The 72089-nt window shown below is 47.9% G+C and overlaps 2 protein-coding genes across 2 annotated transcripts; both read left to right on the forward strand.

Moving 5' to 3' along the window:
• The first annotated feature begins 18099 nt into the window (after positions 1–18099).
• LOC119969917 (carnitine O-palmitoyltransferase 2, mitochondrial-like) lies at positions 18100–19383 on the forward strand. Its single transcript, XM_038803888.1, has one exon. It carries the CDS (start codon positions 18685–18687, stop codon positions 19381–19383), a length of 699 nt encoding a protein of 232 aa, XP_038659816.1. The 5' UTR covers positions 18100–18684.
• A 932-nt stretch (positions 19384–20315) lies between these two features.
• Positions 20316–59263, forward strand: LOC119970503 (spermatogenesis-associated protein 9-like). Its single transcript, XM_038805243.1, has 5 exons — positions 20316–20508; positions 25397–25482; positions 36216–36428; positions 58690–58785; positions 58879–59263. Exons 1-5 carry the CDS (start codon positions 20448–20450, stop codon positions 59056–59058), a joined length of 636 nt encoding a protein of 211 aa, XP_038661171.1. The 5' UTR covers positions 20316–20447; the 3' UTR covers positions 59059–59263.
• Positions 59264–72089: the final 12826 nt, after the last annotated feature.

Consider the following 72089-nt stretch of genomic DNA (forward strand, 5'->3'; position numbering starts at 1 on the left):
ACGAGGTTCGTGCCGGCTTGGGTCAAAGACTTCCCACACTAAAGGTGGGTGCAATCAGCAAGGTACCTATCAGCGAGGTTCCTGTCGCTCAGGTCAGAGGTTTCCTGTTCTTAAGGTCGATGAGGCTTCAAAAAAGCTTGGTTTTTGGATGTGTGCAGTTTTCAAATTTATGAATAAAGGATACTTGACCTGTATTATGTTCTATGGTTAGCGTTCACTTTATGTTCACAACCCATATCTAGATTTATCTCCATCCCAACCATGTTGCCTCTGAATGTTTTCTTTTCAAAATCTCTTGAACAACTTTAATGGCCTGATTACAAGGAAAATATTTGACCATTCTTACAAAACCCATGGCTCACCAGCTATGAGGCAGTTCTTCATCTTCTGTGCCTAGCACACTTTGTTGGTGGTTGAGTAATTCTGTATATTCTTTCTATAACTCAATCTGAATTTTCTGTTGGTTGCCAGATGGCCTGTTGTGTGGATGTTGCTTAATCTGCTTATTATATAAACTTTTTAATATTGTGATGCTGTTGTTTAATTGTTGTGTTGGTTAAACTTTACTATTGATGCCAGTTTTCAACACCAAGTCCAGTGTTAAACTGGTTTTAAAGGCAGCTCTTTTTAATTTAGAATCAAGTTAAATTTCATTCCTTTTTCTGTCTCATGACGAGTGCTACAATATACATTATTGTTTTTAATGTTTAACTCAACTAATAAGAAGCAGCAAACATTGAAATCAATCCTGTACTATGCTGCAATTCAACTGTTTGAAAATATAAGTAAAAAACAATTTATTCTAACCTGAAGTGGATCATTGTTAAGAACACATTTGAAAGACCATCTTCTGCCTTCTTTGAACTTTCCTTCTAAATATATTGGCACCTTTGAGGTTCTCAGTCAAAAGCAACACAAATAATTCAAAATCTTAGAGGTCTATGTGATAGGAAATGCTAAATTAGTTATCATTAGAAAAAAGTACATTTGGTTGCACAGGACCCATTTATTTTGGTGCTACAGGGGCTCTTCTTGGTCCATAACGGTGTTCATACCTTACCAATAGGACTTCTGATATGGGCTTCACCAGGCACCATCTTGGATAGGTTGTTAGTGCAGGTGCAATGTGTCTGTACCATAACTCTGCCAAATTGGTAAATCATATCACCCCAGCAATGTCATTTATTGCTCAACTGTCTAGCTCAGTGATGGGTAACCTGGCCACATGCATTCCATCTCGCTTCACCTGGTCGTCTCGAGTTTCGCAACCTATCTCTTTCTTGTCAAGCCTCCGATTGTCCTTTTTGATTTTTCTTGCCATATCTAGTTATTCCTAACTGCATCCATTGGACACCCCGATGCCTGGTACCATGTAATGTTCTCTGTATGCACGGATGGCGAGCTCTTTGTAGTTGAAGTGATCAGAGAACATACGGCTTTGTAAATTAACAAAACTGTTTATTAATTAACTAAAACACTAAAGGGTTTCAAAGATGTACGATTACAGTTGGATCCGACGGTTAAATACAAACAATTATGTATAAATATTATTAGTTATGGGCAGCAGGGGAGCACAGTGGTTAGCACAGTTGCTTCACAGCTCCAGGGTTCCAGGTTCAATTCCCGGCTTGGGTCACTATCTGTGCGGAGTCTGCACATTCTCCCCGTGTCTGCGTGGGTTTCCTCTCACAGTCCAAAAGATATGCAGGTTAGGTGGATTGGCCATGATAAATGGCACTGAGTGCCCAGAAAAAGGTGAGGTGCGGTTACAGGGTTAAGGGGATAGGGTTGAGTTGTGGGCTTAAGTAGGGTGCTCTTTCCAAGAGCCGGTGCCGACTCGATGAGCCGAATACCCTCCTTCTGCACTGTAAATTCTATGATTAATTACTGTTGATTCAGGTGCAGCTTGATATGCAGCTATCCTCTGTGCTTGCTTTCCAGCTTGTCTTTGGCTGTGATGTCCAGGATAATACATCCTGTCTCCATTTGGCCTGTCTTCCAGTGAGCTACTCCTGTCACCACGCCACCTGTGGTCAGATGCTGGAATGCGTCTTGTCTCGCCATGTGGTGTCTTCCAGTGATATTTTCCTGTCGCCACGCCACCTGTGGTTGGATGCCAGAATACTAATCTATATATATATATATATATATACAGGCACTAATGTTTACATACAGTTTGGTTATTATGTTATATACACAGACATATCACAAAAATTACCAGGAAACTACAGGCCGGTGAGCCTTATGTCAGTGGTAGGGAAATTACTGGAGAGAATTCTTCGAGACAGGATCTACTCCCATTTGGAAGCAAATGGACGGATTAGTGAGAGGCAGCATGGTTTTGTGAAGGGGAGGTCGTGTCTCACTAACTTGATAGAGTTTTTCGAAGAGGTCACAAAGATGATTGATGCAGGTAGGGCAGTGGATGTTGTCTATATGGACTTCAGTAAGGCCTTTGACAAGGTCCCTCATGGTCGACTGGTACAAAAGGTAAAGTCACACGGGATCAGGGGTGAGCTGGCAAGGTGGATACAGAACTGGCTTGGTCATAGAAGGCAGAGAGTAGCAATGGAAGGGTGCTTTTCTGATTGGAGGGCTGTGATTTGTGGTGTTCCGCAGGGATCAGTCGTGGAACCTTTGCTGTTCGTAGTATGTATAATGATTTGGAGGAAAATGTAACTGGTCTGATTAGTAAGTTTGCAGATTGGTGGAATTGCAGATAGTGATGAGGACTGTCAGAGGAAACAGCAGGATTTAGATTGTTTGGAGACTTCGGCGGAGAGATGGCAGATGTGGTTTAATCGGGACAAATGTGAGGTAATGCATTTTGGAATGTCTAATGCAGGTAGGGAACATACAGTGAATGGTAGAACCCTCAAGAGTATTGAAAGTCAGAGAGATCTAGGTGTACAGGTCCGCAGGTCACTGAAAGGGGCAATACAGGTGAAGAAGGTAGTCAAGAAGGCATACGGCATGCACGTTCTCCCCGTGTGTGCGTGGGTTTCCTCCGGGTGCTCCGGTTTCCTCCCACAGTCCAAAGATGTGCAGGTTCGGTGGATTGGCCATTCTAAATTGCCCTTCGTGTCCAAAATTGCCCTTAGTGTTGGGTGGGGTTACTGGGTTATGGGGATAGGGTGGAGGTGTTGACCTTGGGTAGGGTGCTCTTTCCAAGAGCCGGTGCAGACTCGATGGGCTGAATGGCCTCCTTCTATACTGTAAATTCCATGATGAAGTCAGGGAGCCAGTCTGCAGCTTTGGGCGGTGCTGCCGATCGCCAGCCGAGCAGGATTTTCAGGGAAGCAAAAGCAAGGGCGTTTGGCCCCTTCCCCATGTGTAGCTCTGGTTGATCCGATACCCCGAAGATTGCCAGTATTGGGCATGGCTTGACCCTCACCCCCACAACCTTGGACATTGCCTCGGTGAAGGCTGTCTAGAACCCAGCAAGCTTGGGGCAAGCCCAAAACATGTGGGTGTGGTTGGCCGGGCCCCTCTGGCACCGCTCACATTTGTCCTCCACCTCCGGGAAGAACCTGCTCATTCGGGTTCTGGTCAGGTGCACTCTGTGCACCACTTTGAGCTGCATTAGGCTTAGCCTTGCGCAGGAGGAGGTGGAGTTCACACTGCTCAATGCTTCGCTCCAGAGTCCCCATCCTACCTCTGTCCCTAGTTCGTCCTCCCATTTTTGTCTGGTCCCGTCCAGTGGGGTTCGGGCTCTGTCAAATAGTTGTCCGTATATTTTTCCACATAGCCCCCCCTTCTCGCTGCTTGTGCCTATCAGGTCCTCTAGTAGTGTGCTTTCTGGGGCCCCGGGTACCCTACTGTCTCTTTGCGGAGGAAGTGCTTTATTTGGAGGTGTCTCAATTCCTGTCCTCTTGATAGTTTCTATTTCCTCGTCAGTTCGTCCAGTGTCTCCAGTCTGCGCCCTACGTAGAAGTCCCCGACCGTCAGTGTGCCCCCGTCCCGCCTCCATCTTTTAAAGGTTGTATCTAGCATGGCTGGGGGAAATCTGTGATTGCCGCAGATGGGGGCCATTTTGGTTATCCCGAAGTGCTGTCTCAACTGGGTCCAGGTTCTCAGCATGGCTGCTACCACTGGGCTCGTTGTGTACCTTGTTGAAGAGAATGGGAGTGCTGCTCTGGCCAGGGCCCGGAGGGTTTTTCCTTTAGAGGGTGCCTCCTCCATTTGTACCCAATCTGTGTTGGGTTCTTGTACCCATCCCCTCACTTTTCTGCCGTTGCTGCCCAGTGGCAGTATTGTAGGTTTGGTGGAGCCAGGCCTACTGTGACTTTCCCTCTTTTCAGTGTCGGTTTGGAAATTCTCGGGTTCTTACCCCCCCCCCCCCCCCCCACCCCCACACACACACACACACACACACACACACAAACGCCATGATTAGCCTGTCTATGTTTTGGAAGAAGACCTTGGGGATGAAGATCGGGATGGATCTAAGCAGGAAGAGGATCCTTGGCAGTACATTCACTTTGATCGTCTGCACTCTTCCCGCCAGGGAGAGTGGGAGTGAGCCCCACCATTCGATGCCTCACCAGAGTCAGGCTCTGGGGATCCTGGTTCGAATCCCGCAAAGGCAGATGGTGAAATTTTAATTCAATATAAAATGTGGAACTATCAGTGTAATGATGACCATGAAACCATTGTCAATTGCCATAAGAACTCATCTGGTTCACTGATGTCCTTTAGGGAAGGAAACATGCCACCCTTACCTGGTCTGGCCTACATGTGACTCCAGACCCACAGCAATGCCCTCAGGGATGGGTAATAAATGCTGACCCAGCCAGCAATGCCCACATCCGATGAACAAATAAAGAAAACAAAATCAGTATGCCTATGATCCCAGCATATTCAGAAAGAAGCTCCTATTTGGTTTGTTCAAAGGGGAAAGGACAATCCCATCAGTCGTGTCCACCTGTATTTAACTTTGGGCTCTGCTCTTGGCAGGGTGTGAATACGTCTTGGAACATCACCCAGGAAGGAAGATTCCTCATATGAACGCCCTCAGTCGCATTCCTGTGCCCACCAGTACGCCAATACCAACAGCATCAGACGAAGTAATCGCTGCCCTACATTTTATGGACTCTTTGCCTGTTACTGCAGCCCAGGTGAAGGCATGGACACAGACAGACCTACTATTGGCCAGGGTCAGCCACGTAGTGCTGTACGGAGCCCAGAATCACAGCCTCCCAGAAGATCTACATGCCTTTACCACAAAAGTGTTGGAAACTCACTTGGTGAATGGCATCCTGCTGTGAGGTTCCTGGGTGGCCGTTCCCGAGCGTGGCCAGGGGACAATCTTGTAAGATCACCACAGCGTGCACCCGGGAGTCGCTGAAATGAAAATGTTGGCCCGGAGCTATGTGTGATGGTCCAGAATAGACGCAGATTCGAGAAGTTAGCAAAGCAATGTACATGGTGCCAAGAACACCAAAAGCCTCCCCCTGCAGTTCCACTCCATCCATCAGAATGGCCGGACCAACCATAGTCCCACCTCGCCTCCATGTAGATTTTGTGAGGCATTTTCAAGGAGCAATGTATTTCATTATCGTGGATGCACATTCCAAATGGGAGATGTCCATCTAATGACCACGACAACATCACGAGTCACCACTAAACGGCTCCGGCAAATCTTTAGAGTTCAGGGATTTTCCACAGTACTGTTATCGGACAACGGCACCACTTTGACAAATTTGGAGTTCACCGATTTTCTTAAACCAAACGGGGTCCATTGTGTACGCACTGCACCTTACCACCCACTATCCAATGGGTTCGTTGAACAAGCAGAGCAGATGTTTAAAGTCGGGGTGTGGAGGCAGACCTCGGGTTCCCCAGAAACCCGGCTTGCTCATTTCCTTTTTTACTACTGGACCATGCCACACGCCAGTGGCGGACTGGGTCTAAAAATATTGGTTGCCAGGAGACAAAGGGGGCCCACCCACAACTACAATGCTATCATTTAATTTTCATAATGAATAAATAAAATTTTCAAAAAATACATATAGAAAAAAGGGTACAATTAAAATTTTTGTGGAAAAAATGTGTATTTCTTAGTAATTACAGTGTACATGTACTGTACATATTACTGGCAGTAGATGCCAAATGTAAATACAGAATGTTATAATTGAATTTTTTATTTATTTTTTAAAATTTTAAGTAATTGGTTGATATTTTTAAATAGTTTACTGCACAATTTACACATTAACAGATAGTTCAAAAGCACAATAGAGCATTGCATGCAATCCACTATATTAAGAGCAATCGTTTGTGTTCGCTAGATGATTGTGCGAATCTGCCAATAATTGCTTCTGCATCCAATTCATCTAACAATTCCTTTTCAATGGATAGCAACATGTATGATTCCAAATTCTCCTCAGACAGCGAATTTCTTAACCTTGTCTTTATGATCTTTAGCTTTGAAAATGTCCTCTCACATTGGACTTGAGTAACTGATAGTGTGCAGATGACTTTATAAAGTTCATAAAAGTTATCATATGCCTTGTCATGAAGTCTGTTGGATGCCAGAATTTTTAGTACACACGATGGGCAATTGCTGCAAATTTTACAATTGTTGCAACTGGAATCCATATTCTCACCATCATTAAGCAATAGCTTTAATACATCAAAGTTTGAAGCAAAAGAAAACAATTCCAATATTACTTGATCTTTGCTGATTTGTGGAAACAGCTTAATAATACCTTCCAATGCTTCATCTTCAAGGCCCTTCTCTGCAATAGTTTTAAACTTTGCTGGGTCCAAGCAGGACAAATCTTTATACAACAGTTTGTGTTGTACAAAGCGTGATTCTAGTGACTGGACAATGCGATCCATTATTAGGTTAAACACATTTACTTGAAAATCAGCTAGAGAATCTGAGGAATTTCTTTCATCATCAATAAGCTCATCTGCCATTCTTTTCTTCTTCCTCTGCCTCTTAACTGGCAATGCTGTTTCCAACGCATCAATTTCCAATGTTTGATTTTCATCCATATTCATCTGTGAAATCCTGTCATTACATTTATTTACAAATTCCAAAGCCTTGCTGTGAACATTATCAAATGTTCTTGTCTGTTCCTTCAACTTTGTTGTAGCTGAATCTACCAAACTCCATGCAGTAAACATATCTAAACCACTTGTCTGTAGAGAACTTGATAATGGGGTTGTAGTTTCAAATATATACAAGTAAGTAAATGCTGTCAATATGGTTTCAAACTTTAGAAGACTTTGAAGTAAAACATTTGCTTCATGTTTTGTTTTTGCATCAAACTTTTCTGAATCTTGTATCATTGTTAAGCATGTCAATAGATTTACGAAAGTACTGGCAGCGGCATCATCAAAATGTCCAAATATAGTTGTTGCTGCATTGGATTTTCCTGACCATCTGGTCTCACCAATTAGCTTTAATCGTTTCATTTTTTCTTGTCCTAGATGTTTTCCAACAACTTCTGACAATACAGCCATTCTCTTGTATGATGCTTTCACAATAGTTGCTATATACTGGAGAAAATTGAAAAAAGAGACTGCAGGCACACAACATTTTGTTGTTTCAGTTATCACCAAATTCAAGACATGGGCATAGCACCATATATGAACATGTTGATCAGCCACATCAGCACTTTTACTTTGTAAACCATTATACTGGCCATGGTAGCTTGCAGCACCATCTGTACTATCAGATAAACACTTTTGGGGGTCAATTTTAAGATGCTGTAATGTTTCAATCAATAGATCAAAAAGTCCCTGTCCTGTACCATCATTACTTGGCACAGCTGAAAGTAGTCGCTCACAGATAATACCTTTAAGCACATACCGAATAATAATGCCAAACTGATCGATGGATGAATTATCATGTGTTGATTCAACCTGAATAGAATAACATTTTGCTTGAGAAACTTCATGACTAATTCTTTCTTGTATCATATTCTTCATAATTTTGATTAACATGTTTATAGTTGTTTTACTCAGGTATGTAACAAGTCCACCACGGCCTTTACTTTGAGCCTTTCCTTGTTGCTCTAATCATTTGATTCTTTGTTTTAGACTTGTTTTGAACTGCAGAAACGTGAGCTGCCATAATGGGGTCATATTTTGCCATCAACTGCACTGTAGCTAAAAAATTTCCATGATTAGGAACCTCATTATCTAGAGTGTAGGCCGATTCATTTCTGTGACCTCGAAAAGGAAGTGCTTACTTGCCTAACATCTTTATGATGTCTATAATCCTCATGACAATACTTCTCTGCTTCAATACTTCTTCTTTCCTTTTAATTAGTGATGCTGCAAAAAATTTATCTAAGGTGCCATCATTAACCACACTGATATATTGCTGAGCATTTCTGGCATGTGTTGTTGTCGATTCATGTAAAGTCAAGCTCTGGCTAATACGCCTGTAGTCACTAAAGCCACGTACAAAGGGTGATGGGTTACAAGTGTTGGGAAACTCAAAGGCTAAGCAGTATGAACAATATAAGCATCTATTTTCTTTGTTATATGTTAGCCATTTTCTTGGGACTGAGTCATTCATAATTTTCCTCTCATACAAACGAGCATCAAATGGCAGATCATCAAGTGGCTGAAGTGGATGTTTAGCAAAAAACTGTTTTAGCTTTGCTCGTGATGGATATTGGAAGTTTCCAGTAATTGATCTTTCATTTTCTTGCATAGGTTCATTTACAAGATGTGCTTCAGAAACCAAGTCATTTATGCTTGAAGGAATATCTGATTCCCTGTCACTAGTTGAAGCTATGTGTTCAGATGTTGCAACTACAGGCAGTACAAATACCGGAACAAGGAAGCCAGAAGAAATATTGGGCCTCGGTTGATTAGTAATGGATGCCTTTGTATTTGTCTCTACATTCAAAGTAGCTCTTCTCTGTTCTTGTGACTCGCATGTCATTGCATCATCACCATGAGCATTGTTTCTTGCTTCTTGATTATTTGTTGCAGAACTGGATATTGATGTGGATTGTGCTTGTGGTATTATAAACTCTGTAATAGGCCTGCATCGCTTGGCTGATTCCTTCCTTTCTGCTTCTTTTTGTTCTTTGCGTTTTAGTGACCCAGATTTATGCTTTTTCTTTTCCATACTGGTAGGGGTAATATTCCTGAAATAAAAACTTAATTAAAAATAGCCCACATTGGTAAAATGAATATTGATGATTGCAAGAATAACTTGAAGGAACGCCAGATAAACCCCTACTTGATAAAAAATATAAAATAACTTACTTACACTTCAATAGGCTATGTTCATTAGTCAATACTACTGTGGCCCATGCAGCTTCATAGGAGGAGACAATCCACTGACCAGTGTTCACACCAGCAAGCAACTGAGACAACTGTTGAAACTTAGAAGTTTGGTCCGACTATAGTAAGACATTAAGAATGGTCCCACGACCAAAGCTAACATGTCCAGTTTGATACCAGTGTAGTGTTACAAGTCGCAACCCTGTGAGTTTACCGATCATGGCTTATCACTTCTATACCTTTGACCTCATGATTCACGGTCAAAGGTACCGCTTTTCCTTTTCGGTGACCTCACGACCCTATGTACTGCTTGATATCCTTTCAAGTTGTTGACCATCGCAAATCACGAACTGTAACTTTATCTTTAAATTCACACACTCTTGCTGAAAACGTGGATTTCCAACTATGTCCGACCCGGGTGAACCAGCCCCCCCCCCCCCCCCTCCACTCCTTTTCACATCCATTTAACACTGCTTCGTTCCTTCATACACTGAGTGATTATTTGTTTGTTTCTTTATTGCATTTTTATTTGGTATTGCTCTTTTTAAAAACAATTATATTTTATTAAATTAGAATACAAATCTCAGGAAAGAAGTTGGAGATTTATTTATCTAATTAATTATAATTTTTAAGGGCCCTTCAGAGATTCACGGGCCCCTTTTTGGCTCTCCGGGCCCCGGACCGATGTACCGGCTGAACCAAGACTACTGCTTGATATCCTTTGAAGTTGGCGACCATCTCAAATCACGAATTGTAACTTTATCTTTAAATTCACACACTCTTGCTGAAAACATGGAATTTCCTTAATTATGCCCAACCTGGGCCCCCCCCTATTCCACATCCTTCCACTACCTTCCCTGCTTCGTTCCTTTTCATGCACTGCTTATTTGTGTCCTGTTCTCTTTTTTTTATTATTCCTTTTTATTACTAAAACAGTTGTCTGTGTTTGTTTCTTTATTGCATTTTTATTTGATATAGGGGGCCCACTTCATCAGGGGCCCACTTGCCATCGGGCAAGCTGACACCCTGGCCAGTCTGCCACTGCCACACGCCACCACTGGGGTGGCGCCCGCAAAACTTTTGATGGGATGTCCGTTGCACATACGGCTGAAACTCGTTGTGCCGGATATCAGAGAAAGAATCCGCGACCAACAGAAACAATTTGAAACGAGATGAATCAGACCCATTAGGGAATTTTTAACGGGTGACGCCATTTACATCCGGAACGTGCAGATGGAGCGGTGTGGATTCCGGGAACAGCGATAAAATGGACAGGTTCAGTCTTTACCGGTGCAGAGTAAAGACCCTAACAGACTCGTGAACCATCTCCGCACCCAAGCTTTACAGGTACCCGAAGACAGGCCAAGGCCCCCATTGCCGGTCTTGCCCCTTCCTCCAGAATAGCCACCGGTGATACCTAGTGAGGCGGCTGAGCCCCTCGATTTAGAGATACGGGGGATCAACCCGTCCGACCCAGGGTCATACATGGAGACTTTACCTATAGAAGTCGAAACAGGTCCATGAGTGACTGCTGAGCAAAGCACAGCAGAACCGCCTGGATATTTGGCCCAAAATCGACACTCCCCAGTCCATTATACCCCTCCAGAGTCGGAACAGCGGGCGCTTGAAAGACAGCTTCGGGCAAACAGAGCAAATGAGCTCCCTCCTGGCGTCAAAATGGAAGACGTATGGGACTTGGTGAGGGAGGGATGTTATAGCCTGACGGGAGGCCCAGGGGTCTACAACAGTGAACCTGTGGCCTCACCTGAGTAAGAACAACCTAGACGAGGGGGGGCGGAGCTAACCCCTTAAACCAGGGACTTCTGGGACATAAAAAACCCAGCCCAAGTGTGGGCCAGGTGTGGGAGACCTTTCGGGGAGTAGGAGGTGTAAATATATAAAGAAATAAATCTTAGTGTTTCTACAACCATCGCTTCTGAGTGGTCGCTTTTCTGAGACTTTACATTCCCCATGGTGGTTTCCCATGGTGGGGCCGGCAAGTAATTGAAATCTCTATTCACATCAGAGCCTTTAAAACAGGAGGAGGAATTTCTTCAGCCAAAGGGTGTGAATCTGTGGAATGCTTTGCTGTAGAAGGCGGTGGAGGCCAAATCACTGAGTGTCTTTAAGACAGAGATAGATAGGTTTTTGATCAATAAGGGGATCAGGGGTTATGGGAGAAGCCAGGAGAGTGGCGATGGGAAAATTATCAGTCATGATTGAATGGCAGAGCAGACTCGATGGGCCGAGTGGCCTAATTCTGCTCCTACATCTTATGGTCTTATGGGACTGGAAGATCCTACTGGCATGAAAGGTTGGGAAATTCCGGCTATAAAGTCAGAAGCTCATAGGGCCATAAGAAATAGGAACAAGAGTAGGCCATTCTACCCTTTGAGCCTGCTCTGCCGTTCAATAGGACCAGGGTTAATTCAACATTTATCACATGCACTTTTTCGCCCCATTCCTGTAAGCCTTGATTCCCTTACTGATCAAGAATATATAATGTATTTCATATAATCCCTATTGTGCAGAATGAGGCAGTTCGGCCAGTGTAGTCTGCACCAGCCTTCAGATCAATTGCTAGTGAGAGGGATGGAGTCAGTAGCTAGGTAACGGAGTTTGGACAGTCGAGAATAACTTTATCAAATGGCACATAGTGTAGAACCTCACTAAAAAGATATGTGGATTGTAGAAGAGGCAATGAACACTGGAGAGGGGGAAGTAGCATTGGTGGTGATAGCTCACAAGAGATCAGTTGGCTCAGGTGGATGCTTCCCTCAGGTCTCAATTCCTCTACCACAGTTGTTTTTGAGGATACATAGCTTACTGAGCGTACTTTTAAATAGAGGTTATTGCAGCAGCCAAATTAAACTGAAGAGCGTATACAATACATTGGATAGTCCTAATTGCAGAGCTCAGTGGAAGAAGTTGGCAACACGTCCCTGTGCATTCAGGGTGGCACGGTAGCACAGTGATTAGCACTGTTGCTTCACAGCGCCAGGGATCGGCTTTGATTCCTGGCTCGGGTCACTGTCTGCGCAGAGTCTGCGTGGGTTTCCTCCGGGTTCTCCGGTTTCGTCCCAAAAGTTCTGAAAGCCATGTTTGTTAGATGAATTGGACATTCTGAATTCTCCCTCAGTGTATGCGAACAGGTGCCGTAGTGTGGCGACTTCATAGTAACTACATAGCTGTGTTAATGTAAGTCTACTTGTGACACTAAAAAGATTATCATCTTTATGAGCAAAGATTAACATTTGGGGTTCTTGATACACTGGGATGCATGGTGATACAGAACCATGACTACTTACTTCCTTGATGGAATAGTATATAGAAAGGTTGCTGACTCCCAAGGTATTGTGTAAGTGCTTGGAAGGTGCTCATGGCAGATAAACTGAGGCCAATGGTAACCATTACTAGGGTATGACGAGTATGTGGCATATATTTGACAGTCCCAGCAGCTTTCTGTCAAGTAAATATTCCATCTCAATTGGAATGCAGCTTCTGTAACTTGTTGACTCTTATTCCCTTCATTCCTGGACCTCTCATAGATCCTCCTCCACCAGAATATATCCAGCACATGGCAACAATTATTTTGTGCTGAGTCTGTTTACAGCTCATGCTTCCTGCAATCCAAATTGTTGCAGGCAGAAACTTATTCAGTGTTGAATTCAGTCTGACCTCAACATAACAAACTAAATGGTGCAAGAATGAGAATTAATTCAGCTGGAACACTTGCTGGGTCGTAGGATTAGACGTTCAGCTCAAAGGAGGAGGAGGTCATTTTAACAAAGCAGCAATTTATGAAGAGAATATACAGTCAGAGAGAATGTGCTCCGAGTTCATAGCATTGATTCCTCATTTGTTTATGTGCAATGATCTGTGAGGCAATGCTTCACAGTTCAATTAATGATAGCACAATGTTTTGAATCTGACCCTGCATGAAATGTGGTGGCTATATCCTAACTCACACAAAGCTACATTCACTATTCACCCTTGTCGTCATGATCGTGAGATATTGAGAACTTGGGGCCAGAAATGGGGTCCAAGATGTAGCAGGGAAATTAGGGGTTAAAATACCGCCCTTTGAGAGCTACTGCAGAGACAGAGGGATACACCCACAGCCTGAGTTACCTTGCCACATTCAGACGTTACCTCTTTAGTGGGAATACACAGAATGCCCCGCTTCAGCCAAGATGATCCACTCAATATCCAATGTCATTCGGACAACTTTGTATGACCAGCCATTATCAGATCACAGAGTTTGATTATCTATTTGTCTGTCAAGGGAAGGTTAGTTGCATATGAATGGCATAGCTCTGTTCTTTTTTATAAATGGGAGTGGGCCATGAGCTGAGATAATAATTAGGGATTCAAGTCTGGCCACCTCAGGAGAGCTTGATTTGAGGGGGTGCGCAAAGCTTAGAGAGAGAGAGAGAAGAAATGCATTTTTGAACAGTTAGAGGAGAAAGCTTTAAAAACTGAGCAGAGAGGTCATGAAAGTTGCCACCATGGCAGGCTTTGGAAAAGGGTTCAGATTGAATGTCCTTACCAGAAGGAAAGTGGCTTCATAAATGCAAGTATTGCCTCTCTCCTCTTTCAAGATGCTCCGTAAAACTTTGACTAAACGTTTTGTCATTTTTTCCTAATGTTACCTAATACAGTTTGGTGTAAAATCTTGTCTGAATGTGTACCTGTTTGGGACCCCAGGACGATTTACCACTTTAAGGACGGTATTGAAATTAAACGTGTCGTGATTGTACACTATAGATCTAACCTAGTTTAAAGTTGTCTAGCACATGCATCACAGTTATGAAAAATTATGCTAACCAAATAAGAAATTAAAGTAAACTATATCAGGTTGCCTATACCTAAACTTAAAGATAGCATTCACCTTTATTTGCCTGCTCAGAGACCATTATTGGAATAAGAAGACTACAGGTGGGAAATGTACAGCACATGAATCATCATGTACGTTACCGTACAACTATATTGCAATGATCCAAATGTATCAAGGGAAAAATACCTGTAGATTCCGATTTTAGATTTAGATTTAGATTTATTGTCACGTGCACTGATGTACAGTGAAAAGTATTGTTCTGTGTACAGTCCAGGCAGATTGTTCCATACATGAAAACAAAATAGGACATCTGATAAATACACAATGTAAATACATAGATATAAACGTCGGGTGAAGCGTACAGAATATAGTGCCACAACTGTAGAGAAGGTGCATAGCGAGATCAGTTCAGTCCATAAGAGGGTCATTTAGGAGTCTGGTAACAGCGGGGTACAAGCTGTTTTGAATCTATTGGTGAGTGTTTGCAGACTTTTATAACTTCTGCCCAATGGAAAATGTTGGAAGAGAGAATAACGCAAGTGTGAGGGGTCATTGATTATGCTGCCTGCTTTCCCAAGTCAGTGGGAGGTGTAGATTGATTTGAGTTGTTTGATTTGATTTATTGTCACATGTACAGTAAAAAGTATTTTTCTGCGGCCAAGGTTACATACACAGTACGGACATAGTAGACAAAAAAAGAATAATGGACAGAGTACATTGACAAATGGTACATCGACAAACAGTGATTGGTTACAATGTGGAACAAGGTGCCAAACAAAGCAAATATATCAGCAAGAGCAGCATAGGAAGTCGTCAATAGTATTCCTACAGGGAACAGATCAGTCTGAGGGAGAGTCGTTGCAGGGTCTGGTAGTGACATATGAAGGCCGGAAAGACTATTTAGAGACCCAAGAAGTGGTCAATGACTTTATCAAGGAGCATAAACTGGGGGAGAACTGACCTGAACAATTTTGCGAGACTGAGGTGCTGGCACTTTGAAATAATTGGGAATACGGGTAGAGTACCGGTAGGGAGTGGAGGGATTTCTTTTCCTCTGATATGGAGGGATTTGTTCTTGTTTTTTATTTATTGTTGTGTTGACAAAGAGTAGCATGGGTTAAAATTTTATATAGGGATCGCTGTTCCCTTCCTCCCTCCTGCCTTCTGGAGCTGTGTTTTTTTTTCCCTGTCTGTCTGTTCTTGGAAAAGGTGACCTGTGGTTCGAGATGAGTCTTTGTTTGGGTGGGGGAGGGTAAGGTCAGCGGGGAGCTTTCTTTACTGAACAGAGAGGTGAGGACGGGGGGAGGTCAGTGGGGGAAACTTTGGGCAGGTGATGCCACGCTGGTGAACAGAAGTGAGGTGGGGGAGAAAGCTGAGGGTGGTTACCGTAGGGGGGGAGGGGTGGGTGGAGGGTGGGGGTGATAGGGAGGGTGATGCGACGAAGCGAGGTGGAGAAGAAATATGTCAGGGGTGAAGAAAGGAGCCATTTTGCATGGGCCAGGTATAGGGTGACATTAACGGGGTTAGAACCAAAAGGGGAAAATGGTGGACGGTAGAGAGGAATGGAGGCGCAAGCCCCTGGTAAAGCTGATAATGTGGAATGTGCGAGGGCTCAATGGACCAGTCAAAAGATCTTGGGTCTTTGGGCACCTCAGGAGCTTGAAAGCGGAGGTGGTCTTTCTGCATGAGAAGGACCAGGTGAGGCAAAGGAAAGGGTGGGTGGGTTAGGTTTTTCACTCCGGTTTTGAATCAAAGTCGCAGGGAGTCACAATTTTGGTGAGTAAGAAAACAGGGTTTGTGGACGCAAAGGAAGTAAGGGACCCGGGTGGGAAAAATGTGATTGTGAGTGGGGTATTATAAGGGACATCGGTGGTGTACGTGTGTATGCACCGAACTGGGATAATGTAGGTTTTATCAGGGGGTTGCAGCAATCCCGGACTTGGCCATGCAACAGTTGATTATGGGAGGAGATTTTAATTGTGTCCCACAGCCGAGGGTAAATAGGTCGAGCCCCAGGTCAATGGGTAGAATACGAATGGCACAAGCTGGGTGGGTTTATTGAAAAGACGGGTATAGTGGACCCGTGATGCTTCAAGAACCCAGGGGGAGGGGAGTATTTCTTTTGTTTTGCACATTTACAGGGTATATTCCAGAATTGACCTGTTGTGGTGAGCTGGGAGATTTTGGTTGGGTTGGAGGGGGCAGAATAGATGGGGATAGTAATCTCGGACCATGTGCTCCATTTGCTGGCAATTCGGCTTAGATTAGGATGGGAACAGAGGTGGGGTAGAGGTGCGATTCGAGGTTGTTGGCAGTTCGAGGGTTTTGCAATAAAGTGCGGCTGTGATTAAAGATTATGGGGAATTGAACCGCAAGGGGGAGGTGTCAGCGTCCACCTTTTTGGAAGCGCTAAAAGCGGTGGTCCGAGGAGAGAGAATCTCCTTCAAGCCTCATGCGGATAGGAAAAGGAGGGAGGAAGATCAACGGCCATTGAACGAGATAGTGGAGGTAGATAGGGAGTATTCGAGGGATTGGCGAGCCACAATGATTTGGGGACGGAAGTGGGTTGAGGACTCTGGTGCGAAGCACTGAGTAGGGCCAACTCCATCTTCTCCTCTGCTATGCTAATCCTCATGCAGTTCAAAATGGTGCACAGAGCTCACCTAACCAGAACCCGAATGAGTATGTTCTTCCCTGGGGCGGAGGACAAATGTGAACGGTGTCAGGGAGCCCCGGCCAACCACGGCCACATATTCTGGGCCTGTTCCAGACTTGTCGGGTGCTGGACAACCTTCTTAGAGGCGATGTCCAGAGTTGTGGGGTGAGGGTGGAGTGACAGTCTACGGGGTATCGGACCAGCCAGAACTACATATGGGTAACAGGGCTAATGCCTTTAACAGTGTTTTTGCTTCCTTAATCGCACGCAGGAAAATCCTGCTCAGCTGGCGATCAGCAGCACCACCACAGCTGCATACTGGCTGGCAGACCTGTTGGAATTTCTGGAAGATCAAATACATCCGAGGGCTGGACGAGGGCTCCCACAAAGTGTGGAGCCATTCATCCGCCATTTCCAAGACCAGTTTGAGGCGAATAGTGACTGGGAAGGGTGGGGGGGGGGGGGGGGGGGGGGAATAGGGAGGAAAATGAGGGATGACGCACACAAGGGAAAGGGGCAAGGGGGGAGAGAGAAAGGAACCTAAGGGAATCACAGAACAAAGCATGGGGCAAGGGGGAGGAGAGGAGGGACCATACAACCCCTCCCCCCCTAAAACTAAAAACCCCAACAGAAAAATGCAGAATGCAGTGTGTGATGCCCAGGGCTGAAAGCAATACCAGGAGGTTTCCTGAGGTTTCCTAAGCTACCAACGAAGGAACGGAGGGGGGGGATACTGCAATCAAGGTGAGGGTTGTCTGATAGCGTTGCCTTGGGCACGATGGCTGTTACTGCTGACTTACCCCTATGTGGGACATGCCAAACCCATCTAGGAGTGACTCCTTCAGAACTCACTGGAAAGTCACCAAGGTTTACCTTGCAGCAGTAGCATTTCCCACTGCCATTAAAATGCCTGAAGGAGTGGAATTGGCCCTCAACTGGGCAATTAATTGCCTCAATAGTTATTTCTGCCTAATAGATAACTGGAAGGTTATGTGTCGCTTGTTTGCATGTAATTCAACTCAATATTTCTTATAATTTGCTACAATGGGCTAGATGGGTATTTAACCTATATTAACATTCATTATTGTCCCCTTCTCTGAATGACGAAGGAGCTACAGTGATTCTTAAATCTTGTATGCTTGCTAGATCACTTCACTAAGAGGCAATTAAATCATCCCCATTCTTCTGCAGAGTAAAGTCCACTGAACGGAACCAACTTTGGTTGGAGAAAATAAAGTTCTTGCACAAAGTAGGCAAAGTATTCCTTGGCATTCTCGTCATAGTGATCAGTAACAGTCAGCTCCTGATAAAATATACAATAACCTTCCTATCATGTTGTCTTTTGCAGCTCCCTCGTACAAGTATCTAACAGCAACAGAACCGCTTGTTTTTAATGTCAATCCATTAATCAGTATGCACCTTGACCCCAAACCAGAATATAATCAGCTTGAATGAGCCACAAATTTGGTCATCTCAGATTTAAGATTTCTAAAACACTGAAGAGCAACTATTTGAAGCCAGATATATTTCACATGAACCCAAAGTGGAGTGAGACTGATACATTCAAAAGTTTGGTCAGCTGGCTTCCCTCCAGATTTTCCTGGTATCAAGCCTACCTGGCGAGTGCTTCTCCTTTGGATATGTCTCAATATGTCTATCTGTTTAACACCCAAACTGCACAAAGATGAACTTCTGACAGTGGAGCCGTCCAGCCATTTGCTGATGATGAGTAATGGCCATTTTTATGTGTTCGATGTGCTGGATAACTGGCAATATTCTGCACGACTCAGAAATCGAGAAGTGCCTTCACTGTATCCTCCAGATAAATAGTGCTCCTCCAAAGTTCCCGCTGGGTTACGTGACCACTGAAAACAGGGATATCTAGGCAAAAGTGAGAGAGGATTTGGTGGATCTGGGGAACACAGAGAGCCTGCACCAAATGGACAGTGCCATTTTCTGTCTCTGCCTGGAGGATAATCGGGTTGAGAATGAAACTGAACTCACCCACGCTATGCTCCATGGTGACGGTGTGAACCGCTGGTTTGACAAATCCTTCAGATTGATCATTACAAACAATGAGGTATCTGGCATTAACTTTGAGCATTCCTGGGGGGATGGCGTGGCTGTGTTACGGTTCCTCGAGGAGATATTTAACGACAGCACAGAAAATCCAGCGATCAGCCTCAAACCGGTGCCAAGCTCAGCAGACACATCTGCAGCTGTCAGGAAACTTGAGTTCAAGCTGAGCGAGTCAGTGAAAGCAATGGTCAGTGCGGCAAAGAGAGTCAAAGAAAATCCTTGCAAGTCGGACAACTGGAGGATCACAATTATTGGAAAGAATTTGATAATGGAACAGAATTTAAGTCCAGGTGCAATTGTGCAGCTAGGCTTTCAGATGACCTTTCTCCACCAGCATGGGAAAACTGTTCCTACTTATGAGTCCTGCAGTACTGCTGCCTTTAAACATGGGCGCACAGAAACCATTCACCCAGCTACTCCTCCTACCAAACAGTGCTCAACGGCCTTTGTCTCTGAAAGGGGAGAGTACAGCTCAGAGGAACTGAAGAAAATGGTTTACAGTTGTTCCAAACTTCACAGAAAGCTGCTGATCAAAGCCGCCTTGGGTGAGTTATTGTGAAATACTGATGGAAAAGACCATTTGTGAGATTATGATAGAAGATTAGGAATATGGAATCAGGGAATATGGAATCTTTTCTTCTGCTGTGCTGAGTTCCCCTATACTGAGGACAGCTTCGAATCCCGCCTTAAGTCTGGAATTGAAAGCTAGTCATGGTGACCATGAAACCATCATCATTTGTCATTAAAAACCCACCTGATTCACCAATGTCCTTTAGAGAAGGAAATCAGCCATTCTTATCTGGTTTGGCCTACATGTGACTCCAGATCCACAGAAATATGATTGACTCTTTACTGTCCTCTGAAATGACCTGGCAGTCACTCAGTTCAAGGGCAATATGGCAACAAATGTTAGCCTCAGTGGTGACACCCACAGCCCATGAAAGAATAAAAAATATCCCGTGCCTCAGTGCTTCTTCCAGTTGGTGTTCAACATGGTGGAGTACTGATTCATCGGCTGAGGGAGTTGCAGTGAGAGGGTGGTGTTCAGGAGGAGCTTTTCTTGCCCCTGTTTGACTTGATCTGATGAGACTTCACACAGTTCAGAATCAATGTTGAGCACTCCCAGGACAACCGGGAGTTGAATGAAGGAGACTCCTCGGTCTAACCCCATCATAATCTTATTACCACAACTAGCATTCACTTGACAGTGAGGTGGAACACAACTTAACATTTCACTCAAAGGTGGCCTATGACTATGCACCAATCCCTCAAAACTGCATGGGAGGCAGTCCTAGATGTATGACTTGAATCAACAACTCTTTCACTCACAGGAAGAGTAGCACAAGCTAAGCCAAGCTGACATTAAACTCACACGCATGTGAAAAATGTCAATTTACTGTTATGTCTATCATGTATAACTTTCATGCAGCTACTGCTGCATCACAATGGGTTGATATTATTACCTGCTGTTGCACTGAGGAGTGGCTCAGTCACAACCACAAGACTCCCTGGGGCTGCATTGTAACCATTTTGTAAGAGTCTTCACGAAGAAACAACCACTGACCATTTTACCATAATATCGTGCTCATTTACCGGGGGGGGCCCACTGGAATTGACATTAGCATGTTCACAAGGCCATTAGGGTGGCTATGTGGTGAGCTTCTCTCAAAGGTTTCAGGGCATGGTAAGTTAAGTGTAAACAAATGACCTGCTGATTAACTCTCATTGACGGCATGCTGGTGCAATGGGGTGAGGTGTTTGCCTTTCATTCTGAGATCTGGCTTCAAATCCAGCTCAGGCTAACAGATTGGAAGTCTCATTCTCTGGAAGGGACCTATTTGAAATTGTTAGTCGGCAGGGTACTGGTACTCCCAGTTTAACAGTTTCATTAAATGGCTGATGCGAAAATTACAAATAATGCAGTGAGGAATGCTGGCCTGAGGCTGAGAAATCCTTGAAGGCACTTTATTCTGCATTTAATTATATTTGTGGGGTTTGATAGCAGGGCATGGGGAGTAGCGGTTTTGGTTAGTAAGAGAGCGAGGTTCCAAATGAAGAAAGTGGTGGCGGACCAGGGAGGTACATATGTGATAGTGACGGGGGCATTGGAGGAGAGGTTGGTGGCGTTGGCAAGCATGCTTGGTCCTAAATGGGATGAGGTAGGGTTCGTGAGGAAGGTATGTGGGGCCATTCCGAACTTGGATTCGCAGGAGCTGATAGTGGGTGGGGACTGGAACTTGGTGCAAAAGCCAAGGCTGGATAGGTCGCAGCCACGTTCGCTTGCCCAGTCGGGGAGGGCGAAGCCGTTGACTGGAGTTATGGAGGAAATGGGAGGAGTGGACCTGTGGAGGTTTTTGCACCCGGGGGAGTGGGGGTATTCGTTTTTCTCCTCGATCCATAAGGTCTATTCAATGATAGAGTTTTTTGTGTTAGGGAAGGCGCTGTTGGCTGGAGTTAAGGGGTCGGAGTATTCGGCAATAACACTTTCAGATCCTGCGCCGCATTGGGTGGACATCGTTTTGGAGAAGGGAACAGTGCAGAGGCCGGGGTGGAGATTAGATGTGGAGCTGTTGGGGGGACGAGGGTTTTGTGATAAGGTTGGGAAAGTAATTGAGGAGTACGAGGGGTTTAATTGTACCGGGGAGGTCTTGCAGGCGGTGGTATGAGAAGCTCTGAAGGGATTGGTGAGGGGGGAGGTGATATCGTTTGAAGCAAAGGTTGATAAGGAGGAGAGGGAGGAGTGGCAAAGGTTGATAGATGAGCTGGCAAAGATGGACAGGAGGTATGCAGAGGTCGTGGATCCAGCGCTTTTGGAGAGGAGGAGGGAGCTTTAATCGGTTGTCCACATGGTGCGCCTTTGAGGCAGGTGAGGAGAGCAGTCTGTGTGTATGGAGAGAATGCGGGGCACATGCTGGCTGGCCAATTTCAGAGGGAGGCTGCGGCGAGGGAAATTGTTCAGGTGCGGGATAGGACGGGGAAATTGGTGGTCGCCCCGGACCAGATTAATAGGGTGTTCCAGGAGTTTTACGAGAAATTGTTCCGGACCGATAGTTGTTCAGGACCTGCCAGAAGGTAGCAGGACCGGATGGGTTCCCGGTGAGTATTATAAGAAATATAGGGATACGTCGGCGTCACTGATGGTGGGGATGTTTGAGGAGGCATTAGGGAACGGGGCTGCTGCCACAGACTTTGGAGCAGGCCCCAATCTCCTTGCTGCTAAAGAAGAATAAAGATCCAACATTCGCTATTGAATGTGGATGGTTTAGATATTGGCGAAGGTGTTGGCAGTTAATTAGGAGGAGTGCCTTCTGAAGGTGATAGGGGAGGACCAGACGGAGTTCGTGAAAGGGAGGCAGCTATTCTCAAACGTTAGGAGGGTGTTGAATGTAGTTATTGCACCGGTGGAGAGGCGGGAGACAGAGGTGGTGGTTGCACTGGACGCAGAAAAGGCATTTGAACAGATAGAGTGGGGGTATTTGATGGCGGTGTTAGAACGGTTTGGGATTGGGCTGCGATTTGTGGAGCGGATAAGGTTATTGTATAAGTGTCCCGGCTGGGGATGGGGGAGGGAGAGGGGGGGCTGCCTTTCCGTAGGGCGGCAACCCACTTTAGCTTTATGGGGGTGCGGGACTGGGGGGGGGGGGCTCCATAGGTACAATTTTACTAGTTTGGTGGGGAGGTGAAGGCGGACTTGGCAAGGTGGGATCGTCTTCCTCTGTTGCTGGCAGGTAGGGTGCAGGCGATTAAAATAAATGTGTTCCTGCTGTTTTTGTTTATATTGCCGATCTTTTTACCAAATGCGTTTTCTAAGGAGGTGGAGAAGATGATTACCTTGTTTATTTGGGGGGGGGATGGTGGCTAGGATTAGGAAGGTGGGGCCTCCTGAATTTATGATATTATTACCGGCCGACAAATGCTGAAAAGGTGAGGGGCTGGGTCAGAGGGGGGAGTCTCAGTGAGTTAGAATGGCAGAGGGTTTGTGCAGGGGGTTGGGGTTGAGGGCGTCGGCAACAGCACCGCTCCCGATGGCCCCGGGTAAATCCTCTGGGAGTCTGGTGGTGGTGGCAACATTGAAGGTCTGGAGGCAGTACTTTAAGTCGTGGGCGGGGTCAAGCGAGATGCCGATTAGGGGAACCATAGGTTTGAGACAGGGAAGGGAGATTTTAGCGATGGGAAGAGAGGGGAGTTAGGGTATTAAAGGATTTGTTTCTGGGGGGCTGTTTTGAGAGGCTTGAGGAGTTGGGGGAGAAATATGGACTAGGGCATGGATATCTGCAGGTCCTGGATTATGCCAGGAAGGAGGTTCAGAGCTTCCCGATAGCGCTGGCCTCCACATTGTTGGAGGAGGTATTGATGGCAGGGGGAATAGAGAGGGGAGAGGTATCGGCAATTTGTGGGACGATTCTGGGGGAGGACAAGGTATCATTGCAGTGGATTAAAGCAAAGTGGAAGAAAGAGTTGGGGTAGGATGTGGAGGACGGGCTGTGGTGTGAGGTGCTCCGGAGGGTAAATGACTCAAACTTGTGCGCTAGATTGGGGCTGATACAGTTGAAGGGGGTATATTGGGCGCACCTCATGAGGGTAGAAATGAGCTACCTCTTTGAGGGGGTGGAGGATGTGTGTGAATGCTGTGGGAGGAGACCTGTAAACCATGTTCACATGTTTTGGTCCTGTCCGAAACTGGAGGGGTATTGGTGGGAGGTCTTCAAGGTTATCTCGGGGGTGGTGCATGTGAGGTTCGATCGAGGGCCTCCAGAAGCCATATTCTGGGTGTCGGCCCAGCCTGGGCTGCAGGAGGGTGAGGGGGGCAGATGTCTTAGCCTTTCGCTTGCTGATTGCCGAAGGTGGGTCCTGTTGGGATGGAGGTCAGCTTTTCTGCCCTGTGCTTTGGCGTGGTGGGGGGGCCTTCTGGAAGTTCTGATGCTCGAGAAGGTGAAGTTTGAGTTGAGGGGGGGGGATGGAAAGGTTCTACAATTCATGTACATTGTTTATCCTGCACTTTCAAGAATTGGATGCCATCGAACATTAGGGGGGTGGGAGGGCGGCTGGGTGGGGGGTGGGGGAGTGTTGAATGTATTGTTTATCATTTACCATATATGGGATTACCCAGGATTCTCTTTGGGTCTGATGGAACCATCAATTCACCAGACACGTGTTTCCGATATGAATCTAGGCTTTAATCGACTTACTTCAGAGCCAGCCTGTTACCCGTTGATCAACTCGTAGTGAACTCAGGCTGACTCTGGACAAGGGTATTTATACCGCTGCACTAGGGGGAGGAGTCGTGGGCGGAGCCAAGGGTGGAGCCCAGTACAAGTTCCTGAGTGCTCCCAGAGCTACTCCCCCTAGTGGTAGGATAGCGCTACAGCGCTTACAAAGACAGTGTGAATTATCGTATATACATATATATATTACTTTCACCACAGGGTCTTTCTTGTTTTCTATTTGGGACGTAGGGGAGGTTTGGGTTTGCATGTTGAAGGGGATGCTGGTTGGGGGATTGCTATTATATTTGTTATTGTTATCTTTTGTTGGGTGTATATTTGATGAAGAAAATGGAAAATGGGGAGAATAAAAATACTTTTTAAAAAATGTAATTAAATTTGACCTGAGAGAACCAAAATGGAAAACATTCCAATTTAACACCTTTCATATGAATTATGTCAAAGAACTCCTTATTTGAGGCTTTAGTTTGCTAAGAGAATAACGTGGAATTAGATAGCAGATTCTTCATCATCTGAAAAACGAAAAGATATGATAATAATTCCTGAACTAATTCTGACAAAAGATGTAACTGAATTGTTAACCTGTTTTCTCTGCAAAGGTGTTGGTATTTCCTGCATTTTCTGCCTGTACTTCTGATTTGTTTTGGTCTGTGTTGTTTGATGCCTGTTTTGAAGCCTTCAATTTTGTTGTGGCACAGTGGTTAGCACTGCTGCCTCATATCACCAGGGTCCAGGGTTCAATTTATCCTCGAATGACTGTCCATTCGGAGTCTACACATTCTCCTCATGTCAGTGTGGGTTTCCTCCGGATGCTGTGGTTTCCTCCCACAGTCCAAAGATGTGCAGGTTAGGTAGACTGGCAAAGCTAAATTGCCCCGTAGAGTCCAAAAGGTTAGGTGGGGACACTGGGGATATGATGGAGTCTTGGGCTTAAGTAGGGTGCTCTTTCCAAGGGCTAGTGCAGATACTCCTTCTGCACTGTAAATTCTATGATTATATATATACATCTAATACTGTCATAATAAGGGGCTGGTTTAGCACACTGGGCTAAATCGCTGGCTTTTAAAGTAGACCAAGGCAGGCCAGCAGCACGTTCAATTCCCGTACCAGCCTCCCGAACAGGCACCGGAATGTGGCGACTAGGGGCTTTTCACAGTAACTTCATTGAAGTCTACTCGTGACAATAAGCGATTTTCATTTTCATTTCATAATAATTCAGATTTTACTTTGTGAATGATTTAAAGGACTGTTTCAAAAATTTACTGTATTGCTGTTTTGTATAAAGTCCCGTTATGATCTCTTTGAGCGAATGGCTCTAGCTTTAGTGCTATTCTGTTTCTTTTGCAGCTACTGTCGTCCAGCGGGCTGCATTGGGCATTGTAGAGGAGGCCAAGGATGAATTTCCAAATCTAACATTGCTGGTGCAATCCCAGGTACATTATAGCCACCTGAGGAGCTAAAATATAAAATTTCTACTGAAAAGCTCTGTAAACAGGAGTAAGATAAATTATAGAGGCGATTTTCAACCTGCATTGGCTGTCAGTGAGAAGGGCGACGCAGGTGGAAAATCCCCCGAGAATTGGAAAATATGATTCTCGCCGGCAAGATCACGTTTTCCGATTTTCCACGCCGGGGGGGGGGGGGGGGGGGGGGGGGGAGGCGGGAGAATGGTGTGAGAGCATCCAATGCTGATGTAGGGGGGGGTGATGAAAGCCCTAATGCTAATGTTTCTGGTGAGGGCAGAGGCAGTGGGTGGGGAGCAATGCTTATGGGGGGGGGGGGGGGGGAATGTCGGTGGCGGGTTTGTTGGGGACTTTTCTACCTGTGCTGGTTGGAGCTCTATCAGACCCTGCCCTGTCACAGTGATGACGGAAACTACACCCATGAATTTTTTTTCGGGAAGGCTCACAATCTGATAAAACTCGGCCGTGGAGCTGGGTTTCAATCAGAGGCTGACACTCTGAAAAAAATATGGGAGAATTCCGTCTACTGTGAGCTGTGGTGTTCACTGCTAAATGTTGCTAATTGTACCAAGATGCTTTTTACAGCAGCAATGTTGACTATGTTAGCCACTAGGCACATGTGGCCAAATGGGAATCCATTTTTTTTCCAATTTAGAGTACCCAATTCTTCTTTTTTCCAATTATGGGGCAATTTAGCATAGCCAATCCACGTACCCTGCACATCTTTGGGTTGTAGAGGTGAGACCCACGCAGACACACTGAGAATGTGCAAACTCCACATGGACAGTGACCTGGAACCGGGATCAAACCCGGGTCCTCAGCACCGTGAGGCAGTAGTGTGCAGTGCTCACCACTGCGTCACCGTGCCGCCCAGCCAAATGGGAATCTAGACGTAGTTTTTTGCATTTCTGATTAGCAAGTTAAAAACAAATAATGTTCACTATCAAGCAGATCAAACTGGAAGCATACACAATTCTAGGGGCTCGACAGAATGATTGCAGGAATGATATTTCTCCTGTCGGGAATCAGGGGACACAGTCTCAGAATATGAGCCAGGCCATTTAGAACAAACAGGAGGAGCGATTTCTTCACGCAGAGGGTCGTGAATGTTTGGAATTCTCCACTCCAGAGAGCGGTGAAGTCTCAGTCATTGAGCATGTTCAAGCCAGAGATCAATAGATTCCTAAATAGTAAAGATATCAAGAGAGATTGGTATACTGCAGGAAAAATGCATCGAGGTAGAATATCAGTCATAATGGAATTGAATGATGGAGCAGGGTTGAGGGCTGAATAGCCTACACCTGTTTTTCCTATATTTCTACATTCCTGGGCATGTGATCTCAATGCTCATGTCTGCATGGTGTATATGATGTGCTTGGTAAAATGCTAAGATAGCAAATAGAGAGAGAAAAAAAAAGTATTTTGACCACTGTGCCTGCTTTACTTCCTTGGTTACTCCTTATTTGTCTAAAATAGTAACCAAAATGAAATGTGCGACTTCAGCACCACACAAAAACCATTAACATTGTTTAAAGGTTAACCAATTTGAATAATTATTGAAGGGGAAAAGAGCACGCAGAAACCTTGGCGAGCAGCTTCAGCATCTACTCACGGCAAAGCGCAAGCTGTATCCAGCTACGCATTGCATATAAGGCAGGGGTAGATCTGTCAAATCCTTTAATGAGAATACAAAGTCCCACTCAAAACTGCTGGACAAAATCCGAAATGTTGCACAGATATGTGTTGTTTCAGAATTCCAGGCTTTAGTGCAAGTAGCACACTGGTGATAGATGTAGTTGTGGATGTGCACTTTGTGCCTAATATTCAAGTTTTATTTGCACCAGCTGAATTGGTTCCATCCAGATGAAGCTATTATCTGGGTGGAAATCATGTGAATATTCCAAATGAATCTTCTATGTTTGCTTTTCTAACAACATGGGAACATTGTTCTAGGCTTTGGTGACCTATCCACTGAAACCACAAGCTCTCACTCCTGCTCTGTAGTCTTCTATAACACAATCTACAGCTACTATCTCTTTCAAAATTCTTTTGAAGTTGTGTGCACTAACATTGATCATTTGGCATTGCTCTATGTTTGGTGTCATCCAAAAATTTAGACACTTTGGGAACAATTTCTTCCCAATTCAGTCAAAAAAGATAAACAACAGCAAGGCAGAATCTTGTTGAACTCCACTAGTAACTGGTAGCCAACAGACAAGACCATGAGACCATAAAACATAGAAGTAGAATTAGGCCATTCAGCCCATCGAGTCTGCTCTGCCATTCAATCATGGTTGATGTGTTTTTCATCCCCTTTCTCCCCATAACCCCTGATCCCCTTGTTAACCAAGAACCTATCAATCTCTGTCTGAAAGACACTCAGTAACTCCACAGCCTCCACGGCTTTCTACGGCAAAGAGTTCCACAGATTCATCACCCTCTGGTTGAAGAAATTCCAACTCATTTCTGTCTCAAAGGATGGTCTCTTCAGTCTGAGGCTGTCCCTTCAGGTTCTAGTCTCTCCTACTAGTGGAAACGTCTGCTCTACGTTCACTCTATCTAGGCCTTCTCAGTATCCTGTAAGTTTCAATGAGATCTAAACTTCTAAACTCCATTGTGTGCAGGCCTAGAGTCCTGCTAATGTTCTACCTCTCATGATTTCCAACAGCCAACTATTTGCCAATAATGTTTTAGTACATTATCTTTTTTTTAAATAATTTTTATTAAGATTTTCACAAAATATAAACAAAACAATATTAACAAAACAACCATGGTAAAAACCCAAGGACAACAATCACCCAACTACAAAAGCAACTACAAAAACAAAAAAAAGCAAACAACAAAAAAGGAAAGAGATAACACCCGCCACATCCAACAAACCCATATACAGCCGGCCTATTTCCCTACCATTCCGCCAGGAAGTCCAAGCAGGCCAGCAGCACGGTTCGTTTCCCGTACCAGCCTCCCCGGACAGGCGCCGGAATGTGGCGACTAGGGGCTTTTCAGCTTTTCACAATAACTTCATTGAAGCCTACTCGTGACAATAAGCGATTTTTCATTTAGGGCAGCATGGTAGCATTGTGGATAGCACAATCGCTTCACAGCTCCAGGGTCCCAGGTTCGATTCCCGGCTTGGGTCACTGTCTGTGCGGACTCTGCACATCCTCCCCATGTGTGCGTGGGTTTCCTCCGGGTGCTCTGGTTTCCTCCCACAGTCCAAAGATGTGCAGGTTAGATGGATTGGCCGTGATAAATTGCCCTTAGTGTCCAAAATCTCCCTTAGTGTTGGGTGGGGTTACTGGGTTATGGGGTTATGGGGATAGGGTGGAGGTGTTGACCGCGGTTAGGGTGCTCTTTCCAAGAGCCGGTACAGACTCGATGGGCCGAGTGGCCTCCTTCTGCACTGTACATTCTATGAAAATAATTCTATGAAAGGCTGCCACCGCCTAAAGAACCCCTGTACTGATCCCCTCAGGGCAAATTTCACCTTCTCCAATTTGATGAACCCCGCCATATCATTGATCCAGGCCTCCACGCTTGGGGGCCTCACATCCTTCCACTGAAGAAGCATCCTCCGCTGGGCTACTAGGGACGCAAAGGCCAGGACACCGGCCTCTTTCACCTCCTGCACTCCTGACTCCACTGCAACCCCAAAAATTGCGAGTCCCCAGCCTGGCTTGACCAGGTCGGGACTCGTCGATGAAGTTCCGTTGGGGGCCCTGAAAAGAGCCCCAAAGTCCGTTTTTAGCGGGAGCTGCCGAACGTGCGGCTTAGCTCCGCATAGCCGCAACCGGAAGCTTTTAGTACATTATCAACTATCCCATGATCTTGAAACTTATTTCTTTTTTTCATGGGTCAAGGGTATTGCTGGCTAGTCCAGCTTTTTTATTGTCCATCCCTAATTGCCCTTGAGAAGGTGATGTTCAGCCACTTTCTGAATTGCTGCCATCCATTTGGTGCAGGTACAGCCACGGCGCTGTTGGGAGGGAATTACCAGATGTTAACTCAGCGACTGAAGGAATAACGATACAGTTCCAAGTCAGGATGGTGTGTGGCTTGGATTGTAACTTGCAGATAGTGGTTTTCCCATCTATCTGCTCACCTTGTCCTTCTAGGTGGTAGCAGTCACTGATTTGGAAGGTGCTGTTGAAGGAACCTCAATGGTTTGCTGCATGGCATATTGTAGATGGTACACACTGCTGCAGCTGTGCGACAGTCGTATAGGAATTGGACGTTGGAGATAGTGAACAGTGTGCTACTTTGTCCTGTATGGTGCCACGTTTCCTGAGTGTTGATGAGGTTGCACTCATTCGGGTAAGGGGAGAGTATTTCATCACACTTCTGTCTTGTTTGTTGTAGATGGCGCCACAGGCTTTCGGTAGTTCGGAGATGAGTAACTTGCCACAGAATTCCCACCATTTAGGGCGTGATCTACTGGCCGTGTTGTGCTGGGAAGATGATGCAATGTGGCTGATAGATGCCGGGAGATTCCTCTTCAGGGATCTACCTGGCTCGCCACGTCTCGCAAGATCTAATGTGATTTTGCGAGATATTGTCATCTGAATTCCACCCACAGTATTTTACAAGTCTGCGTATAAGAATGAGACAGGTATTCTCACTCTAATATCGACTCCCTTGATCACCTGAGGTGTTGGGATCTAATCCCTTTGCCACAGAGATGGGTGCTGATCTTGGGGGGTTCTCCAAGGGGATTGGAGGCCCTCAGATGCTTGCCCTCTGGGCAGGGTGGCACTACTGGTACCACCTGGGCAACATAGCACTGCCAGCTGGGCACATGGCACTGCCAGCTGGGCACATGGCACTGCCAGCTGGGCACATGGCACTGCCAGATGGGCACCCTGGAAGTGCCATCTGGGTGTCAACCAGGCGCTGCCAAGGTGCCCAGGTGGCACTGCCAGGTTGGCATTTTTCCCATGGTGGGGATCAGCATTGTGGGTGCCCTGCGTATACGAGGTGGGGTACGGAGAGGCCCAAGAATTCCCTTATGGGTGAGCTGGGGGTACTCGGGAGTTGCGCTGTGGGCTCGAGAGATCAGGCTCAATGCAGGAAATGAACTAAGTGCGGTCTCGGCTGGGAGTTCCCTGCTGAGGCCCCAAATTACAACGTGGTGGAGCGCCCGGAAATGCCCAGCTAAACAAGCTCGCCACAAGACTCTGTTCCAATTTGGTTAGATCATGCCCTTAACCTTTATGGCCATGGGGCGGGATTCTCCTTCGGTTGATGCCGGAATCGGGAAATGCGATTGGGCAGACAATCGGATCTGACAAAGTCGTGGCGGGTGCCAGGTTCATGCCAAATCACAATTCTCCGATGCATTCCACTCTGCACGTACAGTAAACGCCGTTGGCATATAATTAACGGGCCTGACCCGGTGTTCTCCTGGGCCTCCGGAATTCTCTGCCTCTAGTGGGGGGAGTTCCTCCCGATGGCGAAGTTCACTTGTGCTTTTAAAAATCGAGAAACAGCCGCTGTGGCTGATCAGGGAGAGAGAGGAGGTAGTGTGTTATGCTGCTTCGGATAATACAGGCTGTTACTTGATGCAGTCTTAACTAAAGGATGCTCCAGACTCTGAAATGAGTTCAACATGTTTATTGAACTATTAACACAGTTCTCAAATGAGTTTGACTCTCTGCTAATCTAACTGTAGTAACTCAATTTAACTGTACCAGCTTGCTCGAAGCCACGTGCTGGGGTGTGATACTGCTGATCAACCCTGTCTAACTCTCGAGAAGTCTGTTTGTGGAAAGAGGCAGGGTGTGAGTGCCTCATCCCTTTTATAGTGTTTATGTCTTGCCCCCCTTGTGGTGATGCCATCTCTGAGTGTCCTGACTGCCCATTGGTTGTGCCCTGTTCTGAGTGTTCATTGGTTGTATGTTTGCATATCATGACAGGTAGGACACTGAGAGGAGTGACGATGGGCTGCCAGACTGGACACCCCCCAGGCAGGCTGAGGGAGGGTGACGGGCGAATGGACATAGGGCTGAGATGACCCCCCCTCCATGGGACTGGGGTGGTGTCCAGACAGGGGCCATCATTGCTGCGGCCTACAAGGCAGCCTTCGTGCTCCACACCCCACTGACCACTCACCTTGCCCCTGGTTCTGCAGTGACACCGACAGTATGGGTGACCCCAGCCTACATCCCAGACCCCACCCTCCACCCCACCCTCTGACATACCAACCCCCACAACCGGCCACCATCTACTGGCAGGGCATCCCACCCAAAGGCAATGCCCATGGTAATCCATAAGTGGAGCGCCGAATGGGTGCCGTGGAACGTACTATTGGCATAGCTAGCACCAGCGGATGATACTCCCGGCAGCAGGGATGGGTGCCAGGGCCAAATGCCCCCATGGTGCTGGGCACCGATGGGGCCAGGGGTGCGAGGATGAGGAGAGGTGGAACATGTGGAGTAGACTCCGCAGTGCCAACTGTGTCCACTGTGTAGCCCGGTGGACCTGGTTGGGCACGGGGGTAAGCACCATACTAACATGTCAGCCTTTCACCCTCTGCAGACAGTGGATATTGGAATACAACCTGCAATGATGGCCTTCCTCCTAGTCTCCGCAGCTCTCAAGATGCACTGAGGCTGTACGAGCTGAAACTGCTCGAGGAGGAGGAAGCTGCAGCAGAGGAGCCTGCCCAGAGGAACAATAGGCAGCCGCTGAGGATGGAGAGCTAGCTGTCCAACGGGCTGAAGAAGAGGAGGAGGTGTAAAGGAGATGCCGTGTGAGGCCCCGCGTGTACTGGCAGCACGTGCCATTCGAGGGCATGCCAGACCGAGCATGCCGATGAATACTCTGGCTGAGCAGTGGGATAGTGCGACATATCTGCCAGACCATGGCGCACCTGACACCACAGGGGAATGTGGAAAGGACACCCAATTCCAGTGGTCGTCAAGGTGACAATCATCCTGAACATTTACGCCATGGGCTCCTTCTAGATGCCGAGCAGGGACTTGTCCAGGTGCATCCGCACCATCACAAAGGCCCTATATGCCCAGTCGGTACAATATATCCATTTAAATGTGAACCAAGCCCACCAGAATGCCATCACCGAGATGCCCTGGTCCAGGCGGTGATCGACGGGATGCATGTTGCCCTACAAGCACCTGCAGATGACAGGCCGCTCTATACAAACTGAAAGGCGTTCCACTCGATGAATGTGCAGCTGGTATGTGACCATCAGATGTTGCTCCTGGGCGACAGGGGTTATCCACTGTGGTTGCGGCTGATGTCGTCTATGCGGAGGCCACAGACCGATACGGAGACCCGCTATAATGACGCCTATGGAGCGACCAGGATCGTGATCAAGCGGTGCTTCAACATTCTGAAAATGTGGTTCAGGTGCCTGCACCGCTCTGGAGAGGACCTCAGTATGGAGCTGGGCGGGTCGCCCAGATCGTGGCAGCCTACTCCGTCCTCCACAACATCGCGCAGCAGAGGGGTGACTGCTGGAGGAGGAGGATGAACGCTGTAATGTTCTTTGATTAGGCTGATGTTGAATCTTGATATTGCCGTGTGAACATAGAACAGACTTTGTTTTATAAACAAAGTTATTTATTACTAACACTACATTAACAAATTACTAAAATGTCTAAAATAAATACAATTGGAAATAATGGTCTAGCTCTAACTTACACTAAGGCACTACAGAGCTTCTCTAATATGCAACTGCTACAAACTCCTCACTAACACCTTCTCCTGATGTGTCCGGGTCACATGTCTGCATACTCACACCACCCGGTGGTCGGATGCTGGAACAAAAAAGTTATCCATATATTATTATTTACATACAGATAACAATCTACTTATCGTCACAAATGCCAGTCCTCATCAGATGAGGAGGATACAGGGGAGGGCGAGGATGGACAGGACGTGGGGCCCAGACAGGCACGGGATGCCACACAATGTGTGCACTAGAGCCAACATGCATGGGATGTTCTGATCGCCTCTAGGTTCACCGATTAGGGGGGCGGTCTGACTGTCGTCAACCACCATCCTATTTTTCTCCCCAGTTTTGACTACTACCACTTGGGCTCTCCAGGGGTTGTTGCTGGCTTCAATGATGCCTTCCTGAAGCAGCCGCTGGACTTCAGACCTGATGAAGGTCCTATCCTGGGCGCTGTACCTTCTGCTCCTGGTGGTGATGGGTTTGCAATCCGGGGTTAGGTTTGCAAAAAGGAAAGGTGGGTTGACCTTGAGGGTCGCGAGGCCGCACACAGTAAAGGGTGGTAGGGGCCCGCTGAATTTCAAGGTTAGGCTGTGGAGGTTGCACTGGAAGTCCAGGCCGAGTAGCAAGGCATCACAGAGGTTGGGGAGGACGTAGAGGCGGAAGTCGCTGAACCCCACGCCCTGGTCAGTGAGACTGGCGATGCAGTACCCCCGAATCGCCATGGAGTGGGATCCGGAGGCCAGGGAGATTCTCTGATTGGCAGGGTGTACCACAGGCCTTGCAGAGGGCGCTCCGCGCTGGGCAGCACTGTCGAGGGTGTTTTGACTGCCCACAGAAGTAGCATTTGGGCCCCCCGGGATTGGTTGGCTGCCGCGCGGTACAGGCATGGGGCTGGCTAAGGGTGGTCGCTGATGGGATCCATGATGGGGCGTCCACGTCTGCGGAGTCCATGAAGCACAGGAGGGGTGGGCCGCGTGGTCATCGGCGTAGGCCTGAATGTTGCGTAATGCGGCCGTAAGTGAGAACGCTAGCTCTTTGGTCGCCTCGAGGTCGAGCGTGGCCCCTTCTAGGAGGCGCTGGCAGATGTAGTCAGACCCTCTGCCCGTAACAAATGCGTCTCTCATCAGCAAATTCGAGTGTTCCGTGGCTGAAACGGCCTCACAGTCACAGTCTCTAACTCGGGCGAGAAGGGCACGCCAGAAATCTTCCACTGACTCAGGAAGCTGGCGTCGGGTGGAGAGGAGGTGTCTGGCGTAGATTTTGTTAATCCGCTGAGCGTAGTTTTCCTTCAGTAGCGCCATGGCCTCTGCATAGCTTGGCACGTCCTGGACGAGTGGAAAGACGTTGGAGCTCAGCCACATGTAAAGGATCTGGAGCTTCTGTGCTTCTGGAATTGCGTCTGGCGCAGACCCGAACTACGCTTCAAAACAGGCTAGCCAATGTTCAAAGTCCTTTTTGGCGTCTGCTTGAGGATACAGCTGGTGGCAATCCGGCTTGATGCATAGGTCCATCTCTGAAAACTCAGTGTAACAAATTGATGCACTATCAATTACGCAAAGAGAGTAGGATGTAATCGAGGCTTTATTACACTGAGATGTGTGGCACCCTACAGCAGCTGACGAAATGGCTGCTGTACGGGGAGCACATATATTTATACTCTGCCTACTGGGCGGGGCCAGCAGGCAGGGATCTACCGCCATACCTGTAGTACAGGGGCCTTATAAGCACCTATAACAACATCCTCTATATACCACAAGGGTGGTGTGGGGGTGAGGGGGTGAGGGTGCTGTTGGATGAGAGTGGTGTGGAGGTGGTATGAGAGTGGTGTGGGGGAGTAGGCACATGTCATGGGGAACCTCAACTCAGCGGGGTCTCACTACGTCACCTGACACCGACCTCCATCCCTTTCCTTGGGCCAGCTGACTATGTGGCTGAGGGACCGCAGGTCTCGTGGTCCCTCTCCAGTCTTTTCCCACTCCCATTGGTTATAGGCAGCCTTCTCGTTTTGAGGGGGGGGGGGAGGGAGGAACAAAAAACAAACAGCGTTAGAGAGTCCAACACATGCAGCCCAGGGGGTGGGTAACTGGTGGCTTCAGTGGCCAGGGCACCAGACCATGTTGGTTGGTATGGGTGCCGGCAATTGGTGCGAGGGAGTTCAGAAGCCCTACGGGTGGGGGGGGGGGGGGGGGGGGGTGACGGATGTGTGGGATAGGAGTTGGTGCCAGGGGCACAGTGCTGCCTACACACCATTGCCATCCTGAGGAGGTTGTACAGTTTGTACGGCATTGCTGGCCGGTCCGGACGGTGTTGCTCACCGTGCTGACCGCCTCTGCCACGTGCACCCAGGCATGGCGAATGGTGGAGGCCTCCTTCCCTGGCCCGGGTACCGGGTGGCATACCTCTCCTCCAGGGGGGTCCAGCTCAGCTTTGGTGAATCTTGAAGTTGCTCTTATCGCTGCCACATTGTTGGCTGGGATGGTGTGTTGGGAGTGCAGTGTATATGCGGCTGCAGCTCATCAGCCTCCTGAGTGTCAATCGCGAATCTGCCGAGTCCCACACCGTTTCTCAATGGAATTGATTATGTTGCACGTGGCACCGGCACTAGACCCTTAACGGTCGCTGAATCAGTCCAGGTGTGGCGCCAATCCTGAGGTCGTAGAACTCCACAAATCCTGCGCCGGGGTCAACAGGAACGGAGAATCCGACCCCGTGACTTTTTTGTTAAACGTAACTGCATAAAACAGTTTATGCAACTTGTGCAGTTACAGGACTCTGTCTGCACAGTTTCAAAGTTATCATATCTGTAACATATTTGCACAATCCTGCAGACGTCACTGCAAACATTTACAACTATCAGCTGCAGTGAAATCTTACTCAGAAAAGTCAACTTAGGGTGTCTACAGTCGATATGCGGATATGGAAGGTATGTCAACAGATTTTACAAGCGCAAGTCACTGTCTCATGCGCGTAAACTGTAAATCTTTAACTGACAAGTATTATTTCATCACAGAAAAGAGAACCAGTATTAAAAAGATCGAGAAGCATAATGTCTAAAGTCATGAGCATACACAATGGTGAGGACCTTGCTAATGGAATGACCAATATCTTCAAATTCAGCAGATCAACACCTCAACATCTGCGGACTCAACTCCTTCCGAAAATGGGGCACCGCAAATCCCACCAACTGATGATAGCCAAAGCACAAATCAAACCATCTCTCCTGGTAGGAAAACTGCGTTATTACGGTATTTACTGTGAAACAGATTACTGTTTGTAATGGTCAGGGCTAAAAGCAGAAGAATGATTAATTAAGAAATTGGAAGGCAGTCTGTATTAAAACAAACCTTTGGCTGAAAACTGCAACAGCTGCAGGTGAAATGAGAAAGAAAGAATTGGCATTCAGCCCCTTTTACAGCCTCAGGATATCCCACAGCACTTTATAGCCAGTGGAAATAAGTTTGAAATAGTTATGTCTGGAATGTAGGTGGACACTGCAGCCATTTTTTGCACAGCAAGATTCCACAAGGAACAGTAAGGGAAATGTTTTAGTGCCATTAATTCTCAATATTGAAGCTTCCAATTGGCTGAGCATCCACACCCTTTTGGAGGAACACAGTTCCAGTTTTCCTTTGTCCTCATGTTTCCTGGATGACCTACCTTTTACTTTAACATTATTACATCCCGTTGCATTTGATTCCTCATTAGTGGAAATTATTTCTCCTCATCCACCCTATCAAATCCTTATAAGATTTGAAAAAGCTCAATCCGATCACCCCCCCCCCCCCCCCGCACGCCCCCCCCCCCCCCCCCTCCCCCCCTCCCTCCCTCCCAACCTACTGTAATCAAGAGAATACCATCACGTTTAAACAATCTGTCTTCATTCTGTTTTCACCAGTCTGGCCCTGGTATCATGTTGGTGAATCCGGAGCACCACAACTTCCAGGGCTATGATAGTCTTCCTCATAAATGAGTGGGTTCTTCCAGGAGGTAGCAGATGAGTGTGAGAGGTGTGGGCGGGGGCCAGCGAATCACATGCACATGTTGTGGGGTTGCAAAAAATTGGAAAGATTCTGGGCTGGATTGTTTGCGGTCTTAGCCAGGATAGTGGGGGAGGAGGTGGACCCGGACTCTTTGGTGGCGATATTTGGGGCTTTTAAAAAGATATTCTTCCTCAGATACAGGCCGGGATTTTCTGGTCCCACCCATGGTGGTAATCATAACGAATGGGGCAAAGGATTTGACAGACAAGCCAAAGCTCAGTTCACTTTCGGTTGGACTGACAAGTGGCAAGTTACATTTGCGCCACACAAGTGCCAGGCAATGATCATCTCTTACAAGAGAGGATCTAACCATCGTCCACTAGCATTTAAGGCATTACCATCGCTGAATCCCCCACACAGCGCCGGCTCTAGGGTTGCTGGAGCCCCGGGCAAGCTGAACTTCGGCGCCTTTCGGGGGGGGTCGGGTCGGGTCGGGGGTCGGGTCGGGTCGGGGGGGGGGGTCGGGTCGGGGGGGTCGGGGAGGGGGCAGGGGGGGTAGGGGAGGGGTCGGGGGGTCGGGTCGGGGGGGGTCGGGTCAGGGGGGTCGGGTCGGGGGGGGTCAGGGGGGGTCGGGTCGGGGGGGTCAGGTCAGGGGGGGTTGGGTCGGGGGGGGTCGGGTCGGGTCGGGGGGGGGCCGGAGTGACCTGGTATATGATCGGGACTCACCGATCGGCGGGCCGGTCTCTCTGTCGGCAGGTCTCTGACGCCGGTCACGCACTCGTTGATGGCGCCCCCTAGCACATGGCGCCCCGGGCGACTGCCCGAGTTGCCGGTACCTTGAGCCGGCCCTGCCCCCACAATCAACAACCTGGGTGTTACCATTGATTGGAAACTGAACTGGACTAGCCACATTAATAATGTGGCTACCAGAGCAAGTCAAAGGCTAGGAATCCTACAGCGAGTAACTCCCATTCTGACCCCCCAAAGCCTATTCACCATCTACAAGGCACAAGTCAGGAGGGTAATGGAATACTCTCCACTTGCCTGGATGAGTGCAGCTTTAATGACACTAAAGAAGCTCGACACCATCCAGGACAAAGCAGCCCATTTGATTGCTCCTCCTTCCACAAACATTCAAACTCTCCACCACTGATGAACAGTGGCTGCCTTTTGTACCATCTACAAGGTGCACTGCAATAACCCACCAAAGTTCCTTAGACAGCACCTTCCAAACCTACGACCACTGCCGTTTAGAAGGACAAGAGCAGCAGATACCTGAGAACCGCTGGAGGTTCCTCTCCAAGTCACTCACCACCCTGACTTGTAAAGCGGCACTCCTTCACTGTCACTGGGGCAGAATTCTGGAACTCCCTCCCTAACAGCACACTAGGTGTACCTGCACCTGCAAGACTGCACTGGTTCAAGAAGACAACTCACCACCACCTTCTGAAGGGCAACTGGGGCTGGGCAATAAATGCTGGCCTAACCAGCAACGCCCACATCCCGTAACTGAATTTAAAAAACATCTCCAGTCTCATGGCAGGTGGGACAACACAGAATACAGAACATCTGATCTGCTGAGGAAGCCATGGCACTTACGTCCATCTAAATTCCTGGTGATTGCCATGATGTTGATGATTGGGAATTGAGTAATGGCAATGCCACTGAATTTCAAAGGGACATATTTAAACAGATGAGAGAAAGCCGTTTACTCAGCCAGAGAAATCATGGTGTTACAAAACAGTGAATTGACTTTCGTTCACTGTGGATTTTATTATGAAATAGAATGCAAGATTATGTCTTGCTTTGGTTGTCATGGAGTTTAGAGTCATACAGGAAAAAGTAATTTATTTAGTGCCAACTTATTTAAGCATAATCATGGCACATTCATGGAGAATGAAGAGGGCTAATGTGTTATATTGTTATACAATGGGTAACAAATTGAGGGAGAAGTGTGTTTCATGTTAAATCTGTAAATGATGTTCAAGAGACAAGAACATGAGTAAAGGGACACTAATCAGGTATAGTTAGTGGCATGGTGGACCACAACAACTTGCTAATGTTCTAAGATCCGCCACCTAGAAGGATAAGGTGCACAGGCCCTAGAAAAGCATTGCGATGATGTTTACTCAATGAAGTCTGAAGTAACTGCTACAAAAAACACCAGAGCACATCCCTTTACTCATGTTCTTGTCTCTTGAACATCATTTACAGCTTTGACATGAAACACACTTCTCCCTCAATATATAAGGGATATATAAGACACTAATCAGGCCTTAGCTGGAGTATTGCATACAGTTCTGGACACCACACTTTCGTATGGATGTGAAGGCATTGGAGAACAAGTAGAAGCGGTTTATGAGAATGGTTCTAGGGATGAGGAACTTCAATTTTGAAGTAAAATTGGAGGAATTGGAACTATTTTTCCTTGGAAAAAAGAAGACAGAGGAGATTTGATCGAGGTATTCTAAATCAGGAGAGGTCTGGTCAGAGTGGATGGGGAAAACAAACCTCTTCCCACTAGTAAAAGGATCGAGAGCAAGAGGGCACAGATTTAAAGTAATTGACAAAAGAAACAAAAGCAATATGAGAAAAAACACACAGCAAGTGATTTGGGTTTGGAATGCACTGCCTGAGAATCTGATGGAGGCAGGTTCAGTCAAGGCATTCAAGAGGGAATTAGATGATTGTCTGCCGGGTTATGGGGAGAAGGCAAGAGAATCACACTCGGTGAAATGCTCACTTGGAGAGATGGTGCAGACACAAAGGAACAAATGTCCTCCTGTGCAGTAACAATTGTGTGATTTTGTGAGAGTGTACACTGCAGCAATGATGTACCAGTACTGAAGGGATTGGGTGTAAGTTGGTGGTTCGTCTGTCCATCAAGCATACTGCTTTGTCCTGGATGGTGCAGAGCATCCTGAGTTTTTTTTTGCAACAGCACCCATCTAATTGAGAGTATTCATCACACTGCAGTGTGCTTTGTACACACCATGTGCTTTGTACACATGGTGAAGATGATTTTGGGAGTCGCCAGATTCTCAATTGACGCATCACAGAAGAACTTTGATCTGCGCACCATTTAATGTCCAGCTGAATTCCTGATTATTCGCCAGGATGTTGCTGATGGGGAATTCAGCGATGGTCATACCATTGAGTGACAAAGGGAGATATCTAAACTTTCTGATTGGGTCATTGCCTGGTACTTTTGTGATGCAAACTGTTCTGGCCATTTATCCATCAATGTTGTCCTGTTGAAATAGTTGAAGGGGTTCTATGTTGGAGCTAACAAAGCATCATGGGTGGTGTCACTTTGGGAAATCCTGCAAACCCATCAAACTGGATGGCATTATGGGTAGAGTAGATGGACAGGCACTCTTTCCCAGGGTGGAGGAGTCAGTCACCAGGGGGCATAGGTTTAAGGTCCGTGGGGCAAAGTTTAGAGATGTGCGGACAGGTTTTTGGCACAGAGGGTGGTCAGTGCCTAGAACATGTTGCCAGGGGGTTTGTGGAAGCAGATACATTAACGGCGTTCAAAAGGCATCTCGGCCAATGCATGGATAAGATGGGTACAGAGGGATACGACACTAGGAAGTGCTGAGGGTTTTGGCCAAGGATGGTATCATGAGCGGCACGGTAGCACAGTGGTTAGTACTGTTGCTTCACAGCACCAGATTCCCAGATTCGATTCACGGCTTGGGTCACTGTCTGTACGGAGTCTGCATGTTCTCCCCATGTCTGCATGTGTTTCCTCTGGGTGCTCCAGTTTCCTCCCACAACACACGAAAGATGTGCTGTTAGGTAATTTGGACATTCTGAATTCTCCCTCTGTGTACCTGAACAGGCGCCGGAGTGTGGCGACTAGGGGCTTTTCCCAGTAACTTCATTGCAGTGTTAATGTAAGCCTACTTGTGACAGTAAAGATTATTTTAAAAAGTAATAATGACCAGTACAGACTTGGAGGGCCGAAAGGCTTGTTTCTGTGCTGTATTGCTCTTCCTTCTTTGTTATCTCACTGCTTCCTTGATGTGTGTAAAAGCTGGTCAATCTCTCACATGATCTGTAAAGTGTTGCAGTGAACACAGTGATTGCATGTTGATTCTACTTACTGATTGATATTACAGATCTTGCCTATGATTTTCTGAAACGAACTTGTGCCATAAAAGTTGAGTGTAATGGTTTCCTTCATTGTCACAGCAAGAAGTAACTACAGATGAGTAATCGTGCAGGGTTCCCTGTAGGAGGTGACAGAGCTCCCCTGTTGCCACGTTAGCAAAATGCATTCACCATATAGGCAAACCGTCTATCGAGCAGGCTTGAGGGTGAATGGCCTATTCTACCTCCTAATTCTTATTCATGTTTCACCTGAGGACGGAGCAGTGCTCCGGAAGCTAGTGTTTGAAACAAACCTGTTGGTCTTTAACCTGGTGTTGTAAGACTTCTTACTGTGCTCACCCCAATCCAACGCCGGCATCTCCACATCATTATTCATGTTTGGAAGTTTGAAGACCTTCAAAAGGCATGGAAAGGTGATGTGGTCTCCTTAAATGATACCTAATTCTCCTTGGTCCATCCTGTGTTGGTCGGCTGTCTCCTGCATGATAACAGTCTACAGATATGGCCTCCACAAAGCCATCCGGGATACCAAGAGAGAATATTAGACCAAGCTAGAGTCACAGACTAGCGTTACAGAGTCTCGTCGGTGTGCCAAAGCCTAAACAACATAACAGGCTGCAAAGCAAAGCCGGGCGGTATCTCCGGCAGCAGTGCACCCATCCCCGATGAACTCAATGCATTCTATGCTTGGTTCGAACAGGAAACCATCAACCCGCTGTCGAGTGCCGCAGCAGCTCAAAACACACCCATACTCACCGTCACAGCTTCCGAAGTCAGATCAGTCTTCCTGAAAGTGAATCCTCGGATGACTCCGAGCCTGCGCGGACCAGCTTCCAGATGTGTTCGTGGACATCTTTAACCTGTCCCTATTCCGCACTGAGGTCCCTACCTGTTTCAAGAAGACCAGCATCATACCAGTGCCAAAGAAGAACCAGGCAACATGCCTCAATGACTACCGTCCGGTGACCCTGACATCAATAATGAAGTGCTTCAAGAGGTTGGTCATGAAGCGCATCATCTCCATACTCCCAAAATGCCTAGCTCCATTGCAATTCGCATGCTGCTGTAACCGGTCCACAGCAGACGCCATCTCCCTGGCCCCATACCCATCCCTAGAGCATCTTGACAACAAGGACTCCTACATCAGACTCCTATTTACTGACTACAGCTCCGCCGTCAACACCATAATCCCAGCCAAGCTCATATCAAAGCTCCAAAAACTAGGACCTGGCTCCTCCCTCTGCAACTTGATCCACAGACCACAATCAGCAAGAATAAACAACAACACCTCCTCCACAACAATTCTCAATACTGGGGCACCGCACGGTTGTGTATTTAGCCCCCTACCATATTCCCTGTACATACACAACTGCATGGCAAAATTTGGTTCCAACTCCATCTACAAGTTTGCTGATGACACGACCATAGTGGGTCGGATCTCGAATAACGACAAGTCAGAATACAAGAGGGAGATAGAGAACCTAGTGGAGTGGTGGAACAACAACAATCTATCCCTCAATATCAGCTAAAACTAAAGAGCTAGTCATTGACTTCAGGAATCAAAGTACTGTACACACCCTTGTCAGCATCAACAGGGCCAAGGTGGAGATGGTTAACAGCTTCAAATTCCTAGGGGTGCACATCACCAAAAATCTGTCCTGGTCCACCCACGCTACCACCAACAAAGCACAACAGCGCCTATACTTCCTCATTAAACTAAGGAAATTCAGCACGTCCACAACTTACCAACTTTTACAGATGCACCATAGAAAGCATCCTATCTGGCTGCATCACAGCCTGATATGGCAACTGCTCGGCCCAAGACCTCAAGAAACTTCAGAGAGCCGTGAACACAGACCAGTCCATCACACAAATCTGCCGCCCATCCATTGACTCTACCTACACCTCCCCCTGCCTGGGGAAAGTGGGCAGCAGAATCAAAGACCCCTCCCACCTGGCTTACTCACTCTCCCAACATCTTCCATCGGGCAGGAGATACAAAAGTCTGGAACACAAAACAGATTCAAAAACAGCTTCTTCCCCACTGTTATCAGACTCCTAAACGACCCTCTTATGGGCTGACCTAATTAATACTACACTCATGTAGGGCAGCACAGTGGCCTAGTGGTTAGCATAACCGCCTCACGGCGCTGAGGTCCCAGGTTCGATCCCGGCTCTGGGTCACTGTCCGTGTGGAGTTTGCACATTCTCCCCGTGTCTGCGTGGGTTTCGCCCCCACAACCCAAAAATGTGCAGGGTAGGTGGATTGGCCACACTAAATTGCCCCTTAATAGAAAAAATAATTGGGTAATCTAAATTTATAAAAAAAAAAATAAAAATAAAAAAAAAAATACTACACTCATGTATGCTTCACCCGATGCCGGTGCCTATGTATTTATATTGTGTACCTTGTGTGTGCCCTATTATAAAGAACAAAGAACAATACAGCACAGGAACAGTCCATTCAGCCCTCCAAGCCTGTACCGGTCATGATACCAACCTTCGCCAAAACCCTCAGCATTTCCTTGTGCCGTATCCCTCTATACCCATCCTATCCATGTGTTTGTCAAGATGCCTTTTGGACGGGCAGCATGGTGGCATAGTGGTTAGCATTGCTGCCTCACTGCGCTGAGGTCCCAGTTCGATCCCGGCTCTGGGGTCACCGTCCATGTGGAGTTTGCATATTCTCTCCGTGATTGCATGGGTTTCGCCCCTACAACCCAAAGATGTGCAAGATAGGTGGATTGGACATGCTAAATTGCCCCTTAAGTAGAAAAAAATGAAGTGGATACTCTAAATTTATATTTTTTTAAAAGATGCCTTTTGAACGCCGTTAATGTACCCACTTCCACAACCTCCCCTGGCAACGCAATCCAGGCACTCATCACCCTCTGCACAAAATACCTGCCTTGCACATTGCCTCTAAACTTTGCCCCACGGACCTTAAACCTATGCCCCCTGGCGACTGACCCCTCCACGCTAGGAAAGAGTGCCTGCCCATCCACTCTATCGATACCCCCCATAATCTTGTAGACCTCTAATCAGGTCACCCCTCCGTCTTTCTAATGAAAACAATCCGAGTCTATTCAGCCTCGCCACATAACTAATACCTTGCAAACTAGTAAACCTCCTCTGCACTCTCTCCAAAGCCTCCACATCCTTCTGGTAGTGTGGCGACCAGAATTGTGCGCAATATTCCAAGTGTATTTTGTGTTTATTTTATTCTTTTTTTCATGCACTAAATGATCTGTTTGAGCTGCTCGCAGAAAAATACTTTTCACGTGACAATAAACAAATCCAATCACAAGGTTATGCTCATTGGGAATAGCATATCTACTACTCCTGATATGGCCCAGATATAGCTGGCTTGTGTGGGTTGGAGGGGGTGGGGGGGGGGGGGGGGGGGGGGGGTTGTGACAGGGGTGAAAATCTGATCTTCTCAGAGATAGTCAGAAGCAAATCTACAACTGTGCGGCACAAGGGCAAAAAAAACCCACTTACATAAATAAGTACAGAAACCTCAGGCTCTCCACATTCTTCAGATTTCCTCAATTCTGCCTGTGTCAGTTAATACTGACAAAGTGTGGTTTATAATTGTCAGTCTGAGTAACCCTGAATACTTTAAAAGTGAAAAAGCAGGAGACTTAATGCCACCAGGCCTCATTATTATTTCATCAAATGAGGTTACCAAGGAAGTCTTGTGGCAGAATGATTGTGGCCATGCCTCTGAGCCTAGTAAGCCATGTGATGGGTACAAAAATTGGAGTCTCTACCACCACTGTTCAAAACTATGGACTGAAACAAGTGCGTAAAAATACAATATTGCCATATCAAGATGAACAGGCTGTAACGTCCCACTTAGCTGCATCTGATCTTCCTGACTCAGACTGAGTAAAAGGGGCCATTCCCCTTTTTTTACTGCACTGGCTGGCGTAAAGCAGATAAGTTTAAAGGCCCCACTGAAACTGATAGCTAGGGATAAGTTAAGTGCCTAAGGCAGTGTTTTTCAAACTTTCTTCCAAGGCCCACTTTTGCTAAACGGCCAACTTTCGCGACTCACGCTGGCTGACCTTCGCAACACATCATAATTGCTTACATTTAATGAGACATGTGTGCCGGCTTGGTCCTCACAACTCACTTCCTTTGTCATTTAATGTTACATTTCTGCTAAGGACTTCAGATGACGATTTAAGTTCTCGCTGCATCCACTGAAAAAAATCAAGAGGTTTGTCCTCGAACTCGCAATGCTTATTTTTCAAATACCTTTGACGTTTTGACATTGTTTTTTTTAAATTTAGAGTACCCAATTATTTTTTCCAATTAAGGGAATTAGCATGGCCAATTCACCTATCCTGCACATCTTTGGGTTATGCGGGTGAATCCCACGCAGACAGGGGGACAACGTGCAAACTCCATGTGGACAGTGACCCAGGGCCGGGATTCGAACCCGGGTCCTCAGCGCCGTAGGCAGCAATGCCACTGTGCCGCCCCATGTTTTGAGGGTTTTAAACTTTCATTTGTCAGCAATCCCTGAATATAACACACAGGGGCTTTGCATCCTGATTTGCACTGGCAAAATTAACAAAGCCATACCTCAAGAGATCATCTTTACACTCTATAGTGCCCGATTTCAGTTTCTGCTTAATTGTTTTTTATAATCGCTTATTAGAACATAGAACATAGAACAGTACAGCACAGAACAGGCCCTTCGGCCCTCGATGTTGTGCCGAGCAATGATCACCCTACTCAAACCCACGTATCCACCCTATGCCCGTAACCCAACAACCCCCCCTTAACCTTACTTTTTAGGACACTACGGGCAATTTAGCATGGCCAATCCACCTAACCCACCAATCCACCTATTGTCACAAGTAGTCTCCAATGACGTTACTGTGAAAAGCCGCTAGTCGCCACATTCTGGCAGCTGTTCGGTGAGGTTGGTACGGGAATTGAACCCGCACTGCTGGCATTGTTCTGCGTTGCAAGCAAGCTATTTTGCCCACTGTGCTAAACCAGTCCCTGTGTGTTCACCAGCGCTCACATCAGCACTGCTTTACCCTGCTGTGGACTCTCCTTAAAAGGTCATACCAGCAGGTTAATTGTGAGATTCTGGCCCTCTCTTTCTTTATTAAAAAAATATCCATCTTCAGTTCTTCACACAATCCTTTAGCTTGCTTGCTGGCAGCTACCAAATGGAGGAATCTCTGCTCCATGATATTACGCCCAGAAAATGTGACGTCACTATACAGGGTGACTGACCTGCTCTTGTCACTGCTGGGGCAGGAGGACTCCATCGATTTAAAGAAATTCTCTTCACTAGACAGCGTGCTGACATCAGGAGGAGGCGGTCTGCTCCGCTGGGCTCCAGGCCTGCGCACTGCTCAATCCGGCGGAGGGGTGGGGAAATCATAGGGTGGTCAGTGGGAGGGGTCAGAGTGTGAGGAAATTGGAGATCAAGGGTGGGGGAATCGGAGGTCGGGGAAATGTGGTGGTCATAAATAGGGCAGAGTGGGGTGCAAGACATTGTTTGGGCTGGTGGGAGGGGTGGGGAGGGTAGAAAGTCAGACATTGGGGTGGATCCAAAACTGGGAGTGGGGTGGTCGGACAATTGGAGGGACGGCAGGTGGTTGGACATTGAGTGAGATTAGGGTTAGGCCATACTGTGGCACAGTGGGTAGCACCGCTGCCTCACAGCACCAGGAACTTGGGTTCAGTTCCGGCCTTGGGTGACTGTGGAGTTTGCAGTTTCTCCCAGTGTCTGTGTGGGATTCCCTCCAGGTGCTCCAGTTCCCTTCCACAGTCCAAAGTTGAGCAGGATAAGTGGATTGGCCATACTAAATTACTCCTTCGTGTCCAGGGATGTGCAGGTTAGATTATGGGGTTACCGGGAAAGGCTACGGTGGACAGGGGAGGGGACATGGGTGGAGTGCTCATTCGAAGTACCGGTGCAGACTCAATAATGGACCGAATGGCCTCCTTCTGCACTGTTAAGGATTTTATGGGTGTGTCCAGCCAGATCAGGGGGCTGTGTCAAGGAAGGGGTCCAGCCAGGTCACTCCAGAGTCTTTTAACAGGGTCGGGAGTGGGGTGCAGCTGGGTTGGAAATGAAAGACAGGCCCCACAGACTAAGAGGATTAGTCTTAGGCAAGTGGAGGTTCACAGGTGGTGGAAATCCTATGTCGGGGATGTGGGAAAGTGATTAGTTGGGATGCGAGGGAGTCCCCTGGGGGTTGAAAACATGGGGGCGGGGGGGAGGGGGGTGGGGGGGGGGGGGGGGGGGGGGTTCCCATGTGGGGATCGGTCTGGGTCTTTAAAATAGTCATGCAGATGTTAGAAGTAGTTTTATTTCTTCTAACTTTTTCTGAGTAACTGTTAGTTACTGGCAGAACCATCTAAAGTTAGCAATTTGTTGGTTCACTGCAATAAAGTTGTCCAGGAAAGATTGCTTCAGGACAATTGCTATGTAAATGCTTATCTGGGATTCCCAACACATCTTTGGGGTGTCCCTCAAATCTGACCTTGGGGAGCCCAGAATTTACGACCCAAGTTATTTATGAGCTTCTTTTTGAATTAGTAGAGAAAAGAGTATCACATTATCTATTGTGCCATAACGCATTTTGACTTTGAACATTGGTATTGTATCCATTGCCTTCCAATATTAATCACACCCTCCTAGAATATAACACTACATTAAATTCAGTCTATAAAGGTGAGGAGTGAGTTCTCAATCAGCCATTCCTTGAGTCCTCGTTGATGGTTTGCTACTTCCTCTAATCCCATTCCCATCAGCTTAAACTACCCAGGTATTAGTGGACTGTGAAACTCTTCAAATCTTTTGATTTCTTATTTCCACCAGCCCTAGATCAACAGTGATTAGGACCTACCAAACAAGATTGTGCCCTGTCATTGCCTCTATCTCTGGTATACATTTATGCCCTGTAAAACTTCCACCAATTATTACCAATCTGTCTGTCTTGACCACGCTTTTCGTCATCTGTATTGACATGTGTTAAATTCTGTTTCATAATGTTCCCCTGAAGCACTCTAGGATGGCTGACTACGTTTAAGGTGTTATATCAATGCACGCTGTTATTTTGTTGTGAATTAGTTGCTCTTGAAAGCCGATTCCACATTCCAGAGTTGGCTCACACTGTCCAATAGGACATATTAAATGGATATGGTGAGGGTGAAACTGGTATTCAGCAGGAGCACAAAATGGGCTCACAGCAGTCAGGCTCCCGTTTTACACTGTATTCAGCTTCCTTTCCATTGACTCCAATAAAGAAGGGGCTGGTTTAGCACAGTGGGCTAAATAGCTGGCTTGTAATGCTTTACAACGTAGCAGAGTGGGTTCAATTCCCATACTGGCGCCTCCAAACAGGCGCCGGAGTGTGGCGACTAACGGCTTTTCACAGGAACTTCATTGAAGCCTATTTGTGACAGTAAGCGATTATTATTAAAATCTGACAATTTAATATGGTTGCTGGTTTGTTATAAACATGCTTCTTGCTGCTGGCAGACACCAGTTTTATACTATAGGGCAGCACGGTAGCCAAGTGGTTAGCACCGTTGCTTCACAGCTCCAGGGTCCCAGGTTCGATTCCTGGCTTGGGTCACTGTCTGTACGGAATCTGCACATTCTCCCAGTATCTACGTGGATTTCCTCTGGGTACTCCAGTTACCTCCCACAGTCCAAAGATGTGCAGGTTAGGTGGATTGGCTATGTTAAATTGCCCTTAGTTTCCAAAAATGGTTCGGTGGGGTTACGGGAATGGGATGGAGGTGTGGGGATAGGGTGGAAGTATGGATTTAGGTAGGGTGCTCTTTCCAAGGGCCGGTGCAGACTCGATGGACCGGATGGCCTCCTTCTGCACTGTAAATTCTATGATCTATGATTCCATAATTTTGTGAGTACCCTCAAGTGTACTCCTTCAATCTTTCAGCAAATAGTGGTTTGCACTTCAGACAAGACCAAAATGAAACGTCAAGCTACTTTGTTTCTCACACAGAAAAGGAGCATATAAGAGTAGTTTTGATGGTGTAGGAAGGTGTACAGGCAAACCCCTCGCCCAGAAGTCAATTGAAGCCCTTAAGTGGCCACCGTCCAAGGAGGCAGCCCAGCAAACCATGTTGTTGAATATTGTGGTCGTCACCACTAATGGCATATTATATGTATTACGGCACTGCCTGTATATTAAGGGTACAACGGTAAAGCCCTGTCTGCTGGCTCCACCCAGCTGGCGGCGTATAAAAGTGTGTGCTCTCCGATGCTGCAGCCATTCTGGTTCCAGCTACAGGAGGCACAACATCTTGCTCAATAAAGCCTCGATTGTTCCACTATTCTCGTCTTTGTGGTAATTGATAGTGCATCAATTTATTGAGCAAGATTTTTTTAAACGATGGATCTCCGCATCAAGCCTGATTGCCTGCAGCTGAGCCCTCAAGCAGCCAACGCTACGTCCGCCTTTGACCACTGGCTAGCCTGCTTCGAAAGCTACCTCAGAACAGCCGCTGAGGAACCCTCGGACTCGCAGAGCTCCAAGTCCTCTATTCACGGGTGAGACCTGACTTTTTCCCCTAATCTGGGATGCGCCCACCTACTCGGAAGCGATAGAGCTCCTGAAGGGACATTATGTTCGACCAGTGAATCAAGTATACGCCAGGCACCTCCTGGCCACGAGACAGCAACTCCCCGGGGAGTCTCTGGACGATTTCTGGCGTGCCCTGCATATCCTAGGTAGGAACTGTGACTGCCAGGCAGTTTCGGCAGTCCAGCACACCGAACTTTTAATTCGAGACGCTTACGTCACAGGCATGAAGTCTACATACCTCCGCCAGTGGCGACTGGAAGGGGGTACGCTTGATCTTGCAGGAACCAGGCAGCTCGCTAGTTCGTTAGAAGTGGCCTCCCGTAACGTTCAGTCCTACGCCCCTGACCACGCGACACCCTCGTGGGCATCGTGGCCCCCACCAGCTGCCGACTCCAGCTCACCACAAGCCTGTGCCGCGTGGCAGCCAGCCAACTCTGGGGGGCCCCAAGTGTTATTTTTGAGGGCAAAACAAAGACCCCAGGCTGCGCTTCCCGGCGCGGAGCACGACCTCCAACGGGTGTGGGAAGAAGGGCCACTTTGCTTCTGTTTGCCAGGCCCGGTTGGTCGCCGCTGTTTCCAGGCCCGGCGTTCCCACACCCCCCACGTGTAACACAGGGATGCCACCATTTTCCCCTTCGCAAGCCACATGCGGCCCGTGGCCACCGCCATCTTCCTCACCACAAGCCATGTGTGGCCTGTGGGAGCCGCCATCTTTGATGCCGCCTGCCATGTGCGCCCCGTGGGTGCCGCCATCTTCAGCGCATTTTGGACGGCGCCTCAGGACCCCTGCTCATCTGGCCGTTCATCGCCTGCCGCTACCTCCACCACTGACCACCCGAGACCTCCCAGCATCTGCTGCTGCTCGCCTCTATCACCCTGGAGCAGTCCCGGCCCCGCAACCTCGCGACCGAGATGACGGCGGTGAAGATCGATGGGCACGAGACGACCTGCCTCTTTGACTCCAGGAGCACCGAGAGCTTCATCCACCCCGCTACGGTAAGGCGCTGTTCCCTCCCGGCGCACCCCGTCACCCAGAAAATCTCCCTGCCCTCCGAATCCCATTCCGTGGAAATCCGGGAGTACTGCATCGTGACCCTCACCCAAGTTATGCTCCTCGTGCTTAATGTGGGAGTTCAGGGACGCGGCCAATGCCCCTGACTCCTTCATGTGCAGGAAGTGTGTCCAGCTACAGCTCCTGTTAGACCGCATGATGGCTCTGGAGCTGCCGATGGACTCACTTTGGAGCATCCGCGATGCTGAGGAGGTCGTGGATAGCACGTTCAGTGAGTTGGTCACACCACAGGTTAGGATTGATGAGGGAGACAGGGAATGGGTGACCAAAAGGCAGAGAAAGAGCAGGAAGGCAGTGCAGGTGTCCCCTGCGGTCATCTCCCTCCAAAACAGGTATACTGTTTTGGATACTGTTGGGGGAGATGACTCACCAGAGGAAGGCAGTAGTAGCCAGACTCATGGCACCATGGCTGGCTCTGCTGCACAGAAGGGCGGGAAAAAGACTGGCAGGGCTATAGTCATAGGGGATTCAATCGGAAGGGCGGTAGACAGGTGTTTCTCTGGTCGAAAACAAGACTCCCGAATGGTATGTTGCCTCCCGGGTGCACGGGTCAGGGATGTCTCAGATAGGCTGCAGGACATACTGAAGGGGGAGGGTGAACAGCCAGTTGTCGTGGTGCATATAGGCACCAACGATATAGGTAAAAAATGGGATGAGGTCGTACAATCAGAATTTAGGGAGTTAGGAGATAAGTTTAAAAAGTAGGACCTCAAAGGTAGTAATCTCAGGATTGCTACCAGTGCCATGAGACAGTCAGAGTAGAAATTCAAGAATAGTCAGAATGAATACATGGCTTGAGAGATGGTGCAAGAGGGAGAGGTTCAGATTTTTGGGACATTGGAACCTGTTCTGGGGGCGGTGAGACCATTACAAATCGGATGGTCTACACCTGGGCAGGACTGGAACCAATGTCTTAGGGGGTGCTTTTGCTAACACTGTTGGGACGGTTTAAAACTAATGTGGCAGGGGGATGGGAACCATAGAACATAGAACAGTACAGCACAGAACAGGCCCTTCGGCCCTCGATGTTGTGCAGAGCAATGATCACCCTACTTAAACCCACGTAACCCGTATACCCGTAACCCAACAATCCCCCCATTAACCTTACACTACGGGCAATTTAGCATGGCCAATCCACCTAACCCGCACATCTTTGGACTATGGGAGGAAACCGGAGCACCCGGAGGAAACCCACGCACACACAGGGAGGACGTGCAGACTCCACACAGACAGTGACCCAGCCGGGAATCGAACCTGGGACCCTGGAGCTGTGAAGCATTGATGCTAACCACCATGCTACCGTGAGGCCCTAGGAAGGTAGAGGTCAGTAAAGAGGCAGCAACTAAAGCAAGTAAGGTACTAGATAATAAACTCATTGTGACTAAGGGGAAGAGTAGACAGGGAACAGATGATGAACGCAAAGGGACAGGTGGTCTGAGGTGCATTTGTTTTAATGCGATAAGTGTAGCAGATAAGGCAGATGAATTTAGGGCTTGGATTAGTACCTGGGAATATGATGTTATTGGTATTACTGAGACTTGGTTGAGGGAAGGGCAAGACTGGCAACTAAATATCCCAGGGTATAGATGCTTCAGGAGGGATAGAGAGGGTGGTAAAAGGGGTGGAGGAGTTGCATTACTGGTCAGAGATGATATCACAGCTGTGATTAAGGAGGGCACGATGGAGGATTCGAGCACTGAGGCAATATGGGTAGACCTAAGAAATATGAAGGGTGCAGTAACATTGTTGGGACTTTACTACAGGCCTCCCAAAAGCACGTGAAGTAGAGGTACAAATATGTAGACAGATTATAGAAAAATGTAGGAGCAATAGGGTGGTCGTGATGGGAGATTTTAACTTCCCCAACATTGAATGGGACTCATGTAGTGTTGGAGGCGTAGATGGAGCAGAGTTTGTAAGGAGCATCCAGGAGAGTTTTTTAGAGCAGTATGTAAATAGTCCAACTCGGGAGGGGGCCATACTGGATCTGGTATTGGGTAATGATCCCGGCCTGGGGTTGAAGTTTCAGTCGGTGATTACTTTGGGAATAGCGATCACAATTCTGTAAGTTTTAGAATACTCATGGACAAAGACGAGAGCGGTCCTAAAGGAAGAGTGCTAAATTGGGGAAAGGCAGAGTATAACAAAATTTGGCAGGAGCTAGGGAATGTGGATTGGGAGCAGCTGTTTAAGGGTAAATCCACATTTGAAATGTGGGAGTCTTTTAAGGAAAGGTTGATTAGAGTGCAGGACAGAATGTCCCTGTGAAAATGAGAGATAGAAATGGCAAGATTAGGGAACCATGGATGACAGGTGGGATTGTGAGACTAGCTAAGATGAAAAAGGAAGCATACATAAGATCGAGGCGACTTAAAACTGATGAAGCTTTAGAGGAATAGCGGGAATGTAGGTCGGATCTGAAACGCACAATAAAGAGGGCTAAAAGGGGTCATGAAATATCTTTGGCTAACAGGGTTAAGTAAAATCCCAAAGCATTTTATTCGTATATAAGGAGCAAGAGGGTAACTAGAGAAAGGATTGGCCCACTCAGAGACAAAAGAGGGAATTTTTGCGTGGAGTCAGAGAAAATGGGTGAGATTCTTAATGAGTATTTTGCATCGGTATTCACCAAAGAGAGGCACATGACGGATGTTGAGGCTGGGGATGGATGTTTAAATACTCTAGGTCAAGTCGGCATAAGGAAGGGGGAAGTTTTGGGTATTCTAAAAGGCATTAAGGTGGACAAGTCCCCAGGACCGGATGGTATCTATCCCAGGTTACTGAGGGAAGCGAGGGACGAAATAGCTGGGGCCTTAACAGATATCTTTACAGCATCCTTGAGCACGGGTGAGGTCGCGGCGGACTGGAGAATTGCTAATGTTGTTCCTATATTTCAGAAGGGTAGCAGGGATAATCCAGGGAATTATAGACTTGTGAGCTTGACGTCAGTGGTAGGCAAACTGTTGGAGAAGATACTGAGGGATAGGATCTAATCACATTTGGAAGAAAATAGACTTATCAGTGATAGGCAGCATGGTTTTGTGCAGGGAAGGTCAGGTCTTACTAACCTAATAGAATTCTTTGAGGAAGTGACAAAGTTAATTGATGAGGGAAGGGCTGTAGATGTCATATACATGGACTTTAGTAAGGCGTTTGATAAAGTTTCCCATAGCAGGTTGATGGAAAAAGTGAAGTCGTATGGGGTTCAGGCTGCACTAGCTAGATGGATAAAGAACTGGCTGGGCAACAGGAGACAGAGAGTAATGGTGGAAGGGAGTGTCTCAAAATGGAGAAAGGTGACTAGTGGTGTTCCACAGGGATCCGTGCTCGGACCACTGTTGTTTGTGATATACATAAATGATCTGGAGGGAGGTCTAGGTGGTCTGATTAGCAAGTTTGCAGATGATACTAAGATTAGTGGAGTTGCAGATAGCGATGAGGACTGTCAGAGAATACAGCAAAATATAGATAGATTAGAGAGTTGGGCAGAGAAATGGCAGATGGAGTTCAATCCTGGCAAATGCGAGGTGATGCATTTTGGAAGATCTAATTCAAGAGTGGACTATACTGTCAATGGAAGAGTCCTGGGGAAAATTGATGTACAGAGAGATCTGGGAGTTCAGGTCCATTGTACCCTGAAGGTGGCAACGCAGGTCGATAGAGTGGCCAAGAAGGCATACAGCATGCTTGCCTTCATTGGACGGGGTACTGAGTACAAGAGTCAGTAGGTCATGTTACAGTTGTATCTGACTTTGGTTAGGTCACATTTGGAATACTGCCTGCAGTTCTGGTCGCCACATTACCAGAAGGATGTGGATGCTTTAGAGAGGGTGCAGAGGAGGTTCACCAGGATGTTGCCTGGTATGGAGGGTGCTAGCTATGAAGAAAGCTTGAGTAGATTAGGATTGTTTTCGCTGGAAAGACGGAGGTTGAGGGGGGACCCGATTGAGGTCTACAAAATTATGAGAGGAATGGATAGGGTGGTAGCAACAAGCTTTTTCCAAGAGTGGGGGTGTCAATTACAAGGGGTCACGATTTCAAGGTGAGAGGGGGAAAGTTTAAGGGAGATGTGCGTGGAAAGTTTTTTTACTCAGAGGGTGGTGGGTGCCTGGAATGCTTTGCCAAAGGAGGTGGTAGAGGCAGGCACAATAGCATCATTTAAGATGCATCCAGACAGATATATGAACGGGCAGGGAACGGAGGGAAGTAGATCCTTGGAAAATAGGCGACAGGTTTAGATAAAGGAGCTGGATCGGTGCAGGTTGGGAGGGCCGAAGGGCCTCTTCCTGTGCTGTAATTTTATTTGTTCTTTGTCCAAGGCGTAGAGTTCAGCAACATCCGGCTGTACGTCCTCCCCCACCTCTGTGCTGCCCTGTTACTCGGCCTGGATTTTCAGTGTCATCTCCAAAGCCTAACTTTAAAATTCGGCAGATCCCTACCCCCCTCACAGTCTGCAACCCTTAAGGTCGATCCACCTTCCCTGTTTGTGAACCTCACCCCGGATTGCAAACCCGTCACCTCTAGGAGCAGACGGCACAGTGCGCAGGACAGGACCTTCATCAGGTCGGAGGTCCAATGGCTTCTGCGGGAAGGCGTCATTGAGGCCAGCAACAGCCCCTGGAGAGCTCAAGTGGTAGTAGTGAAGACTGGGGAGAAGCACAGGATGTTCATTGACTACAGTCAGACCATCAGACACAGCTCGACGCGTACCCCCTCCCACGCATATCTGACATGGTCAATCAGATTGCGCAGTATCGAGTCTTTTCCACAGTGGACCTGAAGTCCGCCTACCACCAGCTCCCCATCCGCCCGGAGGACCGCAAATACACTGCGTTCGAAGCAGATGGCTGCCTCTATCACTTCCTTAGGGTTTCCTTTGGCGTCACTAATGGGGTCTCGGTCTTCTAGTGAGAGATGGACTGAATGGTATGGACTGCGGGCCACCTTCCCGTACCTAGATAACGTCACCATCTGCGGCCACGATCAGCAGGACCACGGCGCAACCTCCAAAAATTCCTCCAGACCGCCAAACTCCTTAATCTCAAATACAAAAGGAGAAATGCGTGTTTCGCACCAACCGCTTAGCCATCCTTGGCTATGTCGTGGAAAATGGAGTCCTAGGGCCCGACACCGACTGCATGCATCCCCTCATGGAACTCCCTCTCCCCCACTGCCCCAAGGCCCTGAAACGATGCCTGGGGTTTTTCTCCTACTATGCCCAGTGGGTCCCTCATCATGCGGGCAAGGCCCTCCCACTCATTCAGTCCACAGTTTTACCCCTGGCGGCTGAGGCCCGCCAGGCCTTCAACCGCATCAAGGCAGACATCGTCAAGGCCACGATGTACGCGGTCGACGAGTCCCTCCCATTTCAGGTAAAGAGCGATGCATCGGATGTAGCTCTGGCTGCCACCCTTAACCAGGCTTTCTTTTCCTGCACCATACCTCCGAAATTCAGCACTCCTCTGTCGAAAAGGAGGCCCAAGCCGTTGTGGAACTGTGCGACATTGGAGGCATTACCTGGCCAGCAGGAGATTTACTCTCTTCACTGACCAATGGTTGGTTGCCTTTATGTTTAATAATACACAGCGGGGCAAGATCAAAAATGTCAAGATTTTGAGGTGGAGGATCGAGCTCTCCACCTATAATTATGAGATCTTGTATCGCCCGGGTAAGCTCAATGAGCCCCCTGGTGCCCTATCCTGTGGTACATGTGCCAGCGCACAAGTGGACTGACTCCGCGCTCTCCACTAATACCTCTGCCACCCGGGGGTCACCTGGTTCTTCCATTTTATCAAGGCCCGCAACCTGCCCTACTCCATTGAGGAGGCCAGGAACGTCACCAGAGACTGCCAAGTCTGCGCAGAGTGCAAGCCGCACTTCTACCGGCTAGATAGCGAGCACCTGGTGAAGGCCTCCCGCCCCTTTGAGCGCCTCAGCATGGACTTCAAAGGGCCCCTCCACCGACAGTAACACGTACTTTCTGAACGTGATTGATGAGTACTCCCGGTTCCCTTTCGCCATCCCATGCCCTAATATGACTTCTGCCACGGTAATAAAAGCCCTGCACAGCATCATCACCCTGTTCGGTTTCCCCACTTACATCCACAGCGATCGGGGATCCTCCTTTATGAGTGATGAGCTGTGACAGTTCCTGCTCAACAGGGGCATCGCCTCGAGCTGGACGACCAGCTGCAACCCCTGGGGAAAGGGGCAGGTGGAGAGGGAGAACAGGACGGTCTGGAAGGCCCTGCAGTCTAAATATCTCCCGGTCTCCCGCTGGCAGGAGGTCCTCCCCGACTCGCTCCACTCCATCCGATCGCTCCTCTGCACCGCGACTGAGACCCCTCATGAATGTGTGTTTGCCTTCCCCAGGAAGTCCAGCTCCGGGGTCTCGCTCCCAACATGGCTGACAGTTCCTGGATCCGTCTTCCTCCGGAAGCATGTGCGGACCCATAAGTTGGACCCCTTGGCCGAAAGGTCCACCTCTTACATGCAAACCCGCAATACGCCTACGTTGCACATCCTGACGGGCACCAAGACACAGTCTCCCTCCGGGACCTGGCACCAGCTGGATCCCCACCCACGACCACCGACCTGACACCGCCCTCTGCCCCCCCCCCCCCCCCCCCCCCCCCCCCGCCGGTTGCCTCATTCAATAAACTTAATTATCTGTAGGAAGCAGATGCTATACAGCTCTGTCCCTGTAGAGGGTCGTAACTGAGGTCTTAATCAGATGAGAGGCTGCACAGGTAAGTGCCTGATTGGAATATAATACTGCAGGCCTTCCAGAGAAAATGAACATGGACTCTCATCCCTTAAGAGATTCTGTTATCCAGTCGTTAAGATCATAGTGTTACAGACAGATGTGCAAGGAGCAGAAACTGATACATGTTGTAAGTTTGCTTTATTATTGCGTTCGAGTCCTGACATTAACTTGGAAAACCCTCTTTGTCCTTCCACACATTGCAGCCTCCAGTACCTGCTTATAAGTCACAACATTTTAGAGAGGACCCAGTTAGAGGCAGTGAACCCAGCAATGGGAATTTCTGGCCCATACTGGAAACAGAAAAATATTAGATGCTGGTATGTCCAATGAGGAATGTAAAGAGCAGGAATAGGCTTTGCTGAGGGGGATATCCAGGTTAGGGATACAATCTGATATTAGCAAACATAACTTAAGAACATGGACAGAACTTTTGTGTTTTTTATTTTACTGAAAAATAATGAATTGCACAGTTGCCTGCATTCTAAATTGCATATCCCCAGAACATTGTAAGTGTGGACAGGCAAATGATAACTCTGATATTTGCAAATAACAAATTTCCAAAGGCCAGACCCATTTGGGAGAGGGGTGTGGGGGGATTAAGAGCAGCATTTAGACGTCCACCCATTTTGCCCTTGGGCAATGGTGAGCACCAAGAGACAATAAAGTTTGTTCAAGTTGAAAATACTTTGTGATATTTAGTTCCTATATTATAGTTAATATTAATATGAAGATACCTACTAGAATGGACTGTATCCACCAAAATCATTTAAAGTACATCATAATATGTGATCTTGTGCTAAAATTCTCTTGTCTTAGAATAACCCACAACAGGATGCTGAGAGAATGCATCCTAAGCATATAACAAAAATTCATCAAAGACATTTGGCCTTCTCATTGGCAATTTCTAATTGTACGCTTTTGACTCTGCCATTATATACATTTCTTTTCTTTTTAAAAAGATGGAGAGGGACCATCTCATAAATGCGATCTACTTTCCTGCAAGGACAGTCATCAGTAACTTAGTGTATGCTTCTTATGCAATAATAACCTGCATGGTAAGTGAGCAATTATACAAATTCAATTTCAACAACACTGCATTAAAGTAACTAAGTTTAAAAGCATTTCTCTTTCCCAATCTCTCCACATAGGCAGCCTACAGCAAAATGGCAGTGGGACTTTTGAAGAACTTTACTTTAATTCAGTCTGCACAAAGGCAAAAGGATGGCAGCATCAACAATCAATCTGCAATTTCAAAGCACAACGCTAAAAAGGCTAGACTTCCATTCAGAAAAAACAATGCTGTTCTGAAACGTCAGAAAAAGTCATGATCAGAATGATAGGTGAAAAAGCAACAAATGTACATAATGGAGCTGCTTAAAACTGCTTCGCTGTACCATCTAGGAAGACTCTGGATAACTAAAAAGGATCAGTGCATCAATGTCTAAATGTAATGTAGCTTGCAGAGCTGCTTTGTAAGATCTCATTGTTTTCAACAATTGTCACTGGGACTGAAAGTAAAGCTGGGTTACAGAATTTCTTCACCAGTTTTATTTAACAGGCTACATAAGATTCATCAAGCACATTTCAGAATATCATTTTGAATGACAATTGAATGTATGGTATGCTTGAAAGGGAAACTTATCGAACAGATGGAACAACATAACAATTTCCCTAATTTGGCAGATGTGGAGCTGAGTTTCGGATAATATGAAGTTCCCACATTCTACTCATCGTCTGTGCTGAGTAAGTTGGTCTCAGCTAGGGCAGCACGGTGGCGCAGTGGTTAGCACGGCAGCCTCACAGCGCCGAGGTCCCAGGTTCGATCCCGGCTCTGGTCACTGTCCGTGTGGAGTTTGCACATTCTCCCCGTGTTTGCATTGGTCTCGCCCCCACAACCCAAAAAGATGTGCAGGCTAGATAGATTGGCCACGCTAAATTGTCCCTTAATTGGAAAAAATGAATTTGGTACACTAAATTTATAAAACAAAAAAAAAATTGGTCTCAGCTAGGACTACGGTCATGGTACTATGATTGGACTTGATGCTTCTGAGTTGAGGAAGGGTTATTAAATCGGGCAGATTTCCTCTTCCTGATAGTATTCAGTGATTCTCGCAGTTGAGAAGAGCATCGAGACTCCGCCTTGATCAACTACGATTGTTGGACATTCTGCCAAAGCTCACTCAGGCATTTGAAAGGTGGCTATTTTGTCAAGTCTTTGTTGGTTGTCAATACTCATGGGATCACACACAACATGAGTCATTGTGGTAGAGAGAGGAAAGAAGATCAATCAATTGGGGTGGGAGAGGAGACAAAAGATGGAGTACACCCATTTAAAAAAAGATTTGCTGTGCCAAATTTTAACATAATAAAATAGGGCACAATATGAAGTTCAATACATTTTACCAGATAAACCGTGGTGAGAGAAAGGAAGTATATTGTAATAGTTGGAGATCCTGTCACAAATTCTAGGAATTATGCACCATTGAGTTTTGACGCTAATCTTGCCTAAGTTGGTCATCTACTTTAGCCCAGTTGGCTGGGCAGTTGGTTTGTGATGCTGAGTGAGGCCAACTGTGCGGGTTCAATTCCCATACCAGCTGAGGTTATCCTGTGGCATCCTTGGAGCTCTCCTTGGAGGTGGTCTCCTGGGGGGCAGGAGAGGGAGCCACCAGGATGGGCCAGCGCTGTCAGCTGGAGATCCTATGGGGGAATGGACTTGTGGTCAGTGGGAGGGATGAGTCCGTCAGTAAGGCAATAACAACTCACGTGCGACAGGTCCTCCAGGTGGAGGCCAGTGGATCCTTGCTTCTGCCGCGTCCGCCAACCACCGGATTGGTGACTGTTCTGTCCTTGGCTACACCGTCACATCCAGGACCCGTTCCTCGAAGGTGGTGAGGAATCATAGGTCCCTCACCCCTCCATCAGTTTGGGCCCTCTCGCAACGATTGTGGGAGAGCATCTCCTGTGGACACACAGAGAGGACATTGCTAGCCACACCCTTGGTTCACAGCGGGGGGGGGGGGGGGGGGGGGGGGGGGGGAGGAGGGGGGGGGGGAACGGTGTGTGAAGGAAGGGTTGGGGGCAGAGGGGGGTGAATGGAAAGTTGGAGCCGCATAGAGGGTTGGGAGGGGTGGATGCTTGAGTGGGACGGCAAGGTCTCGGGGGGGAGGGGGGCGTTGGTGTCAACTCACCCGTGCTGCTTGGTGTAGGCTGTTGACCTTTTTACGACACTGGAGACTAGTCCTCCTGGTCATTCTACCTGACCTCACGGCCACCGCAATCTCATTCCAGGCGGTACTGATTGCCCTGTGGCTCACCCTCCGGGGCCCTCAGGGGGAACAGGACATCCTTCCTGTTCTCCAATGCATCAAGGAGCCTCACCAGGTCTGCATCCCCAAATCTTGGGGACAGTCTTCTCGGAGAAATGGCTTGTTGGGGGGTTGTTGCTGGTGAGTGCAGTCCTTATGTATCGGCTGGTGAGCATTAATTTGTGGCAAGAAGCCCGTGGGGCTTCGTTAATGGATCAATTAATGATGAATAGCGTTGCCGGCCTCGATGGGCCAAGCACAGGGAAGCTCGCTGCACATCGCTACCACATTTAGAAATCTTTCTGGAGAATCACGCTCATTGAGTCTAAGTCCTAGATGGTTCCTGTTCAGAAGTTTTCTTTTATTTCACTCAATTTTTCTATTTCCTTGACTATTTACATTTTTCTATTTCTCTAATAAAGTACCCAAATTCCTGTAATACCTGATTGTTACCACTGAGTCGCGCTGTAATTAACTTTTTGCATTAATTCCAATATGTCATTCTAATGCCCTCTAGTGACTGATATTGCTCTGGTTCAAACAGAAGGAAAGGTTTGAACAATAATGGGCCATACGTTAGTGTAACAGGGCAACGTGTGAAGGCCACTATTATTTAGACTTGCCCTTGTCTGTTTAATTCAAGCCACTGAAAGTGCAAGCTTTTAATGTTCCAATGACATAACTGGCATCAAACAATCGTTTATCTCCTTAACAAATCAGACTGAAGGATAGTTGATGCACTATCAATTACGACGAGACGAGAGTAGAGTGTAATCGGGCTTTATTAAGCAGAGATGTGTAGCCTCCCGCAGCTGCTGCCGAAACGGCTGCAGCTCGGAGAGCCCACACATTTATACTCCGCCTACTGGGTGGAGCCAGCAGGCAGAGATCTACCCCCATACCTGTAGTACAGGAGCCTTACCGTATTACCTCTTATACGTGATATATATAACAGTGGTGACTACCACATCCACCCTCTGTTAAAAATAAGGGTCCAGCGGGGGGGGATGGTGGAAGAATATTTACATGCATAGGTTAACATTTTGGGGATAGTTCACAAATTCAGCAGTTCGGGTGCTTTGATCCTCCGTTGTGAGCGCCGCAGTCACGGTGGTGATGCAGGCGTCGGTTCGGTCGCCGGTGACTCTGGGAGCATGTAGACCTCATCTTCATCCCCGGGTGGGGCCAAGGGGAGGACGGATCATCCTGGAGCGGGTGCTGTGGTGAGGTGCGCTGGGGGGAGGAAGGGTGGTGCCGGGGCAGAGGGTGGGGGTGGGGAACCAACTGGTGCCAGGTCCATGAGGGAGACTGTCCTGGCGGCCGTCGGGGTATGCCACGTAGGCATACTGCGGGTTTGCATGGAGTAACTGTACTCTCTCGACCAACGGGTCCACCTTGTGGAGCCGCACATGCTTGCAGAGAAGAATGGGACCTGGAGCTGCCAGCCACGTTGGGAGTGAAACCCCGGAGGTAAACTTCCTGGGTAAGGCAAGGAGATGTTCATGGGAGGTTGCATTAGTCGCAGTGCAAAGTAGCGATCGGATTGAGTGGAGGGTGTCGGGGAGGACCTCCTGCCAGCGGGAGACCGGGAGATTCTTGGACCGTAGGGCCACTGGACGGCCTTCCAGACCGTCCCATTCTTCCTCTCCACCTGCCCCGTTTCCCCGGTGGTTGTAGCTGGTCATCCTGCTCGAGGCGAAGCCCTTGCTGAGCAGGTACTGACGCAGCTCATCACTCATAAATGAGGATCCCAGGTCGCTGTGGATGTCTGCGCGGAAACCGAACAGGGCAACAATGGTGTTGAGGGCTTTGATGACGGTGGCAGATGTCATATCAGGGCATGGGATGGCGAAGGGGAATCTGGAGTATTCGTCGACCATGTTAAGGAAGTACGTGTTTCGGTCGGTGGAGGGGAGGGGCCCTTTGAAATCCACGTTGAGGTGTTCAAAGGGGCTGGAGGCCTTCACTAGATGCGTGCAGTCAGGCCGGCAGAAGTACGGTTTGCACTCCGCGCAGACCAAGCAGTCTCTGGTAATAGCCCTGACCTCCTCAATGGAGTAGGGCATATTGCAGGCCTTTATGAAGTGAAAGAACCGGGTGACCCCTGGGTAGACAGAGAGCGTCGTGTAGGGTCTGGAGTCGGTCCAGTTGTGCCCTGGAACATGAACCTCGTGATAGGGCATCGGAGGGCTCGTTGAGCTTAGCGGGGCAATACAAAATCTCGTAATTGTAGGTGCTTCTACAATGGCTTGGTCCTCCTTCTCGATGGAGGAGTGCCGAATTTCGGAGGCATGGAGGGTGCGTGAAAAGTGCCACGGGCCTGCCTGCCTGGTTGAGGGTGGCGGCCAGAGCGACGTCTGATGCATCGCAATCAACTTGGAAGGGGAGCGTCTCGTCGACCGCGTGCATCGCGGCCGTGGCGATGTCGGCCTTGATGCAGTTGAAGGCCTGGTGAGCCTCGGCCGTCAGGGGGAAAACGGTGGAGTGAATGAGTGGGTGGGCCTTGTCCGCATAGTTAGGGACCCACTAGGCGCAGTATGAGAAGAACCCCAGGCATCGTTTCAGGGCCTTGGGGTAGTGGGGGAGGGGGAGTTCCATGAGGGGGCACATGCGATCGGGGTCAGGCCCTAGAACTCCTTTTTCCACCACATAGCCGAGGATGGCTAAGCGGTTCGTGCTGAACACGCATTTCTCCTTGTTGTACATTAGGTTGAGTAGTTTGGCAGTGTGGAGGAATTTGGAAAGGTTAGCGTCATGGTCCTGCTGGTCATAGCCGCAGATGGTGACGTTATCCAGGTGCGGGAAGGTGGCCCGCAGCCCGTACCAGTCAACCATTCGGTCCATCTCCCGTTGGAAGATCGAGACCCCATTAGTGATGCCGAATGGAACCAGAAGGAAGTGTTAAAGGCTGCTGTCCGCTTCAAACGCAGTGTACGGGCTGTCCGCCTTGTGAATGGGTAGCTGGTGGTAGGCAGATTTCAGGTCCACTGTCGAGAAGACCCGGTACTGTGCAATCTGATTGACCATATCAGATATGCGTGGAAGGCTGTACGCATTGAGCTGTGTGTACCGATTGATGGTCTGACTGTAGTCAACGACCATCCTGTTTTTCTCCCCAGTTTTCACAACTACCACTTGGGCTCTCCAGGGGCTGTTGCTGGCCTCGATGATGCCTTCCCGCAGCAGCCACTGGACCTCAGACCTGATGAAGGTCCTGTCCTGGGCACTGTACCATCTGCTCCTGGTAGCGACGGGTTTGCAATCCGGAGTGAGGTTTGCAAACAAAGAACGCAGGTCGACCTTAAGGGTCGTGAGACTGCAGACAGTAAGGGGTGGTAGGGCCTCGCCGAATTTCAGGATTAGACTCTGGAGGTTGCACTGGAAATCCAGGCCGAGTAGCAAGGCAGCGCAGAGGTTGGGGAGGACGTGGAGCCGGAAGTCGCTGAACTCTACGTCCTGGATGGTGAGGGTGGTGGTGCTTTACCCCCAGATCTCCACGGAGTGGGATCCGGAGGCATGGTAGATTCTCTGGTTAATGGGGTATACCACGAGGGAGCAGCGCCTTACTTTATTGGGGTGGATAGAGCTCTCTGTGCTCCCGGAGTCAAGAAGGCATGATGTCTTGTGCCCATCGACCTTTACGTTCGTCGACGCGGTTGTAAGGTTGTGCGGCCAGGACTGGTCAATCGTGATGGAGGCGAGCTGTAGCTGGTGTTGGAAGGCCCCTGGCTGGTCGGCGGCGGTTGCAGGCGATGAGCAGCCCGATGAGGTGCCCGACGAGTAGGGGTCCTGAGGCTGGGAAGATGGCGGAGCCCATGGGGCACATGTGGCGGGCGGCGTTAAAGATGGTGGCACCCACGGGCCGCACAAGGCCTGATGGGGGGGGGAATATGGCAGCATCCCACGGCCCGCACGTGTCCTGAGGCAAGCAAGATGGCGGCACCCACGGGCCGCACGTGTCCTGAAGCAAGCAAGATGGCGGCGCCCACGGGCTGCACGTGGTCTGAGGCGAGGAAGATGGCGCGCCCATGGGCCGCACGGTTGCGGGGGCGAAAATGGCGGCGCCCACGGGTTGCATGTGGGGGGTGCAGGAACAATGGACCTGGTTACAGCGGCGATCGAGCGAGCCTGGCACACAGCAGCGAAATGTCCTTTCTTCCCGCACACGCAGAGTGCGCTCCGCGCCGGGCTGCCGGGGATGCTTTTTCTGTCCGCAGAAGTAGCACTTGGGTCCCCCGGGGTTGGCTGGCTGCCACGCGGCGCAGGCCTGGGGTTGGCTGGGAGCGGTTGTTGGTGGGGTGCACGATGGGGTGTTCGCTGTTGGGGTCCACGATGTCCAGGAGGGGGGGGCGCCTTGCGGTCGGGGGCATACGCCTGTACATTAGGGGAGGTGAGCGCCAGTGAGATTGCGAGTTTCTTGGTCGCTGTGAGGTCGAAGGTAACCCCTTCGAAGAGGTGCTGGCGTATGTAAGCTGACCCTATGCCCGTAACGAAAGCGTCCCTAATTAGGAGTTTGGAAAGTTCAACGGACGAAACAGCCTGGCAATCACAGTCCCTCGCCAGAAATCTTCCCCAGACTCACCGGGGAGTTGATGCCGTGTGGACAGGAGGTGCCTGCCGTATAGTTTGTTGGTCTGCCGGGTGTAGTTCTCTTTCAGTAGCGCCATGGCCTCAGCATAGGGAGGCGCGTCCAGGATGAGAGGAAAGGTATCGGAGCTCAGCCGCATATACAGGATCTGGAGCTTCTGTGCCTCTGAGGGTGGTTCTGTCACAGATCCAATGTAGGCTTCAAAGCAGGCTAGCCAATGTGTGAAGGCTGACTTGGCGTTGTCAGATTGAGGGAGCAGCTGCAGGCGATCCGGCTTGATGCGGATGTCCATCGTTGTAAAATCTCTGCTTAATAAATTGATGCACTATCAATTACGACAAGACAAGAATAGAGTGTAATCGAAGCTTTATTAAGCAGAGATGTGTAGCCTCCCGCAGCTGCTGCCGAAATGGCTACAGCTCGGAGAGCACAAACATTTATACTCCGCCTACTGGGTGGAGCCAGCAGGCAGGGATCTACCCCCATACCTGTAGTACAGGAACCTTACCGTATTACCTCTCATACGTGATATGTACAACAGTGGTGACTGCCACAATAGGAAAAATTAACAGCACGAGAACTAAGAAGAAATTATAAATTAGAATGAATGAATTCGACAGAAAGAGATCTAAAGGTATTTTGGATTTAGGAAAAAGGGACAAAAATAAAACGTAACAAACAGCTTTAATTTTAAATTTGACATTTTTTCCAAACCAAGCGTTATTAAAACCTGTTTTTGTGTTAGAGATATTGACCTTGCGGTAATTGATACTAAGCACATTGCTAAAAAAAAGTTACTTTGACTAAAATGGACAAGATTTAACTTCCTGTGGCAAGTTTAGTTCATGCCTATTACACTAATACAGCAACTTCATGCCGTTCAATGGTGAGACATAGAGTGAAATGCCAAATTAGCAAAGCTAACAGTGGAGTGGCACAGCTTGAATGGCAACATTTGGTGGTCTGTGTTTAACCATACATCTACCCCTTGCCTGAAGTCGCTGTCCCATTTGTGCATGCTGTTCCATTAGCCTCAAGATTAAATATTTATTTATCTCCTCCTTTTTCGCATTTTCGTCCCAATTTACACCCACCATCAATAAACAATAATCAGTAACAAATATCTCAATCCCCATATCAATAACAACGATCCCATCCCCCCACCAAACCCAAAACATTCACCCACATGTTGACATAAACAACTGACAAAAAGGAATCAGGAATCCCCCATAGCCTGCATTAACACCCATCGCCCCCTCCACCCCAGCCCTCCCACCCCACCCCACCCCCCAACTAATGTTCGATGTTATTCAGTTCTTGAAAGTGCATAATGAATAATGCCCATGAATTGTAGAACCCCTCCGTCCTTCCCCTCAGTTCAAACTTAACCTTCTCAAGAGTCAAGTATTCCAACTGGTTTCCCCCCCCCCCCCCCCCCCCCCCCACGCCAGGGCACAGGGTGGAGAGGCTGCTCTCCAACCCATCAGAATCCGCCTTCGGGCGATCAATGTGGCGAAGGCTACAACATCTGCCTCCGCACCCATTTCCAACCCTGGCTGGTCCGACACCCCAAATATGGCCTCCCGGGGGCCCGGGTCCAGTTTCACATGCACCACCTTGGAAATTACCCGAAAAACCTCCTTCCAGTAATCCTCTAGCTTGGGACAGGACCAATACATATGAACGTGGTTACCGGCCCCCCCTCTCCACGCCCCCCGCAACGTTCACACACATCTTCTACTCCTTCGAAGAATCGGCTCATCCTCGCCCTCGTGAGGTGTGCTCTGCATACCATCTTCAACTGTATCAGCTCCAACCTCACGCACGAGGTGGAGGCATTCACTCTCACACCAGAACCCCTCTTCCACATCCTCTCTCAACTCATCCTCCCACTTTGCATTCATCCCTTCCAGCGGTGCCTTCTCCTCCAAAATAGCTCCGTAGACCCCCTTCTCCAGTCCCCCTGTCGTCAGCACCTCCTCCAGCAATGTGGAGGCCGGCTCCTCCGTGAAGTTCTGTATCTCCTTTCTAGCAAAATCTCGAACCTGCATATATCTAAACATTTCCCCCTGCTCCAGCCCATACTTCGCTTCCAGCTCCTTCAATCCTGCAAACCGACCGCTAAGAAACAAATCTTTTAGTGTTTTAATCTCCTTCTTCTCCCATTTCCGAAAATTTCCATCCTACCTCCCTGGCTCGTATCGGCATTTCCCTTGACCCTGCCCCCAACCCGAAGTGTTGGCAGAACTGCCTCCTAATTTTCAATGAAGCTATTATTACCGGACTCCCTGAGTATTTCCCCGGGGCTATCGGGAGCGGCACTGTTGCTAGTGCTTTCAGTCCCGACCCCCTGCACGAACTCTCCTCCATTCTGACCCACTGTGAATCAACCCCTCTTCCCAGCTCTGCACCTTCTTCACATTCGCTACCCAGTAGTAATACATCAGGTTCGGAAGACCCAAACCCCATGCCTGCCTGTCCCTCTGCAGTAGCACCTTTCTAACTCTGGCCACTTTCCCTCCCCATATGAACAACGTAATCCTTCCCTCAATCTCTCTGAAAAAAGCCTTTGGTTGGAAAATCGGCAGGCATTGAAAAATAAAGATAAATCATGGCAACAGGTTCATTTTAACCGCCTGTACCCGACCCGCCAGTGACAGAGGGAGACCATCCCACCTCGCCAGATCCGCTTTCACTCTCCCCACCAAACTAGAGATGTTGTACCTGTGGAGCCCCCCACCCCCCACCCCACACTCCCGGCCAACCTGCACCCCCAAGTATCTAAAGTGAGTCCCTGCCCTATGGAAGGGCAGGCCCACCCCCCCCCCCCCCACCCCTGCCCCCACACCCGGCCGAGATACCACAAAATACTCACTCTTGTCTAGATTTAGTTTGTACCCCAAGAAAGACCCAAACACTCGAGGCAGCTCCAATATTCCCCCTATCGACACACTCGGTTCCGACACGCATAACAGCAAGTCATCGGCATAGAAGGACACCCTATGCTCTATCCACACCCCCCCCGCGCACTATTCCTTTCCATACCCCCGAACTTCTTAATGCGATGGCCAATGGCTCAATCGCAAGTGCAAACAGCAGGGGGGACATAGGACATCCCTGCCTAGTCCTACGGTGGACAGAAAAGTATCTCGAGCTGATGTTGTTTGTGCAGACACGCGCCCTCGGCTCCTTATATAGTAGCTTTGCCCAGTTCACAAATCTTGGTCCAAACCTAAAACGCTCCAGAACTGCCATCAAGCACCCTCATTCTACCCGGTCAAATGCCTTCTCAGCGTCCAATGCCACAACCACCTCTGTTTCCTTCCCCTCTGCCGGTGCCATAATGACGTTCAATACCCTTCTAATGCTTGCAAAGAGCTGCCTCCCTCTCACGAACCCCGTCTGATCTTCACCTATCACCTTTGAGAAGCACTCCTCCAGCCTACCCACCAGTGCCTTCGCCAATATTCTTGCATCCACATTCAGAAGTGATATGGGCCTACACGACCCACATTCCGTCGGATCCTTATATTTTTTTAGCAACAGGGAGATCGATGCCTGCCCCAAGGTTTGTGGCAACACCCCCTTCTCTATCTCCTCTTCAAACATCCCCACCATCAGGGGTGCCAGCTTATCCTTGAATTTCTTGTAATATTCCAGGTGAAACCCATCCGGCCCTGCCACCTTCCCCGACTGCATCCTCCCAATCGCATCCTTTATCTCCTGCTCCCCTATCGCTCCTTCTAATGTAACCCTGTTCCCCTCCCCTTACCTCGGGTACTCCAACCATCTAGAAATTCCTGCATCTCACAATCTTCCCCAGGTGGCTCTGACCTGTACAACCTCTCATAAAATTCCTCAAAAACCTTGTTAATCAGATCCGGTGCCACCACCAACTTCCCTGCTCTATCCCTCACCTGTACAATTTCCCTTGCCGCTGCTTCACTCCGGAGCTGACCTGCTAACAGACTAATGGAGACTTATCTCCATGTTCGTAAACTGCACCCCTTGCTTGCCTCAGTTGGCGCACTGCCTTCCTGGTAGATAGTCGGTCAAAGCTCGCCTGTAGTTCCTTCCTCTTTTCCAGCTTTGCTGGGTCCCCATCCTCTGCATAACTCCTATTTACCTCCAACATTTCATCTATTACCCTCTGCAGCTCCAACCTCTCCTCCTTGTCCACCCTGGCCTCAAACGAAATCACCTTCCCCCTCACCACTGCCTTTAGAGCCTCCCAGGCGACCGCCTTCGACACCTCACCCGTACAGTTGAAACCTACATATTCCTTAAATACCTTTTCAATTTTCTCACAGAAAACCTGGTCCCCCCAAAGTCCCACATCTAATTTCCACCCTGGTCTCTGCGCTACCCCCCTTCTCCAGCACCATATCAACTCAATACGGCGCATGATCTGACCCTGCAATTGCCGAGTATTCCGACCCCTTAACCCCAGCCAACAAAGCCTTCCCCACCTCGAAAAAGTCAATCCTCGAGTATACCTTGTGGACTGCTGAGAATAACGAGTACTCCCGCTCCCTCCGGTGCAAAACCCTTCAAGGGTCCACCCCTCCCTTTTCCACCATTAGCCCAGCTAACGCTTTCGCTCCCCCCTGATGGGGCCAGCAAGCGCGACCGTGACCTGTCCAACCTTGGCTCCTGCACCAAGTTCCAATCCCCCCCACACTATCAGTTCGTGTGTGTTCAAGTCGGGGATGGCCCCAAACACATTCTTTGTGAATCCCACATCGTCCCAATTGGGGCCATAGACACTTAACAGCTCACTAGCCTCCCCTCCAGTGCCCCTGTTGTGGTAGTCACTTATACCAGCCAGACAGAGTGCACCTGGTGAAGGGAATGGGACAACTCAATCGCCGCTGACTCATCGCCGCCGACTCATCGCCAGCCCAACTCATCGCCAGCCCAACTCATCGCCAGCCCAACTAAAAATTGAAATTCATGGTGTGCTCAATAAAAATTAATGGAGGTGAAAAGACTTATTTAAAATTGAAATTCATGGTGTGCTCAATAAAAATTAATGGAGGTGAAAAGACTTATTTTATGTTATGAGAAATACCGCGTAAATATTCAATAGGAATCCTAAGAATGCGGTTATCAGTATCTAGGTATCTTTTTAATTTTGCTGGTGGTGCACTGCCAGCTATAAGCAATTCCAATCTCGTCCTTTTTGTACTTTTCTGAGTGCATTAATGAATTTCCATATTGTAGGATGTTCCATCCCTAATTCCATTTGTAGTCTTCTGTTTGCTGCTTCTGCGTGGTTGTTGGTTCTGTCTTCATGATTTAAAGTTCGAACATACAAATTCCACATTTCCATTGGGAAGAGTGGGGCACGTCTGCTATTTCCGCGTCTGTTTAACCGACCTATATAATTGTTTTCGAGCCAATTCAGGATTGGCAAATGCTCTGTAGATAATTCGTCAACTAAGGCATCAATATAGGAATCTATATGTTCGACAGGGACAAATGCAAGAGCCAGTATCATCTTGACTTGTAACGAAAACTTGCTGTCGTTATTATAACGAGAAGTTAGACCCGAAGCCGCAATGTGCTTCTGCATATTTTGACTAAGGTGAAAGAAGCACCCTTTTAATTCTACGTTTGGAAATATTTCTTTGATTGCACTAAATGCCGCGAGTTCAAAATCACATACAATTGATTTCGGGTTTACGGTGGGCTCAATTTCTTTTCAAATAACCTTGAATATGTAACTTTTTGCTTGTTAGGTAAAAGAGCATAAAGTACTGGGATGACACCTCCGAATTTTTGAGCCAGTACAATATAAAACTGAGAAAATAACTTTGGAGCTATCTTAAAAGTTCCATCTACATACCAAACTTCTGATGAAGCCAACTGTTGCAACCAACTTCTCCTTCCAAACAGCAAGATTCTGTCTCTCAGTAAAAAAACTTCCTTCTGGTTTGGCTCCGTTTCGTAGGTCGCATATTCATCAGGGATTGCTAACTGATGAAGGTCAATTGGGTCTGGCGGAGGGACGCTAATTTGATTCCGTTTCCGTCGAATTGTTTTCTTCAGAGCAGATGCACACGGTAGTGATCCTTGTTCCGCTTGGGAAACATTCGCCAAAACGTCATTACTCAATACACTTGGGTTTTCCATTGTCTCTTCGGCTCGGGTTTTAATTTTTGTAGTCGTCCTTGCCACTTCTATTCGTATTGGTGAAGAGTCATGGGTGTGAGTATTTATGAATTTCACTACGTTTCCAAATCTTGTGTGAATTCTTGCTTTGCATCTGCTGAGCTGTTCACATCGCCAAAACATCAAATCGCCTTCGGTTTTACTGAATTTATCAAAAATGAACAAATATCCATTATGAGAAAACTTCTCTTTGCCTCGCTGATTTAAAATTTGCTCCATTGTAAAGGGTTTAAAATTGGAAGAATTAAAATTGAAGTAAAGGGTTTAAAATTGGAAGAAATAAAATTGA

The sequence above is a fragment of the Scyliorhinus canicula genome, chromosome 8 (genome assembly GCF_902713615.1).
Source record: "Scyliorhinus canicula chromosome 8, sScyCan1.1, whole genome shotgun sequence".
NCBI classification, from domain to species: domain Eukaryota; kingdom Metazoa; phylum Chordata; class Chondrichthyes; order Carcharhiniformes; family Scyliorhinidae; genus Scyliorhinus; species Scyliorhinus canicula.

What these genes read in the sequence shown, in the direction of transcription:
- LOC119970503 (XM_038805243.1), top strand. Translation starts at nt 20,448, where the DNA reads ATGTTCACAAGGCCATTAGGGTGGCTATGTGGTGAGCTTCTCTCAAAG. An exon ending in AAATCAAACCATCTCTCCTG is followed by an intron (nt 36,429 to 58,689) that starts GTAGGAAAACTG and finishes CTTTTTAAAAAG; the next exon opens with ATGGAGAGGGACCATCTCAT. An exon ending in ATGCAATAATAACCTGCATG is followed by an intron (nt 58,786 to 58,878) that starts GTAAGTGAGCAA and finishes CTCTCCACATAG; the next exon opens with GCAGCCTACAGCAAAATGGC.
- LOC119969917 (XM_038803888.1), top strand. Translation starts at nt 18,685, where the DNA reads ATGGACAGTGCCATTTTCTGTCTCTGCCTGGAGGATAATCGGGTTGAG.